Source organism: Grampus griseus, assembly GCF_964374135.1.
Source record: "Grampus griseus genome assembly, chromosome: 20".
In the NCBI taxonomy this organism is placed as follows: domain Eukaryota; kingdom Metazoa; phylum Chordata; class Mammalia; order Artiodactyla; family Delphinidae; genus Grampus; species Grampus griseus.
In genome coordinates, this window is record NC_139014.1 from 34815057 (window position 1) to 34887145 (window position 72089).

Genomic DNA, 72089 nt, shown 5'->3' on the forward strand with positions numbered 1-72089 from the left:
GTGCTGAATTCTCTTAGCTTTTTCTTCTCTGAAAAGCTTTTGATTTCTCCACTGAATCTGAATGAGATATTTGCTGGTAGAATAATCTTGGTTTAAGATTTTTCTCTTTCATCACTTTAAGTATATCCTTCTACTCTCTTCTGGCCTGCAGAGTTTCTGCTGAAAAATCAGCTGATAACCTTAAGGGATTCCTTTGTATGTTATTTTTTGTTTTTCCCTTGTTGCTTTTAATATTTTTTCTTTGAATTATTTTTTGTTAGTTTGATTAATATGTGTCTTGCTGTGTTTCTTCTGGGGTTTATCATGGATTAGACTCTCTGTGCTTCCTGGACTTGGGTGACTATTTCCTTTCCTATGTTAGGGAAATTTTCCACTACAATCTCTTCAAGTATTTTGTCAGACCCTTTCTGTTTCTCTTCTTCTTCTGGGACCCCTATAATTCAAATGTTGATGTGTTTAATGTTGTCCCTGAAGTCACTGAGACTGTCCTCATTTCTTTCATTCTTTTGTCTTTATTCTGCTCTGTGACAGTTATTTCCACCATTCTATCTTCCACCTCACTTATTCATTTTTCTGCCTCATTTATTCTGCTATTGATTCATTCTATTGTTTTTTTTTTTTCTCATTTCAATTATTGTGTTGTTCATGACACTGTTTTTACTTTAGTACTTTTAGGTCCTTGTTAAATATATCTTGTGTCTTCTTGATCCATGTCTCCATTCTATTTCTGAAATATTGGATCATCTTTGCTATCATTACTCTGAATTCTTTTTCAGGTAGATTGCCTACTTCCTCTTCATTTATTTGGTCATGTGGGTTTTTACCTTTCTCCTTCTTCTGCAACATGTTTCTCTCTCTTCTCATTTTGTCTATCTTACTCTGTTTATGGTATTCTTTCTGCAGGATGTAGGGTTGTAGTTCTTCTTGCTTCTGTTGTCTGTGCCCTGATGGGTGAGATTGGTCCAGGAGCTTGTTTAGGCTTCCTGATGGGAGGAACTGGTGCCTGCCCTCTGGTGGCTGTAAATAAGTCTTTTCCCTCTGATGAGCAGGGCCACATCAGGTTTGCTGTATCTGTGAGCTTACTATGACCTTAAGCAGCCTGTCTGCTAATGGGTGTGGCTGTGTTCCTGTCTTGCTTGTTGTTTGACCTAAGGTTTCCAGCACTGGAGCCTGCAGGCAGTTGGGTGGAGCTGGGTCTTGGTGTGAGATGATAGCTCCGGGAGAGTGCCCACTGATTAGTATTCCCTAAGCTTGGAAATTCTCAGCAGTCCCATGTCCTGGACTTGGCACTCCACCCCAGAGGCCCAGGCCCAACCCCTGTCCTGGGAACCAAGAGCCTGCAAGCCACACAGTGTGGCCAGAGAAAAAAGTAAGAAAAAAATTAAAAGAAATAAATGAGACCCAAGACTATTAGCAAAAACAAAAACAACCAAACAACAACAAAAACCAAAAAAAGAAAGACGAAAACAAACAGATAAACCAAACCCAAGACAAATGGTAAAAAACAAAAGCAAACACAAACAGACACACAAAAAAAGCAAAGAAAACAAAAAACAAGAGAACAAAAAACAAACAAAAGAACTCAAAAATGAAAATAATCAATAAAGACTAAACTAAGAAAAACAAAAAATGAAAAATAAAAGTAGAAAACAAATTTAAAAAATCAAAGAAAACAGAAAACAAACACATAAAAATGATCCAAAAAAGAACAAAGAACAAAAATAAGAAATAAACACAAAACAACCAAAAAGTAATGTAAAAACCAAATAATAAAAAAATAATAAAAGCAACAACAACTTATCTACATTAAACAAAGAATAATAGTAACAAGAATTTTTTACTGGGGCCTCCTTTGTCAGTGTCCTTGCTCCCATAGTGAGCCACAGTCAAGCCTTCCTCTCCAGGAGGCCCTCCTGTACCTCTAGGTAGGTATCTGGACCTGCTGTGGGTACTTTGGGGCAGCTCAGACTCTGACATGGCCCAACTGCTGCATGTACTTGTCTGCAATGTCCACTGCTGCTAAACCTAGACTGGTTCAGTTGTGGGAACACTCAATGTCTATTAAAATATTCCACAGATGCAGGATTTACCAAGCTGATCATGGGATTTAATCCATAGCCTGTGCAGCTGCACGGAGAGATGTCTATCATGTTCCTTAGTTACACTGCTCCTGGGGCTCAGCTTTGGTTTTGGCCCACCTCTACGTGTGCACCACCCTCAGTCATTTTTTCTCCACCCAGGCAAGAGGGAGTGAAATCAACATCTGATTGGGGCTCACTTACTCAGGCTGGGGAGGGTACAGCAGCCACAACTGATGTGTGCATGAAGTGCCTGTGGCAATGGAGACCGGCAGGCAGTTGCAACAGATTGGGGTGCACTCACTCTGGTGGGAAACCTGCCCAGCACCCACAGAGGCAGGGGCTAGTGTGTGGGACTTGTGGAAGCCCTGCCCCTTCTGCACCACTCACTCAACAATGGCACCTTATTTCCTAGGCAGACCACACTTCCTCTAGGGGCATTCCCGGCTGTGGAGTCACTCACTCCCATTCTCACTGTTGTATCCATGGAGCTAAAGCAGCTCTCTCTCTGGGTTCATTCTCCTAACCCCACACTTTAGCACTGAGCCCTCACCAGCACTGGTGGATTCCTGTCTCAGGCAGGGGTGTCCAAGGCTGATTTCTGAGGAGGCTTTGGGATGGGTGTTGCTCAGGACCCCGGAGCCTATGCAGGTGGAGGAGGCCTTGTCTTGAGGGGTGGGAGAGCCTGCTCAGATGGGTGCCCCTCCCAGTGCTGGTGGACGGAGAAGCCAGAGGTTGGGGAAGGAGTTTGCAATGGCAGCACTGCCCCTTATGTTCCACTAAACAATGACGCCTTGCTTCTATGGTGTTCCAGGCTTTTTCTGCAAACTTTCCATTTGTGGAGCTCCTTACTTCTCTCCCATTAGGCTGTCTTTTCACAGCCAACAGCTGTTCCCTCCCTGGGTCTACACTCCAAACCCCACTTTCCAGCACCCGGCCCCCCTCCACAACAGGAGACACACGATTCAGCTTGGGGTGCACAGGGCTGCGGTGCAGACCTGTGCACAGTTCTTACTTTGTCCTGCCTTCCACAGACTATCTGCTGTCTTCCCCTTTTAACCCCTGAAGGTCCCTTTCTGTCCCAGCTCATTTCCCCACCATGAGGGGTTTTTTTCTGTGTGGGAACCTCTCCTCACCTTCAGCTTCCCACCAGGGGTGCTGGTTTCTTTTTTGATCCCTCTTTTTTTTCTTTTTTTCCCCTTCTTTCATCCTAACCAGTTGAGGGGGGATTTTTCTTGTCCTTTTAGGTGTCCAAAGTCTTTTGCTAGAGTTCAGCAGGTGCCCTGTGAGAACTGTTCCATTTGTAGATGTGTTCTTCATGTAGCTGTGAGGAGAGAGGCATTCCATGTCCTCCTACTCTGCCGTCTTGACTCCTCCCTTGCACACAAATCCCTAGAACAATTCTTTAGCATTAAGCTTACCATTCCTTTGGATCTGGAGTTATTTGGGGTTAAGTACTCATTTCTCAATGAACTGATATACATCTACGTATCAAATTTATCCCTCTATTTTCCCTAGCCAAGCCCATCAAAATATGTTGTTTTTTTTTTTACACATATCCTTAAGCTACTTATTTCTTATATTCCAGAATTACTTCTCATTTGGGTTCCATTAAGCCTTTCCTCAGTCCTCAATCTAAACTTGACAGTTCGGTGCTTCTACACCCCTTGTCTTGATCTCTACTAACTAGTACATAATAGGTCCTCACCAAATGTTTGTTAGAATGAGTGAATAGGTATAAATGAATGAATTAGTACTTCAGATGATCCTTCCAGAATTATATAGGCCTTCTATGGATAGTGTTTATTTTTCCCACTTGACTAAATGCTTCCTGATCTTCAATCCCTGATTACTCAGAGCATTTGGTATCTGATGCAACCCAGGACCAGGTTTCAGGGAGGGTCTAAGCTTATCTCAGATTATATCTTTAGTGTGGTAGTTTGCTTTGGTCTGAATTTTTGTGTCTCCCCAAAATTTTATGCTGAAATCCTAACCCACAATGTGATGGTATTAGGTTGTAGGGCATTTGCAGGTGTAATTAGGTTATAAGGGCAGAGTCCTAATAAATGGGATTAGTTCCCTTATAAAAGCAGTCCCAGAGAGATCCCTTGTCCCTTCCACCATATAAGGTTACAGTGAAAAGTTAATCACCAAACTGTCAGCACCATGATCTTGGACTTCTCAGCCTCTAGAATTGTAAGAAATAAATGTTTCTTGTTTATAAGCCACACAGGTTATTGTATATTTGTTACTGACACCCAAATGGATTAAGACATAGCAGTTATTGCTGCTCAAGGAAAATAATCAAAATCAGGTTTTGTGTTTGCACCTCCAAACGAGGGAAGTTCAATCCCCAAAATTCTAAATTACACTTTTCCAAAACTGTTTTTGGATTCTTCACCCCTACTATTATGTAAAAATCATATAGAGCAGTGTAAATCTGAAAGCAGTTTAAATTTTAAAACGTTATCAAATACAAAATATAAACTCTGGCAGATTTGATGGTGAGGGTGCAAACATTACATTAGCTTCTTAACAATCTAAAAATATCACATGTATAGTTTCCTAGGGAGCCTTAGGAATACTGTTTGGAGGTCAGAATATATATCAGCTCTCTAATAAACTGTAAATGTTGAATAAGTAGACCCCAAACCCTATGTGTACTGAGTATATTTCAAGTACTATGTTTTATTAACTATTCATTGAAGAATCTGTTGAACAATTCAACATATATAATCAAAAAGCAGGAAGTTCCCTTTTAATTCTCTTGTAGAGTGTCATAAAGAAAATTGTTCTAAATAATAGAAGCAGACTGTAATTAATTTTCTTTTCTTTATTCTCCTATTGAAATCAAGCCCTGTCATTGCAATTTTAGCAATATGCAGCAACAAAGCTTGAGGGTATGTTACTTAGCAAGTGTCCAAGAGGGATGGAAACTGGATGAAGGGCAGTTATTTCCCCAAATTGTGGAAGGTAAGCCTTTCTTCTAGTAAATTTCAGTTTAATTTTTGTTGTTTATAGGCTGATCTAACTAGCAACTGTACTGTTACCTTTCTACAATGAACCGGAGACTATACTCTTGGTCAATCTGAGGTAACATTAGCTACTTGTTCTCCCCAAAGTTCTTGACATCTTGGCTTACCTGTCTCAGCCATTGTCAAACTGAACCCAGAATTCATTTGCAAAAGAAGTTTCAAAGGGGATTATGCATTTGTATGGAATACATTTAGCTGTTTTGTTTTTTAAGGACATATCTACCAACAACAACAAAAAAAAACATAAATAATTCTTAGAATTGCATAAATGAATTGTATTTCCATCCATCTATGAATATATTTTAGTAGGATTCTGGAACAAGACAGGTTATAAAACACTAATATACTACACGTGAAAAAATTAAAAATTAAAATTTAAAATATTTATGCTCAATAAAGAAAGCTGAAGCATAAGAAAGTCAGGCTGGAGATTTATGGTGAGAAACGTAAAACTGATATGTCAGATTTGGTGACAGATTACTTATCATTCCAATTATATAGACATTATTTTGGCAATTTATTCTCATGTGTAGCATGCACTGAGCATTTTTTTCTCCTTATTAATAGTTTTGAGGCAGTGCTATTTGCACAAATAAGGCATATTAAAATAACAGCTCTGAATACTACAAAGCAAACACATGTTCTGTTGGCCAGGGAATCCCGGCTGGGGCCAAGTTGACAGTTCAATTATCCAAACAGATTACAAATGATTTCACTGAAGACAAATAGCTGTGGATTTCCCTCTGTGAGTATTGCTCAATAAGATTGAAAAATGTCAAAGAGAAGCTGTCTTCACTTTAAATAACTGTATGTTTGTGAGATGTGATAAAGATTGTTTGTATGTGCATGCTGTGTGTGTGTGTGTGTGCATGTGTGTGTGTGTGGTGTTTAAATAATTAAGAGAACTCAAGGATTGGGGTGTTTTTTAAAAGACAAAGTTAGTAAGATCAGGTTACTGAAATTTCAACAACTAAAAAAAAAATTACCTGTCACTTCTATGAGATTACAATGAAATTTATTGTCATTATGAATATCCTGAAGTATTACAGTGTTCTGAATAACTTTTGGAATCACCACATAAAAATTGTGTTTAGTGTGTACTGTGAGTTGTGAGTACAGTGATTCTACTTTTTGTTGGTAAGCTAGAAATCACCAAATGAAATTTAGGTCAATCACTACCCATTGTACTTAATTAACAAAATACCTAATTTTACCAATTAGATAGCTATTTTTTCTAAAAATGAAAAGCTCAGCTCCAGAATAAATATGTGATTGAAGGCTTCACTTTGACTTTGTTTGTTTGTTCTCTTAATAAGAGTGAGACTCTATCTTAAAAAATCATTATATGGATCAAAACAGAAGAAAACTATTGTGTCTTCCATGTTTTATAAGTATGTGAATGTCCAAATTATATACATAAGATTTGTGGAGCTTCAGTAAAGAAAGAAGGCAACATATTATGGTAGAAAAAGCATACATTTTAGAACCAAGTTAACTTAGGTTTCAAACAACTAGTGCAGTCTTAGACAACTTATTTAACATCACTGAACTTAATTTCATTTGTCTCTGAAGTGGCACTGATAGTATTACTCAGTCCATAGGAATAAATAAAATGACACTCATAAATTACTGAGCACAATGTTGGAACATCATAAGTGCTTTGTTGATGTTAACTGTTGTTATAATAATGAACTGGGCAGAGAGACATAAGGTCACCTACTTAGGGTGTGAGTGACATGAGCACCATACCTTCTTTCATTAAATCATCCATTCCATTCATTGAACAGGCACTTATTGAACACAGATTGTGTCAGATACCAGCTGATATCTGGGTGTGAATAGGTAAAAAAAAAAAAGAGTCTAAAAGGATCACAACCTTGTGAGAGCAACATGAAAGCCAATAAATAATTTCAGTTGAGGTAGAGGCATGCACGAGATGCTAAGAACAGAGGCATGGAATCTAGATTGGCAGGTTCACTAAAGAATGGTGAAGGTAATGGTTCGGTGGAGACTTAGAAATGAATAAGGATTATTTAGACAAAAGTGCTGGGCAATAAGTGAAGAAATGTGTTGAAACATTTGCTAATCCATTTATATTTGGGAAGGAGATTATAAAAATATGCTTCCTAGGGATATACCTGTGGATACCTAGTCAAGTAAAAGAGTACAAGATTACTATAGACATTTAAAGATGCAGAATTTTAAAATATTAGTGATATATAGACAAACATTTTTTAAAATTCTATTGATATTTTTGGGTCTGTATCTGTAGATGGGGTTCTTTATATATGCTACTTGCTTAATCGAAAATATGTCCATTCAGGAAAGCGAAATACATTGCATTTTATGATAAAAAACATCAGAATTAAAACAACAGATTGAAATCATTTTATCTAAGTAAATGGAAGCCATTTATACCAAATTTGTATAGACAAAAAAATGTTTCTCAAAGGCTATGTTCTTTTAATCAAAACTAGTTATTTTTTCTTTTCCTTTATTGTTTCAATCATGCAGTAATGTGGAGATCGGCATTAATAGTAGTAACAAACAGTTGCATACACATCCATACATATAGCTGCATTAAGTCCCATAAAATAACAATTAGATATACAGTCCTTGACTGTAAAACATGAAAGAAATGCATTAATATATAGCATGACATTTAAAATTTTTTTTAATTTTATATAATTTTTAAAGGTTACTTTCCATTTACAATTAATACAAAACATTGGCTATATTCCCTGTGTTGTACAATACATCCTTAAGCCTATCTTACACCCAATAGTTTGTACCTCCCACTCTTTTGCCCCTATATGCCCCACCCTCTCCCCACTAGTAACGACTAGTTTGTTCACTATATCTGTGAGTCTCCATATATATATATATGAAAACAAGTATATATATATATATATTGAAAACAAATAAACCAAAACCTAAAATTGAATTTTAATAAAATTTTATGAAATGACTTTCTAATAAAAATGAATATAAAATGATGCTAGAATGGCATTTTTTCTTATAAGTGTTTTGGACTAGCACTCAATGCTATTTATTTATTTATTTATTTATTTACTTATGGCTGCATTGGGTCTTCGTCACTGCACACGGGCTTTTTTTAGTTGTAGTGAGCAGAGGCTACTCTTCATTGCAGTGCCTGGGCTTCTCATTGCGGTGGCTTCTCTTGTTGCGGAACATGTGCTGAATGTGCATGGGCTTCAGTAGTTGTGGTGCACGGGCTCAGTAGTTGTGGCATACAGGTTTATTTGCTCTGTGGCTTCCCAGACCAGGGATCAAACTGGTGTCCCCTGCATTGGCAGGCAGATTTTTAACTACTGCACCACGAAGGAAGTCCCTAGAATGGTATTTTGAACTCAAGAACACAAACAGTTATGTCTAGCTCTTTCCTGTGTAATTTTTTCTGCTTTCTACATACAAATTTTTTAATTTTTGTCTATCATTCTGTGAAATTTTTGTTACTCCTATAAACCAATATATTGCTATTACTATTAGTCCTGTGGTAGTATAATTAACAAAACTGCATCCAAATGAAGCAAAATACCAATAGCCATACCTATTACAACACTCTATTGTGACCTATTGCATAAAACCATTGAGACATCTATGGAGCTTGCTTATTGTGTCTTTGTAATTCACTAATTTAAATAATAATTCCATTTAGCACTATTTGTAGTGATATCAAAGTGATGTTAATACGTAGGGAAATCATGAAAAAACAAACTGATGATCCTCGTATATCATCTAGTGCTATCATTACATAGATGAGTTTTCTGTAGTTTCTCCTCGCCATTTATTAGTAATTTATGGGCTCATGTTATTAGCTCAAAAGCACATTGAAGACACATTTTATGCTCAATTTTAGTTATCTGAATGTAGTACTTTATAAAAACAATACTAAGTATCATTTTGAAGAATACATTTAAGCAAAAGTTTATATTTAATTCATTGACATCACTCCTATTTTCACTCAAAATGCTTAAATATGACTATTAAAGTATTTTTTATGGTAATAAAAGTCATATTAGAAGTATAATTTAATTTCAATGCTATGGAACTGTTTGTGTAAATTTCCAAATCATTAAATTTAGATACTAAATTTTATCCCTTCCTTATGTCCAATATATCTTCTTTTACCCACTATAATTTGATAAGATTAGGAAAACTGCTATAATTTTACAGGGACTCCCGTTTTTAATAAGAAAGTTCTGAATGGGAGTAGAGAAGTGCAGACAAAATAGAAGGTTAGAATTGGAAAAGTCCATAATAAGCCTATATGGAGATGGCTTTATCTTTAAAATAGGGTCATCCTTTTAAGCTTTGGGGAGGAGGATTCCAGAAGGAAACTTCCAGATGGAGGAAAGATGGAATCATGTATCTCTAACTTTGTTTCTGAATGTCACCACCCTTTGTTATTTTCTCCGGTACTTCCAACCCCTAGCACTGTATATGCTTCTTAAAATTCTAACATAAGTGTAGGCAAAAATTCTTCCCTTTGATGTCTCTTATCATAGAGACTGATGTTTTAATGGAGAATTTTTATAAAGACAAAGATAAAAAAAACTACAGCCATAAAACACAATCTAATTATTCATGATTCAGATGCTAAACACCACAGTATAGAATAAGAACTCATCACAGAATAAAATTTTCAGACTTCCTCAGTCCTCTGGCAACTTGCAGTTTATTTTCTAAGGAACATTGGTGTGAAATTCCCTTCTGTCTTTAATGGTAGCATGATGTCATGTAAAGTACACTTCATTTGGAGAATTCAGTTCTAATTCTGTCATATGTTTTAAGGTAACTTTAACAAAGCCTTAACTTCCCTGAATATAATTTTACTCTTGAAAATAACAAAAGAAATTACTTTCTTTTCTATAGGATTGTCATAACTTTCAAATGAGATACAGTATTAAAATAAAGCTCAATATACTTTTTTAACTTTTTATTTTATATTGGAGTATAGTTGATTAACAATGTTGTGTTAGTTTAAGGAGCAAAAACAATGGCCTACACTGAAAACACTTTTCCTTAATTTTTTCTCTCCAGTTTTTTTTTTCCACATGGAAAAATCTACATATTAATACTGTATTAGATAAATTTACCTATCAGGATAAAACTTTATTCCTCAGAACCCTCTAGCATTTGTCAATTCAGCTTCTGATCTTTATAGCATCTGTATGTCAATTCCAAATCTGTATAGTTCAATTCCTTTCCAGGACCATGCTGAATGAATTTTTAAGCCATAATTAAAATTAAAGCATTTATTGCCTCAGTTAATAACTTAGTTCTTCTCTGAAGCCTTTTTTGATGGTATACACAGGTGAAGACTGTTCCTCTCAGTCATCTATTTATGCACAGTATACTGTGATTTAGTGTCTAGGACATTATAAAAATTAATTAGATTGTTTTTTCATTAACTATAATTTAGATAATTACACTGTATTGGGAGACATTTTCAATCCTGTGATTATTTGAGTTGACACTCAAATGTTGCAGAAAAGCAGTGCTTTCCTTTTTCATAAATTTATTTTTTATTGAGGTAATGTTGGTTTATAACATTATATACGTTTCATGTGTACAACATTATATTTCTATTTCTGTATACACTACAACATGCTTATCACAAAACATTTAGTTTCCATCTGTCACCATACAGATGACCCCTTTACCCATTTCACCCTCTAAACCGCCCTTTCCCATCCAGTAACCAGTACTCTGTTCTCTGTATCTACATGTTTATTTCTGTTTGGTTTGGTCTGATCATTGTTTTTTTTGGAGGTGTGTGTGTGTGTGTTTTCTTTTCACATATGAATGAAATCATATGGTAACTGTCTTAACCTAAAGAAATATTTTTGGAATTCTCTTATAGCCCCAAAAGAAGCAATATGAAGTTTTATGTAGGTATCTATAAAATATTGGCTTAAATTCCCTGAGCTCTGCTTAACCTCTGTACCCCAGTGTTAGTGTACCTCCATTTAACCACCTATTTTTCTGTTGAAACAGAGCCTTACTTTCCCTGGACAATCCTTTAAATTCAACTGAGCAAAAATATACCTTTTTTTAAAAGCCTAACAGTTCCATATTAGCTAAAGCTAAATACCAGATCTGTATAAGGATCATAATCTTCCCTCCTCCTGCTTTGTCCCCAAATATTTGTGCTTATGCATGCACTTGTTCACCCTACGAGACCTACACTAATATTGCAGGACATAGGGTGAAGCTTTGTTGATAATGTGATGAATTATGATCAAGAAGGCAGAAAACTGAAATCCTTCCCTGCCTTTTATAGTGACTTTGTTTTTATATTGGTAGAATTACTAAAGAAAGTATATATAAGGAAAGGAAGTCATATGGGCAAAAATATAGGTTCATGGAAAACCTAAGTAGCCCTCACTAACATCTTATGTATAGCTTTTATAAAAAATGGCTTAAAACATTAACCTTGGCTTAATGAGCACATTCTATTCCTTTCCTGTCACCTGTTTTGTAAGATTTTTAGTTTTTTTCTTTCTTTTTCTTCATGGCAAGACACAATACAATGACACTCTGATACATGAAAGTCAGAACTCTTTGTTACTTATAGTTCTGAACAAGACAAAGCAGCTAGGCTGGGCCACAGAAGGGGATGCGGCAGGGAACAGGAAAACAGGAAACTGGGGCTGTTCCCACAGCTTTTGTATGCAACCTGGATGAGGTTAGCTAAGTTTCATGAACTCTTTCATGGATTGACTAATTTGAATAATTTTGCAGGCTCCAGGACACAAGGGCTGCCCCTCACGTTCTGGTACCTGGCACTATAGTGATTAGGATGGGTGCATAGAAGCCCTGGAGTGTGAGGACCCCATAAGGGAGGTAGGTGGGGTGTGAATATAATCAGCTGCCCAAGAAAAGGAACTGACCACACTCTGGCCTAGTCTCAAAACTAGGTTAAGACAGCATTTCAAAAACAAAAAAACATGTTTTTCATCCTCCATTCCCTCACCTACATGAAATCTTAATCCTCTGACTAACAACACTGAGAATGTAAATCAAGGTGGAAGGGGCTCCAGTCAACAAGGTTTTCTGTTGCTCTGGTCAACAGACTCACTCAGGATGACCAAGGATGAGATGAAAAACCAAGAGAGATTGTCCAAGAGAGCAGGGTTCCTTTGAACCCACAGCAATTTAGCCCCCTTGCCCACCAGATACAGTTAATATCTTAGATCTCAACTAATTTGTTAGCAGTTCATCCTCTGTTAGGGAGATAAGAAGCTAGGAGGGAGTTGTGGAAAAGTAAGCACAGATTTTCTTTTCTTTCAGCCTCTTAAAATAGCAACAGCAAAAACCCAGACTCTAAAGACATGACATGAAGATATCTGAGTCAAGAGTCCCAAGAAGAATGTTTTTTGACAGAGCTGTCTTTAGCAATTAGTAACTTGTATGGGATTGAGGCTGACACAGAAACAAATCCCAAGGATTATTCTGAAGTCTGTGAACATCTAGACTCTCTAATATGTCTTTTAAAAGGTCTTTCATGGCATAGCACTTGATAGCATTCATTTTCCTTTGTCCAGAACCTTCCTGCACACCATCTGCTCTAAAGCTGTGTGAACTTGCATTTTATTTGCCATCAGGTATGTACAGAAGTTGTAGAATATTATGGTGAATTACATGCTATTGTGGGGTTAAGCACAGAGAATCAGTTTGGCATGACTGTACATTGTGAGGTGGTACATGGTAAGATGTTATCAGTGAGGTGAGCTGAGGTCATAGCATAAAGCATACTTATAAGTATCATGCTAAAAAGTTTGGACTTTTTCCTGAGGGCAATGTGAAATCATTGAAAAGTTTTAAATATGGAAGAGATATGATCATATTTGAATTTTAGTAAGACAACTCTGACTATTGTATGGAAGACTGTTAGAGAGTGGTAAAATAGAACTTTAAAAGACCAATTACAATGTTTTTAAGATAATAGATGGAATGGAAAGAAGTAGCCAGACCCAACAGGCATTAAGAAGGTAGAAACAACAGGAGTGGATGATTCATTAGATGTGGAGAGTTAAAGACAATGGTGGGTCAACTAGGTTATTGTCTTGAGCAAATATTCAGAAGTAAAGAAAACCTGAGGTACCTTGGATGGAAAAGAAAGGAACATTTGCTCTTTCCTGGGTTTGAGATGCCTTTCTTCTTCTTCCTTTTGGATAAATTTCCCCCCACCTTTAATATTCTGATCATCATTTTTCTTAGGATACCTTCCTTAGATCCTCTGTGTGCCAGATCATTAGGGATAACCCCATAATAGCATTCAACAAAATATATTGTAATAATTGGCTTCTTCACATTTACTCCATATTATCTTGTGAGCTGTCTGAAAATAAGACTTGAGTCTCTCATCTCTGTATCTCTGATTCATCACCTAATACATGATACCAGGTGATCAATAAATATTAGTTAAAAGGTGAAAGGAAGGAAGAGAGGAAGGGTGATTAGTAAATGGGTAATTTTCTCTAGTAAACACCAACAAAATCTCATTGTCTGAACACAACATATATTTATTTATCACTCACTCTGTAGAACAAGGCAGGCTGTGGAGCTTTTCTGGGTGATCTCACTTCCTATTGATGAATGAAAGACAAGATTGCATTTATCTTGAGGTTCCACCATCTTCTGACTTTAGGAAAATTCAGTCAGCAGATGGAGGAAGAAAGCATAGGAAAAGCATACCAGATACCCCTAATTTGAGTGAGATCTATCACTCTATCACTTGTACTCATTATTTTATTACAAGAATTAGACATATACCCAATCTTAGAGCAAGGACATGTAGGGAATGTAAAGAAAAAGCAACAACAACAACACACGGATCATGTTGAGCACTAACAGTTTCTAATACAGGAGGAAATTAAAAAGAAAAGAAGAAAGAAGAGAGGGAAAGTAAGTGATTGCATACGACTAGAGTGCAGAAAATGAGTCCTAATAATTCCTAGTATTGAATATATCCCAACATTCAAAGAGGACACTTAGTTGCATACTGTGTGACTGATGACTTAAAAAGCACTGTGACAGGTGTGCTAAGAACATCCCTATTATACAGATCCAGAATCAGAAACATGCATTGTAAGCTGAGAATATGCAGTCAAGAAATAACTTTTTACATCACTATATGTGTAGTATGCCACAATGAGTGTATCCATGACTTCATATATATCTTCAAATGTATCTTCAAATATTTCATCTCTTAAACACGCTATTTCATGTATAATAACTTATGAGTTGTTATACTGCCTAAGTTTCCCTTCTCATTCGGAGAAAGTTTAAAGTAAAAATTTAGCATAGGGAATTTTTTTGGTGACACAGTATCAGGTGACTTATTATTCAGAAATATATTCAGAAATGTAACATTGAAGTATGCAGAGCAGAGATTAATTTACATCTGCTTAAAACTCATATCCTGATCTTCTTCTTGCAGTCACTTAATACAGTATGGTACCTAAAATTTATAGTATGAATCTATAATATGAACCTCAGTCTCAGGAGGTATCCTTACTATACAAAATATTCTACTAGTTATCCAGTTGCATTTATGTGTTTCAACAGGTTTGTTTTGTACATTTATTTTTAAACATAAAATTAGGTTTACTTGCTTGCTTTTATAGAAAAATGAGCATATTCATGACTTTGAAAGTATAATAATGTCCTTATTATTGAAACTCTGCCTCTAGAACTGCACTTTAGTAAATATGTCTTAATGTGTATTCATGAAACTGTAACAGGCAGTGACGCTGCATAATCTGAAACCACCCAAGATGTGAATGGGTGAGTATGTTAAAGAGAAAATGTAAATCTGTAAGCTGAATCAAGCATGTCAAGGTCTTTCTGCTAGATAATTGACATAGTATAACTCATAAAAAAACATTCTTCTCCTTTTCAATTAATTTTCCCAATCCTCAATGTCTTTGTCTTATTTGCTATAGTGATTGTTTTGACGATAAATTAGAAAATATATGTATATAAATGCCCACAAAAGCTATTGCATAGTCAATTATAATCATTAAAACCAATCCTTACTGCTAAACTCTTCTAAATTGTAACTCTACAAGAAGCAGTTGATAGGATCAAATAAAAAATTAAATCTACTACTAACATGTCTATTTATATTTCTTTCATATTGGTAGAGTAAGGTCAGGATCCTAGGAATTATCACAGAAATAACACATTCTTGTATTCCTAGAATAACTTTTACATTCTTGTGATTTAGTCAGATAAAATTTTGTGTAGGGTATTTGCATCTCATGTCTAAGTGAAATTTGTCAATAACATTATTTTCTTTTATTTTTCATATCTACTTTTTCTGTCCGATTACACTAGGTGAATCTGTAGTCAGAGACAAATGTTAACATCTTTCTCTCAGAAATTAACATAAATTTTAATAACAAATAATAGGTTTTTTTGTAAACATAATCTTATGGACAACAATTAGAGAATACATCTCTATATCTCCATGTATCTATCTATCTATCTATCTATCATCTATCTGAGAGATTCCATTCCATTCAAGCACACATTGAAGTTTTATCAGACTTAAAAAACTAACCCAATTAAATAAATAATATCTTGGAGAGATAATTAATGTGTCAAAACTGACTCAAGAAGAAAAAGGAAACCAGAATAGGCCTATAATCATTTTTTAAAAGTAGATATATTAATATTTATCACCACTTCCCTTTCCACACATATAAGAATCAGGCACAGACTATTTCACAGAAAATTTTTATGAAAACTTCAAGAATCTGATAATCCTCATCTCATGCAATTGTCTTGAATGACAGGAATAGAAGAAATAATACTTTATACAAGCTACTTTATACAGACACTTTTATATGACACTTTATACTATAAGACACTTTATTCACTTATTTTATAGCTAGTGTAATCTGACATAAAAAGTGGATATGAAAAATAAAATTATTGACAAATTTCACTTACATATGAGACGTATGAGATGCAAATAACCTACAAAAAATTTCATCAAACTAATTAAATCTAACTTTTTGTCTTTTGCTTTTAATTTTGAATTTCAGCTGTTAGATAAAGACTAGATCTGAGCTGCTATGTCCTTATGGTGAGGAGTTCATAGTATCCTTTTGTCCTTAATAAGGATACTTCATCCTTAATAATAATGCATTTAAGATTCTATTAGTATTGCCTAATGGCTTCCCTTGGTTAGTATTTTCCCATTGTACATTTTATTGTCAAACTTTTTGAGTCATTATAATTCTAAATATGTTAGAGCTGATTATTCTATATGCCATTTGAGACTATCTTTCAATGTGTAATATATACATATTCATTTACATAGTGATGACTGATATATTGTTTCTGCTATCATCTAACACTGTGATTTTTCATAATTATGAATTTTCTTGATTTCTCAGTTTTCCTTTTTTGAACCATCTCTGCTTGCCTTCATAATGAATGAAAAAAGAGATCTTCATTTTAATTATGATCCCCTTGTTCCATTTTCTATATTATTATCTGATATTTTGCATTTGTTCTATTTTAACATCATCAAGTTGGTTATATTTTGTATCTTTCATGTCCAATGCTTATTTTAAGTTTTAACATATTTGCCAATTTATTTATATAAGACTACTTGTGCAAAATAACTGCTTGGGCATTTCCTTCTAATCTTCTGTATTCAGAATATTTCTTACTTTAAAAAAAGTAATTTAGAAGTACTTTCAGAGATAATCTCTAACTATTAAACTCTCCTTTTTTCTGTCCTGCTTTTAGCATACCTAGTATTTTCTACAAAAAAAAAAACACAACATAAATAAACAACAACAAAAAACTTGTTTCATGGCAAGGATTCATTATTGCTGTTTTCTTTTTCTTTTTTTTTTTTTTAGTTATCTGAAGCTCATGACCTCATGTCTGAACTACTTCAATAATCTCAGAACTAACCCCCTCCATATCCCAGCCTCCATCCCTCCCAACATTGGTTTTTGTACTCTTTCTTTGATACTTCATAGTACACAAATAAAATAGCACACAAATTTTATTATGTAACACACACATTTTATTACATAAAGTTTTCTTTTAACATCTTTATTGGAGTATAATTGCTTTACAATGGTGTGTTAGTTTCTGCTTTATAACAAAGTGAATCAGTTATACATATACATATGTTCCATATCGCTTCCCTCTTGTGTCTACATCCCTTCCACCGTCTCTATCCCACCACTCTAGGTGGTCACAAAGCACCTAGCTGATCTCCTGGTACTATGCAGCTGCTTCCCACTAGCTATCTATTTTACGTTTGGTAGTGTATATATGTCCATGCCACTCTCTCACTTTGTCACAGCTTATCCTTCCCCCTCCCTCATATCCTCAAGTCCATTCTCTAGTAGGTCTGTGTCTTTATTCCTATCTTACCCCTAGGTTCTTCATGACCTTTTTCTTTTTTTCTTAGATTCCATATATATGTGTTAGCATACAGTATTTGTTTTTCTCTTTCTGACTTACTTCACTCTGTATGACAGACTCTAGGTCCAGCCACCTCACTACAAATAACTCAATTTCATTTCTTTTTATGGTTGAGTAATATTTCATTGTATATATGTGCCACATCTTCTTTACCCATTCATCTGTTGATGGACACTTAGGTTGCTTCCATGTCCTGGCTACTGTAAATAGAGCTGCAATGAACATTTTGGTACATGACTCTTTTTGAATTATGGTTTTCTTAGGGCATATGCCCAGTAGTGGGTTTGCTGGGTCGTATGGTAGTTCTATTTGTAGTTTTCTAAGGAACCTCCATACTGTTCTCCATAGTGGCTGTATCAATTTACATTCCCACCAGCAGTGCAAGAGGGTTCCCTTTTCTCCACACCCTCTCCAGCAGTTATAGTTTCTAGATTTTTTGATGATGGCCATTGTGACCAGTGTGAGATGATATCTCATTGAAGTTTTGATTTGCATTTCTCTAATCATTAATGATGTTGAGCATTCTTTCATCTGTTTGTTGCCAATCTGTATATCTTCTTTGGAGAAATGTTTATTTAAGTCTTCTTCATATTTATGGATTGGGTTGTTTGTTTTTTTGTTATTAAGCTTCATGAGCTGCTTGTAAATTTTGGAGATTAATCCCCTGTCAGTTGCTTCATTTGCAAATATTTTCTCCTATTCTGATGAAAGAAATTAAAGATGATACAGGGGGACCTTGAAGATGGCGGAAGAGTAAGACGTGGAGATCATCTTCCTCCCCACAGATACACCAGAAATACATCTACATGTGGAACAACTCCTACAGAACACCTACTGAAGGCTGGCAGAAGACCTCAGACCTCCCAAAAGGCAAGAAACTCCCCACGTACCTGGGTAGGGCAAAAGAAAAAAAGAAAAAACAGAGACAAAAGAATAGGGACGGCACCTGCACCAGTGGGAGGGAGCTATGAAGGAGGAAAAGTTTCCACACACTAGGAAGCCCCTTCGCGGGCGGAGACTGCGGGAGGTGGAGGGGGGAGCTTCGGGGCCACGGAGGAGAGGACAGCAAGAGGGGTGCGGAGGGCAAAGTGGGGAGATTCCCGCACAGAGAATCGGTGCCGACCGGCACTCACCAGCCCGAGAGGCTTGTCTGCTCATCCGCCGGGGTGGGCGGGGCTGTGAGCTGAGGCTCGGGTTTCGTTTTCGGATGGAGCGCAGGGAGAGGACTGGGGTTGGCGGCTTGAACATAGCCTGAAGGGCTTAGTGCACCACAGCTAGCCAGGAGGGAGTCCTGGGAAAGGTCTGCACATGCCAAAGAGGCAAGAGACTTTTTCTTCCCTCTTTGTTTCCTGGTGCACAAGGAGAGGGGTTTAAGAGTGCTGCTTAAAGGAACTCCAGAGACGGGCGCGAGCCGCGGCTAAAAGCGCGGACCCCAGAGACGGGTGCTAGCCGCGGCTAAAAGCGCGAACCCCAGAGACTGGCACGAGCCGCGGCTGAAAGCACGGACCCCAGAGACGGGCGGGAGATGCTGGTGCTGCTGCTGCCGCCACCAAGGGGCCTCTGTGCGAGCACAGGTCACTCTCCACACCCCTCTTCCGTGGAGCCTGTGCAGCCCGCCACTGCCGGGTTCCCGGGATCCAGGGACAACTTCCCCGGGAGAAAGCATGGCGGGCCTCGGGCTGGTGCAGCGTCACACCGGCCTCTGCCAGCCGCAGGCCCGCCCCGCACACAGTGCCCCTCCCTCCCCCCCGGCCTGAGTGTGCCAGAGACCCCGAATCAGCGGCTCCTTTAACCCCGTTCTGTCTGAGCAAAAAACAGACGCCCTCCAGCGACCTACACGCAGAGGCAGGGCCAAATCCAAAGCTGAGCCCCTGTGAGCTGTGAGAACAAAGAAGAGAAAGGGCAATCTCTCCCAGCAGCCTCAGAAGCAGCGGATTAAAGCTCCACGATCAACTTGATATAGCCTCATCTGTGGAATACCTGAATAGACAAGGAATGATCCCAAATTGAAGAGGTGGACTTTAGGAGCAAGATCTATGATTTTTTTCCCTTTTCCTCTTTTTGTGAATGTGTATGTGTATGCTCCTGTGTGAGATCTTGTCTGTATAGTCTTGCTTCCACCATTTGTCCTAGGGTTCTATCCGTCCATGGATTTTTTTAAAAAAAATTTCTTAATAATTAATATTAATAACTTTATTATACTTTACCTTCTTTCTCTCTTTCTTTCTTTCTTTCCTTCCTTCCTTCCTTCCCTCCTTTAGACAATGAATCACCCCAAATTGAGGAGGTGGTCGCTGAGAGCAAGATTTATGATTTTCCCCCCTTTACCTCTTTTTCTGAGGGTGTATGTGTATGCTTCTGTGTAAGATTTTGTCTGTATAGCTTTGCTTCCAACATTTTTCCTAAGGTTCTATCCATCCCTTTTTTTTTTCTAAATAAGTATTTTTTAATTCAATAACTTTATTATAATTTATTTTATTTTTACTGTATCTTCTTTCTTTCTGTCTTTTTTCCTTCCTTCCTTCCTCCCTCCCTCCCTCCCTCCTTTCTTTCCTTCTTTGCTTCTTTCCTTCTTTGCTTCTTTCTTTCTTCCTTCCTTCCTTCCTTCCCTCCTTTCCTTCTTTCTTTCCTCATACTTCTACTAATTCTCTCTACTTTTTCTCCCTTTTATCTGAGCCGTGTGGATGAAAGGCTCTTGGTGCTCCAGCCAGGAGTCAGGGCTCTGCCTCTGAGGTAGGAGAGCCAACTTCAGGACACTGGTCAACACGAGACCTCTGAGTTCCACATAATATCAAATGGCGAAAATCTCCCAGAGACCTCCGTCTTAACACCAGCACCCAACTTCACTCAACGACCAGCAAGCCACAGTGCTGGACAACCTATGCCAAACAACTAGCAAAACAGGAACACAAGCCCACCCAGTAGCAGAGAGGCTGCCTAAAATCATAATCAGGCCACAGACACCCCAAAACACACCACCAGACGTGAACCTGCCCACTAGAGAGACAAGATCCAGCCTCATCCACCACAACACAGGCACTAGTCCCCTCCACCAGGAAGCCTACACTACCCACTGAACCAACCTTAGCCACTGGGGACAGACATCAAAAACAGCGGGAACTACGAACCTGCAGTCTGCAAAAAGGAGAACCCAAACACAGAAAGATAAGCAAAATGAGAAGACAGAAAAACACACAGCAGATAAAGGAGCAAGATAAAAATGCACCAGACCTAACAAATGAAGAGGAAATAGGCAGTCTACCTGAAAAAGAATTCAGAATAATGATAGTAAGGATGATCCAAAATCTTGGAAATAGAATGGACAAAATGCAAGAAACAGTTAACAAGGACCTAGAAGAAATAAAGATGAAACAAGCAATGATGAACAACACAATAAATGAAATTAAAAGTACTCTAGATGGGATCAATAGCAGAATAACTGAGGCAGAAGAACGGATAAGTGACCTGGAAGATAAAAGAGTGGAAATAACTACTGCAGAGCAGAATAAAGAAAAAAGAATGAAAAGAACTGAGGACAGTCTCAGAGACCTCTGGGACAACATTAAACGCACCAACATTCGAATTATAGGGGTTCCAGAAGAAGAAGAGAAAAAGAAAGGGACTGAGAAAATATTTGAAGAGATTATAGTTGAAAACTTCCCTAATATGGGAAAGGAAATAGTTAACCAAGTCCAGGAAGCACAGAGAGTCCCATACAGGATAAATACAAGGAGAAATATGCCAAGACACATATTAATTAAACTGTCAAAAATTAAATACAAAGAAAACATATTAAAAGCATCAAGGGAAAAACAACAAATAACACACAAGGGAATCCCCATAAGGTTAACAGCTGATCTCTCAGCAGAAACCCTACAAGCCAGAAGGGAGTGGCAGAACATACTGAAAGTGATGAAGGAGAAAAACCTGCAACCAAGACTACTCTACCGAGCAAGGATCTCATTCAGATTTGACGGAGAAATTAAAACCTTTACAGACAAGCAAAAGCTGAGAGAGTTCAGCACCACCAAACCAGCATTACAACAAATGCTAAAGGAACATCTCTAGACAAGAAACACAAGAGAAGGAAAAGACCTATAATAACGAACCCAAAACAATTTAGAAAATGGGAATAGGAACATACATATTGATAATTACCTTAAATGTAGATGGACTAAATGCTCCCACCAAAAGACACAGATTGGCTGAATGGATACAAAAACAAGACCCTTATATATGCCGTCTACAAGAGACCCACTTCAGACCTAGAGACACATACAGACTGAAAGTAAGGGGATGGAAAAAGATATTTCATGCAAATGGAAACCAAAGGAAAGCTGGAGTAGCAATTCTCATATCAGACAAAATAGACTTTAAAATAAGGACTATTAAAAGAGACAAAGAAGGACACTACATAATGATCAAGGGATCGATCCAAGAAGAAGATATAACAATTATAAATATTTATGCACCCAACATAGGAGCACCTCAATACATAAGGCAAATACAAACAGCCATAAAAGGGGAAATCGACAGTAACACATTCATAGTAGGGAACTTTAACAACCCACTTTCACCCATGGACAGATCATCCAAAATGAAAATAAATAAGGAAACACAAGCTTTAAATGATACATTAAACAAGATGAAGTTAATTGATATTTATAGGACACTCCATCCAAAAACAACAGAATACACATTTTTCTCAAGTGCTCATGGAACATTCTCCAGGATAGATCATATCTTGGGTCACAAATCAAGCCTTGGTAAATTTAAGAAAATTGAAATTGTATCAAGTATCTTTTCTGACCACCATGCCATGAGACTAGATATCAATTACAGGAAAAGATCTGTAAAAAATACAAACACATGGAGGCTAAACAATACACTACTTAATAATGAAGTGATCACTGAAGAAATCAAAGAGGAAATAAAAACATACCTAGAAACAAATGACAATGGAGACACAACGACCCAAAACCTATGGGATGCAGCAAAAGCAGTTCTAAGGGGGAAGTTTATAGGAATACAAGCCCACCTTAAGAAGCAGGAAACATCTCGAATAAACAACCTAAACTTGCACCTCAAGCAATTAGAGAAAGAAGAACAAAAAAAACCCAAAGCTAGCAGAAGAAAAGAAATCATAAAGATCAGATCAGAAATAAATGAAAAAGAAATGAAGGAAACAATAGCAAAGATCAATACAACTAAAAGCTGGTTCTTTCAGAAGATAAACAAAATAGATAAACCACTAGCCTGACTCCTCAAGAAATAAAGGGAAAAAACTCAAATCAATAGAATTAGAAATGAAAAAGGAGAAGTAACAACTGACACTGCAGAAATAAAAAAGATCATGAGAGATTATTACAAGCAACTCTATGCCAATAAAATGGACAATCTGGAAGAAATGGACAAATTCTTAGAAATGCACAACCTGCCAAGACTGAATCAGGAAGAAATAGAAAATATGAACAGACCAATCACAAGCACTGAAATTGAAACTGTGATTAAAAATCTTCCAACAAACAAAAGCCCAGGACCAGATGGCTTCACAGGTGAATTCTATCAAACATTTAGAGAAGAGCTAACACCTATCCTTCTCAAACTCTTCCAAAATATAGCAAAGGGAGGAACACTCCCAAATTCCTTCTACAAGGCCACCATCACCTTGATACCAAAACCAGACAAGGATGTCACAAAGAAAGAAAACTACAGGCCAATATCACTGATGAACATAGATGCAAAAATCCTCAACAAAATACTAGAAAACAGAATCCAACAGCATATTAAAAGGATCATACACCATGATCAAGTGGGGTTTATTCCAGGAATGCAAGGATTCTTCAATATACACAAGTCAATAAATGTGATACACCATATTAAAAAATTGAAGGAAAAAACCCATATGATCATCTCAATAGAGGCAGAGAAAGTTTTTGACAAAATTCAACACCCATTTATGATAAAAACCCTGCAGAAAGTAGGCATAGAGGGAACTTTCCTCAACATAATAAAGGCCATATATGACAAGCCCACAACAAACATCATCTTCAATGATGAAAAACTGAAGGCATTTCCACTAAGATCAGGAAAAAGACAAGGTTGCCAACTCTCACCACTCTTATTCAACATAGTTTTGGAAGTTTTAGCCACAGCAATCAGAGAAGAAAAGGAAATAAAAGGAATCCAAATTGGAAAAGAAGAAGTAAAGCTGTCACTGTTTGCAGATGACATGATACTATATATAGAGAATCCTAAAGATGCTACCAGAAGACTACTAGAGCTAATCAATGAATTTGGTAAAGTAGCAGGATACAAAATTAATGCACAGAAATCTCTGGCATTCCTATATACTAATGATGAAAAATCTGAAAGTGAAATCAAGAAAACACTCCCATTTACCATTGCAGGAAAAAGAATAAAATATCTAAGAATAAACCTACCTAAGGAGACAAAAGACCTGTATGCAGAAAATTATAAGACACTGATGAAAGAAATTAAAGATGATACAAATAGATGGAGAGATATACCATGTTCTTGGACTGGAAGAATCAACATTGTGAAAATGACTCTACTACCCAAAGCAATCTATAGATTCAATGCAATCCCTATCAAACTACCACTGACATTTTTCACAGAACTAGAACAAAAAAATTCGCAATTTGTATGGAAACACAAAAGACCCCGAATAGCCAAAGCAATCTTGACAACGAAAAAAGGAGCTGGAGGAATCAGGCTCCCTGACTTCAGACTCTACTACAAAGTTACAGTAACAAGACAGTGTGGTACTGGCACAAAAACAGAAAGATAGATCAATGGAACAGGATAGAAAGCCCAGAGATAAACCCACGCACATATGGACACCTTATCTTTGATAAAGGTGACAAGAATGTACAGTGGAGAAAGGACAGCCTCTTCAATAAGTGGTGCTGGGAAAACTGGACAGGTACATGTAAAAGTATAAGATTAGATCACTCCCTAACCCCATACACAAAAATAAACTCAAAATGGATTAAAGACCTAAATGTAAGTCCAGAAACTATCAAACTCTTAGAGGAAAACATAGGCAGAACACTCTCTGACATAAATCACAGCAAGATCCTTTCTGACCCACCTCCTAGGGTAATGGAAATAAAAACAAAAATAAACAAATGGAACCTAATGAAACTTCAAAGCTTTTGCACAGCAAAGGAAACCATAAACAAGACCAAAAGGCAACCCTCAGAATGGGAGAAAATATTTGCAAATGAAGCAACTGACAAAGGATTAATCTCCAAAATTTACAAGCAGCTCATGCAGCTTAATAACAAAAAAACAAACAACCCAATCCAAAAATGGGCAGAAGACCTAAATAGACATTTCTCCAAAGAAGATATACAGACTGCCCACAAACACATGAAAGAATGCTCAACATCATTAATGATTAGAGAAATGCAAATCAAAACTACAATGAAATATCACCTCATGCCAGTCAGAATGGCCATCATCAAAAAATCTAGAAACAATAAATGCTGGAGAGGATGTGGAGAAAAGGGAACACTCTTGCACTGCTGATGGGAATGTGAATTGGTTCAGCCACTGTGGAGAACAGTATGGAGGTTCCTTAAAAAACTACAAATAGAACCACCATATGACCCAGCAATCCCACTACTGGGCATATACCCTGAGAAAACCAAAATTCAAAAAGAGTCATGCACCAAAATGTTCATTGCAGCTCTATTTACAATAGCCCAGAGATGGAAACAACCTATGTGCCCATCATCGGATGAATGAATAAAGAAGATGTGGCACATGTATACAATGGAATATTACTCAGCCTTACAAAGAAACGAAATTGAGCTATTTGTAATGAGGTGGATAGACCTAGAGTCTGTCATACAGAGTGAAGTAAGTCAGAAAGAAAAAGACAAATACCGTATGCTAACACATATATATAGAATTTAAAAAAAAAATGTCATGAAGAACCTAGGGGTAAGACGCAGACCTACTGGAGAACGGACTTGAGGATATGGCGAGGGGAAGGGTGAGCTGTGACAGGGCGAGAGAGAGTCATGGACATATACACACTAACAAACGTAGTAAGGTAGATAGTTAGTGGGAAGCAGACGTATGGTACAGGGATATTGGCTCAGTGCTTTGTGACAGCCTGGAGGGGTGGGATAGGGAGGGTGGGAGGGAGGGAGACACAAGAGGGAAGACGTATGGGAACTTATGTATGTGTATAACTGATTCACTTTGTTATAAAGCAGAAACTAACACACCATTGTAAAGCAATTATACCCCAATAAAGGTGTTAAAAAAAAAAAAGGATGATACAAGTAGATGGAGAGATATACCATGTTCTTGGATTGGAAGAATCAACATTGTGAAAATGACTCTACTACGCAAAGCAATCTACAGATTCAATGCAATCCCTATCAAACTACCACTGGCATTTTTCACAGAATTGGAACAGAAAATTTCACAATTTGTATGGAAACACAAAAGACCCCGAATAGCCAAAGCAACCTTGAGAATGAAAAATGGAGCTGGAGGAATCAGGCTCCCTGACTTCAGACTATACTACAAAGCTACAGTAATCAAGACAGTATGGTACTGGCACAAAAACAGAAAGATAGATCAATGGAACAGGATAGAAAGCCCAGAGATAAACCCATGCACATATGGTCACCTTATATTTGATAAAGGAGGTAAGAATATACAGTGGAGAAAAGACAGCCTCTTCAATAAGTGGTGCTGGGAAAACTGGATAGGTACATGTAAAAGTATGAGATTAGAATGCTCCCTAACACAATTTACAAAAATAAACTCAAAATGGATTAAAGACCTAAATGTAAGTCCAGAAACTATCAAACTCTTAGAGGAAAACATAGGCAGAACACTCTATGACATAAATCATAGCAAGATCTTTTTTGACCCACCTCCTAGAGAAATGGAAATAAAACCAAAAATAAACAAATGGGACCTAGTGAAACTTAAAAACTTTTGCACAGTAGAGGAAACCATAAACAAGACCAAAAAACATAAAGTTTTAATAGTCTCCAACTTTATTTAGTTCAAAACTCACCAAAGAATACACAGAAGACCAGCTGTAAGCTGGCAAAATTCTCATATGTACATTGATCACAACACTGACTAAAATTCATTTTCTTCCCCTACCTCCGACCATGGCTATTCCTTTTCTATGAATACAGTGTCCCTTATCCTTTATTCATGCTCCCAGTCCCCTAAACAAAAGTTATATCTGATGCCCTCCTTGCCCTACCTCCATAGCTAATCAATATTTAAATCTTATAAATTTTATCCCTTAGTCTCTTTACAAACATTCTCCATATTTTCATTCTAACAGCTATTTCCTATTTTAGTCCCTCATTGGCTTATACCTATGTAATTACAATATCCTCTTTCCTCAACCCATAACACCTTCTATGTTTTTCCTCTGATGTGTTGGATTACTTATTCTGAGAATGTGCCATGCACTCTCACACCTTAATTTATTTTCACAGGCTAGTCTTTCTACATAAATTTTCCATTTTCCACTTAAGGTGAGATTTTAACCTTTAATATTCAGCTCAATTATCACTACTCTCCAATACAACATTAAAACCTTCTTTCTTTTGTATTTTCATAGAAATTCTTATATGATTCTATATTCCTTTAAATATTTTTATATACCCCTGTAATCCCACAAGTAAATGTGAACCCTGTCACTGTAGTCTGTGTGATATTCATTTCTGTATCCACAATGTCTAACATAGTACTACATAAAATATCATGTCCTCAGTATATATTTTACATGGATTAATGAGTGAATGGATGGATAGATGTATGTATGCATGTATGTATGTATGGATGAAGTGCCACTAGTGCGTATGATTTTATCACATGAATATACTGCTTAAAACAGTTAACCCTCATTTTTTTGCATGATAATGTTCAGATTCCTTAATGTCACTCCAAAGACATTTCATAATAGGGCAGGTTAAACTCCTACACACTCCTAAATTGCCTAGTTGGGCCATGACCATTTTATTACAGCTTGCCCCAGTTACATGATTTTTCAAACCACACTGTGTGTTCTGTATTCAACAGACACATACACAGCCCTAGGTATTCCAAAGCACAACTATCTAGTGTTCTCTCCTTTGGTTGGTATACCATTGGGTTCTCTGAGCATCTGCTGTTCCATCTTCATATTCATTTTCAAATATAATATTACTTTTTGTTTCAAGCACCTTTGCATGTATTCCCTATATTGCACTTTCATTCTACAAAAGTACCCCATTTATTTCTAAACAAAACCATAACTTCACCATAGCTATCTCCTTCCTTGATGTCAGTACAATGTTTCTTTAGCCTTGGGTCTTATGAGTTCTGTTCTGCTCACTTCTCTTTTGGAGCTCACTTCTTTGTTATGCTTGATAAGTAGTTATTTTCACCTCTTGCTGTAAATACAAAGCCTACCATGGGCCAGACACAATAGACATTTGGGCTACATCAGTGAATAAAATAGACAAAGGTCCTTGCACTTGTCTAGTTTATATTCTAACAGGGATAGCCAGGTAATAAAAAATAAACAGTAAACACAATAAATAAATAAATTAGATGGGATCTTAGACAGTGATAAGTGATATAAAAATAAGAAAAAGTAAATCAGGGTAAGGAGGATAGGAATAACTGAAATTTCAGTGGTAGTCAGTCATAGCTCATTGAGAAGCTGACATTTGAGCAAAGATGAGAAGAAGGTGAAGGAGAGTCAAATTTGGAGGAAGAGAATAATAGGCAAAGGGAACAGATAGTGTAAGACTCTAACTTGGGAGAGTGCTTGTTTGAGGAACAGCAAGGTGTTCTGTTGTGGAAGATGAGTGAAAGGTATGTGGAAAGAAGTAAGAGAGGTGGCCAAAGCTGTAACTTACAGGTCATGTAAGATGTTGAAAATTATATCTATAATGTCATAACTATCTACAGAATCATCAATTTATATTTCCTCACCCTGCTTTGTTTTCTTCAGAGGATACATTTCTATCTGTGATTATTCATTTTATGTATTTGTTAAAGGTATATTATTTCTCTCTCATACTAAACTACAAGGTCTTTAGGACAAGGAAATTTACAATAGCTCTAGGGACATATTAGTGGCCCAGTTATATTTGTTGAAAGCACATAAATGTTGCATGGTATTTCCTTATATTTTCTAACTGCCATTTACCTCATTAGTATACTTCAGATCTGTTTTTCCAGCCCCTGATGTTGATGCTCAAAATATATTTGCTGCTTTGAATTACAATAATGGGAAATGAAAGCAGCATAGTAGTCTATTATAGACAAGCTTCAAATCTTTCAATCCAAGAGCTTTCATAGTGTTTATTTATTTATTTTTCTGCACTCTGTTTATGTGGATTAACTGCAGCTTCTAATTGGTAAGGAGAAGCCTCAGGCTATACTTACAAAACACACAAACAATAAACAAGATGTTCTTATTTTTATAAATATGTAAAATTAAAACTAGTGCTCTATTGTCCATATCTCCAGAAATTAGAATCCTATTCACTTAGAAATATCTTCTTAATGGAGGGGAAAAAACCCAAAACATAAGAAAGAAAAAAACAACACAACTATCCCCCTTTAAATTAGTATTTCTAGGTTTCTAAATTGATTTTTATATATGAATAAACAGTGAAATAAGGTCACATAAAATTTAAAATTGTGTAGAATCATCCACATATTTTTCTTATGCAGTAGTTTTATTTCTAATTCTAATTCTATAAATTTTAACTCACAAGTGTCTCTTGACCAATAGGTAAGGTAGAAATAGTGCCAGTCAGGACATTTGTGTTAATCCCAGAGCCTCAGTAAAGAGAACATTGGTAATGCTGCCACTGATTCAGGATTGCTAAGACAAAAAAACCAGAAATATAGATCAGTGAAATAGGATAGAAAGACCAGAAATAAACCCATGAGGAGAAAAACTATACAGTGGGGGAAAGAGAGTCTCTTTAAAAAATGGTCCTGGGTAAACTGGACAGATACATGTAAAAAATGAAATTAGAGCACACTTTAACACCATACAAAAAAATAAACTGAAAGTGGATTAAAGACCTAAATGTAATACCAGATACTGTAAGACTCTTAGAGGAAAACATAGGCACAACACTCTCTGACATAAATTGCAGCAATATATTTTTTGATCCATCTTCCAGATTAATGGAAATAAATAAATAAATAAATAGGACCTAATTAAACTCAAAAGCTTTTGCACAGCAAAGGAAACCATAGACACAACTAAAAGGCAACACACAGAATGGGAGAAAATATTTGCATATGGTGCGACTGACAAAGGATTAGTCTCCAAAATTTACAAACAGCTCATGTGGCTCAGTATCACAAAAACTAAAAACCCAATCAAACAATGGGCAGAAGACCTAAATAGATATTTCTCCAAAGAGGACATACAGATGGTTAAAAAGCACATGAAAAGATGCTCAACATCGCTAATTATTAGAGAAATGCAAATCAAAATTGTAATGAGATATCACCTCACACAGGTCAGAATGGTTATCATCAAAAAATCTACAAATATTAAATGCTGGAGAGGGTGTGGAGAAAAGGGAACCCTCCTACACTGTTGGTAGGAATTTAAATTGGGTCAGCCACTGTGGAGAACAGTATGGCGGTTCCTTAAGAAACTAAAAATAGAGCTAACATATGATCCAGCAATCTCACTCCTGGGCATATATGAAAAGAAAAATATGATTAAAAAGGATACATGCACACCAATGTTCATTGCAGTGCTGTTTACAATAGCCAAGACATGGAAGCAACATAAATATTCATTGACAGATGAATGGATAAAGAATTTATGGTACATATATACAATTGAATATTACTCAGCTGTTAAAAAAAATGAAATAATGTCATTTGCAGCAACATGGGTAGACCTGGAGATTATCATACTAAGTGAAGTAAATCAGACAGAGAAAGACAAATATCATATGATATCACTTATTTGTGGAATCTAAAAGAAAAATGATACAAATGAACTTATTTACAAAACAGAAACAGACTCACAGATTTAGGGAACAAACATGGTTACCAGGGAGAAGAGGGGGAGGGGGATAGACTGGGAGTTTGGGATTGACATGTACCTACTGCTATATTTAAGATAGATAACCAAAAAGGACCTACTGTATAGCACAGGGAACTCTGTTTAATATCCTGTCATAACCTAAATGGGAAAATAATTTGAAAAATAATAGATACATACATAAGTATATGAATCACTTTTCAGTACACCCAAAACTAACACAACATTGTTAATCAACTATATTCCAATATAAAATAAAAATTAAAAAAAATAATAAAGTTATTGGTGTTTTGTAGGCTCTTCTTGCAAACCCATGTATGCTTTTATTTCTGGTTCTTTCCCTTAATTGTTTAGATTGGTCTTATTTTCTGTATATTGCTTCTTTGGATTCCTCATTTTGTTCTTCAACAAATCAGATTCCTCCCCTCCCCCTGGCATTTATTCTCCTACTATATTGTCTTTGTTGGATGTAGTTCCCTTCTTTGGAAGGAAATAATTTACTATCTCTTAGGAACTCCTCAATTTGCATGGACAAAAACATATTTGGAATATTTTGTGCAAGAAGATTTTGCTCAGTAGAAAAAAAAATAAACAAAAAAAATATGGCCTTTCTTTTTAAATTCTTATTTAACTACAGGCATTGCTTAAAGCAAAACTTATTTTAAAAGCTTATGTTTTTGTCCCAGCTCATGGGCACGCACTAAGTACATATGATAGCATATATATACACTGACTAAATAAATAAATAATATAATGTGGCATATATATGCTGCAATGATATATTATAACACAATAATTCTCTCTATATATGATATATATAAAGCAAAAATTCTGCCTCAAACCTTTTATTATGAATGGATTACAGTTAGCTGATGTCAAAAATCCAGATAGTTGGAATTAAGATGTTTGAGTAGATTTTTTAAAATAGCTGATTCATATAAATGCAGCATAAATAATTTGAAAACCAGAAATTAGCTACCTCTTAAAAGGGAAATGAGAAAAAAATTCTGTTCATGACTCTAATTCTAATTTTTGAGTGATATTATAGGCTGAATTTTTAAATGTAATGCTCAAGTTTTTTCCTGATATTTACCATTAAAACAATTTAAGTAACTAAAATATTTTCACCACATATAAAATAAATTTAAGCTGGTTCCTTAATCTGGTAATAAAAGGAATAATAAATAAAAATATGTTATATAGAAAGTTGAATAATAAATGATAAAAGTTTACAGAAGAATATGACAATAAGCGGCTGAAATTTAGAAAAAGTTTAAATATATCTCAAGGAATTTGGAATATAGTAGGATAAGCATAGCATTACAAATGTTGAAACTGGCATAAACAAAATTTTAAATTTGGTCATAAGTATGATATACACTGTAATATGATGTTAGGCCCATTATGATCAACAGATATAAATTAAATCATGATAATGCTTCATAAAATAAAACTTTATCTCTTTAGCTCTCACCTGTGACAGATATTAAGTTGGAACTGCTCCTGTTCCAGTTGTCTCTATCCAGGGTTGATGAACTGTTCATGTGAGGCTCAAAGACAAGTTTCTTTTTTAAAAAAGAACCTTATTTGGGCAATTAATCTGTGACAATAAATGGTGTTAGGAAAACAGGACAGCTTCATGAAAAAGAATCAAACTGGACTACTTTCTCACCATATATAAAAATAAAATTAAAATGGATTAAAGCCTTAAGTGTAAGATCTGAAACCATAAAATTGCCAGAAGAAAATATAGATAACACTTCTTTTGACATCAGTCGTAGCAATATTTTTTTGGACATGTCTCCTCAGGCAAGGGAAACAAAAGCAAAACTAAACAAGTGTGACTACATCAAACTAAAAATCTTCTGTATGGCAAAGGAAACTATAGACAAAACAAAAAGGCTGCCTACTGAATGGAAGAAGATATTTACAAACAATATATCTGTTTAGGTGTTAATATCCAAAATATTCAAAAAACTCATAAAACTGAATATTGAAAAATAGTCAACCTGATTAAAAAATGAACAGAGGAACTGAACAGACATTTTCCAAAGAAGACATACAGATTGCCAACAGGCATATGAAAGGATGCTCAGCATCACAAATAAAGATTACAATGAGATATTACCTCACACTTTTCAGAATAGCTCTTATCAAAAAGACAAGAAATAAAAAGTCTTGGTGAGGGTGTGGGAAAAAGGGAACACACTTGCACTGTTGGTGGGAATGTAAATTTGTACAGCTACTATGGATAACAGTATGGAGCTTTCTCAGAAAATTAAAAATAGAACTACCATATGATCTAGAAATTCCACTCCTGGTTATTTATCCAGTAAACAGTAATTGGAAAAGATGTATGCACCCCAATGTTCAATGCAGCAGTATTTACAATAGCCAAGATACAGAAGCAATCTAAGTGCCCATCAATAGGTGAATGGATAAAGAAGACCTGGTATATATTGAATGGAATATTAGCCACAAAAAGAATGAAATATTGTCATTTGCAACATATATGAACCTAGAAGGTATTATGCTAAATGAAATAATTGAGACAGAGAAAGACAAATACTGTATGATTTCACTTATATGTGGAATCTAAAAAAACAAAACAAATAAGCAAACATAACCAAACAGAAACAATCATAGAAACAGAGAACAAACAGGTTCAGGAGAGAAATAGATGAGGGAGATTAAGAGATACAAACTTCCAGTTCCAAAATAAATTAGTCACAGGGATGAAATGTACAATGTGAGGAATATAGTCAATAATTATATAATATCTTTGTATGGTGACAGATAGTAACCAGACTTATTGTGGTGATCATTTTGCAATGTATAGAAATATTGAGCCACTATGTTGTGTAACAGGAAATGTTAGTCAAATTATACCTCAAAAACAAACAAACTAACTAATAGAAGAAGACATCTGATTTGTTGTCAGAGGCAGGGGAGAGGGGGAGGGGAGATTGGATGAAGGTGGTGAAAAGGTACAAACATACAGTCATAAGTAAATAATTACCAGGGATGTAATGTATAACACGATAAATATTATTAACACTGTTGTATATTATATATGAAAAATTTTCTCATCACAAGGAAAAATATATTTTTCTATTTCTTTAATTTTGTGTCTATATGAGATGATGAATGTTCACTAAACTTATTGAAGTAATTATTTCATGAGGTATGTAAGTCAAATCATTATGGTACACACCTTAAACTTATACAGTTCTGTATGTCAATTGTATCTCAATAAAACTAGATGGAAAAAATTAGGGCCAAAGAAGAGGTCCCCCAAATCCTACTTTGGTTCATAGTTTCATGTTTGCTTTTGTGATATCCAATTGATATTTCAATCTTCATAAGAACAGGATCTTGTTTATTATTGATCACTAATAGATGTATATGTCTGATCTAATATAGTATATATAATATATATGCATAACATAATAAATATTGCCACAGTTAGTTGAATTAGCAGAGACCTGCCTGATAAGAAGTCTCCACAATAAGAAAGCCTGAGAAAAGTATTATAGGTAAAATAAACAGAAACTTAAAGGCTCCAAAATAAGAACAATCTTGCAGATTTTGAGAAATGACAACATGACCATGGTGGCTAAAGCAGAATACAGTTGGAAGAATTGTTTGTAGGTGGGCTCAGAGAGGTTCAGGGCACAGATTCTACAGAGCATTGTAGGATATAGTAAGAGACTAGATTACATTCAAAGAGTAGTGAAACATTGCTACATGGTTTTAGGAAAAGCGGACTATGTGATATAATTTATATATTTAAAAGTAATCTGGGTTATTCTACTGGGTAGAAAATAGACTGTTGGAAGCAAATGTAAACAGTTAGGAGTCTCCTTGCCTTTGCCCAGTGAGAGATGTTGGCATTTTAGACAGGAGTAGAGATGGGTATATTTAAGAGAAACTGCACGCTGATGAGTAAGTTGGAGGGGTGAAGACAGAGTGAGAAAAATCTAATAAAATAACCCCAGTCATTTGGCTTGAGAAACTGGGTGATTATCTGTGTAATTCTAGCAATGGGCAAGACAAGGTTGATTGATACATGGTTTGGGCTTATATACTAATCATAAATATTATTTTGGGTCTGCTAAAGGGTGTCATGTAGAAAGTTGTAATTGAATATGAGATGAGACAAATGATTAAAAATTACCTTATATCTTTATAAAATATACTTTATATTATTGCCCTGATGTTAAATCCAGAGCACTTGAGTAACTTAGTGAAGGTCATGTTTTATTAATTGGTGAAATCACAATTCAAACCTTGGTCTGATTCTCAAGGTAAGGTTGATTTGTTTATGCTACTTCACATTGCTTGGCCTAAACTGTAATGAAGCAGCAAACATATATTCAGACTGCAGTAATTTAAGGCAGAATGTGCCAAAATTTCTATCTGAGAAGGAAGAACATTTTTTTAACTGGGGTAGTGCATGATGTCTTCCTAGGAGAAGTAGTTGGTGAGTTGAGGGGGTAGCGTTCCAATAGACAGACCGGAGGCAAAGATTTTCTCTCTGAACCAGATAAGAAAACCATATATGAGCAAGAGCAAAGGAGTGAAAAGAAGTGTTGATATACATTTGGGAATTTTAACCTTAGCATAGCTTGAAGAGAGGGTTTAGAGTTGGACAGGGTAAAAGATAATACTGCAATGTTGCTGCTAGACGCTAGATGTCCTGGTAAATAAATTAGGTTTTATTCTGGAAAGAAAAACTTCTGTAAGATTTTGAGTAGGACTAGATGGCTGACCATATAAATGTAATGTAAAGTGTATGTTCTTCTCATAGAAAACTATAAGTCTAAGCCAAAAGGAAACAAAATTCAGCTATTGCACATATGAGAAATCTGAAACTAAGATGACAGATTACTCACCCCAAACCATATAGAAGTTAATGATTAATCTGGAATTAGAGCTCAGATGTCTTGATATATCAATGTCCTATCTATCTTTTATGCTTTGTATGGACAATTTCTTATAATCCCTTATACTGTTATTGTTTACTTTCATAATTCCTCTATCTTCCCCACTTCAAACATAGTGCTGTGTACTGTAAGGACTCAAACTGTATTTATTCAGGACTCTGTGCTGATGGTATCTCTGACAACACAGTTTTACTGCTGTTGTTACTTTAATTTCTTTGCTTCCCCCCATAAAACTAAAACATCAACCAGGACAGCAAAACAAAAACCCAAAAACAACTACAAAAATACTAAGCATTCCCACAAACTGCAAAATATGAGTGACTGGAAACAAACCACTGAAGTCAAAAAGACCCCCATGATATCAATGCCTATGCAGCTGGAAATGAAGATAAGACTTGGGGACCTCTGATGACCTGTTATACAGAGAAACTTAAAATAGCCTATAAACACTCACTGGAAATTATAGCAGTCCAATCAAAGAAATAGTCTGGGACAAATGAGCTCTCAAAACTAACCAACTGAGGCTTCACTGCAGGATAAAACCACATAGTGAGGAGACCTCATAGGAGATAGAATCCAAATTGACAAGACAAAGATAATAGGGGCAAAACCATTTGGAAATTGGGGTGTGGGAAAGAAAATCATTAGGTATCACAAATTACAAAACTGTCTTTCAAGCACTTCAAAAGATAGTGGAAGAGGGAGGTTAGGAGCTGTGGAGCCACATCTAACTGCAAAGGAGGCTAGAATATGCAGTCTATTTTTTTGCCTGGGAAGAAAATGTAGACACAGGTATCAGTACCCACTGGCAACCCTACCACATGTAGAGCCATTACTCTCCTGGGACCTCTGTTCCATGTCCTGATATTGATAGAGGTGGAGTGAACAAAATTAGAATGATCCTTTCATATATATGTATGCACACTGCTGTATTTATATCAAAATATTCAATTCTATTGTAAGCAAATTCACATGTTATTAAATAACCTTCAGAAACACCTTGTTCACTGGCGACAACATACTCCCTTTTGTATTTCCGTATTACTATTCTGTCACTTGATACTTAGGCTGTTGTAAAACATTTGCTATTACAAATTATAAGACAAACATGCTTGTGTATAAATATCTGCCCACATTAATAATTATTTTTAAGGATAAGTTTTTGTTTGTTTGTTTTTGTTTTTGCAGTACGAGGGCCTCTCACTGCTGCGGCCTCTCCCGTTGTGGAGCACAGGTTCTTGACGTGCAGGTCCAGCGGCCATGACCCATGGGCGCAGCCGCTCCATGACACGTGGGACCCTCCCAGACCAGGGCACGAACCCGTGTCCCCTGCATCAGCAGGCAGACTCCCAACCACCGTGCCACCAGGGAAGCCCTAAGGATAAGTTTTCTTTTTGTTTTAGATTCTTGTTTGTTTTTTACATCTTTATTGGAGTATAATTGCTTTACAATGGTGTGTTAGTTTCTGCTTTATAACAAAGTGAATCAGGTATACATATACATATGTTCCCATATCTCTTCCCTCTTGCGTCTCCCTCAATCCCACCCTCCCTATCCCACCCCTCTAGGTGGCCACAAAGCACCGAGCTGATCTCCCTGTGCTATGCAGCTGTTTCCCACTAGCTACTTATTTTACATTTTTAGTGGGGAATTTCTTTTTAAAATTTATGAAGGACTTCTATGGTTCTTGCTATATACTGCCAACTTGCCCTGTGTAAATATTGTACCAATTTGCATTCCCACGTGGGTGTATCAGTGTCAGTTACCTTGGACAACTCTGGACAATGTCACTTTTAAAAAAGCTTTTATAGTTTGTAGGGAGAAAATATCTCAGTATTCATGAAATATATATATTTTTTATTTTTTCTTAAAGATTATAATAGTATCTGTGGCCATTAAACTGATATTAAGATAACCAAAAGTCAGAATTAAGAGCCCAGAATCAGATAAGTCCATTCAAATGTGGAAATCAGGTAAGTCCCTTTTCTTAAAAAAGGAAGTATGAAAACTATAGTTTTATGAATGGCTTCAGAAGGAAATATTGGTTAATATTTGCCACACAACCAATCCATCTTTTCCAAGGACTTGGTAAAGAGCAGCCTGTTTTGTATACCACTATGAACCCATACTTACTGTGCCCTTCAACTTCTCCTAAAAAGAATAAAGTTAATATATATCTCCATTTACTTGGAGCTCATAGATAACTGAACATTCAATAACTTCATGGAGAAAATTCTGAAGATAATCCCTCTGATCTATAACATCATGTATTATTAATAATTATCTAGTTCTATTAGAAAGGATATCCACTTCTTATCTTAAACACAGTACCAGAATATGTAATTTGAATACTATGTGAAATTTTGAATTATATCCATGCTGTGAAATTCAAGAATATTATTTACCAACAGTTTTTCATACAGCTAATAAAATGACATTTGTTATTATAGATAATTATGAGTTGATATAAATACATCAAAGATTCATTTGTTAATAGAAATATTGTCACAGAGGATTAAGGAAGATCAATTTTTAATCTTCTCCGTATTAGAATTCTGCATATGTTATGTAATAAGATTTAATGTATGACTGTTTACTTGTCTGTCTTGAAGAAACTTTATTTTCATAAATGTATCCCAATACCTAGCTCTTTATTTTCATAAATGTATCCCAATACCTAGCTCATCACTTGCTATGCAGTGGTTGCTTTATAGCAACTACAAAACACTGATTATTCAAGAATCTAAAACAACCACAAGGCATTTAAAAAATTATTATATCATAATCATTATTGTCATCATCACCATCATCACCATTAATATCACTATTATTCTGTGACTTGCCCAAAGTCTATCTGTTTCGTGTCTTAAATTTCAAAGTGATAGAAATCCAAAAGTATCAGCTTACCAAAAAGATTTATCATGCTTACAAGGGGGCATCTCCCTGATTCAAGGCATTCTGAGATGCAAATTAGGATGAGCTGCAAGAACAACTTGAGAACAGCACTCAATTACTTTCAGGACATTTTTTTCCTACCTTATTTCTGCTTTTTCATTCCTATGTGATTACCTTCTCTATTTTCCTCAAATTGACTTTCTCTTCCTCTTGAGTCCATGTATCTTCTTCAGTCCACTTGACTTTCATCAGTAGTCAAGACACCTTAGGGCCCCCATAGGATATTATCTTCTTGTTTTTTTTTTGTCTCAGTAAGCTCTGAGAAAAATTCTGATTTGCTCAGCTTGAATCAGGTATCTAATCCTGAACACATTTTCTCTGTTCAGATTCACAATTATGTTATGATGCAGGATACTATCACTGTAACAATTCACAAAAATGAAATTCAAAAATTGACCAGTGTGATGAATGATCAATTCAGACAAAATTTATTGTTGAAGGCCATATTCTAAGTCATCAAATTGCCAATTGATTCATTTCTCAAACTTCCCAAATATACTAATTGTTAAAAATGGTTTTCAACAGGTTTGATGAGTGTGTTGACAGCTTTCACAAGAATGTACACTTTTGGACACTGCAGAGGTAAAAACTTTTGAAATATTTATTTAAATATTATGCATATTTAAATACATATAATATACACATTTAAAACCTATATAAATATTTAAAAATATATACGTATATGTATGTACACATACACATATATACATACACATAAATATTTACTTTTTAATAACAATTTAAACTTAACCTAATTAAAGTTATTATTAAATACTAAAAATAACATATTATACCTAATTTGCTTTAATTTTGGAAAGTAAAAAATAACATCCAAAAACCTCTAAAAGAAATCTGAAGTAACTAAAAGACTCACATCATTTATGAAATGCTGAATTTTTGGTATCTAACAATGACAAATTGGAAATATTGACTTGTTAGTTGTTAGGAGAAAGATTCAGTATTAAAGAGTAAAAGTGTTCAAGAGTGGAAGCAAGACATGGATGCCCTGAAGGAATAAATATAATGGACTCTATGAATAGAAATAAATGAGGAAGTGACAGGAGGAACCACATCACATAATAAATTGTATGTAATAAACTGTGGCAACTAATTTCCAGATATAACTTTAAATTTAAATGCTACCTGAAATTGCCAAATGAATTCTGAAACTTAAAAGATTATAAATCCAAAATGAACAAAATTTTTGTTTTAAATTACATTAACCTGAAAAATTCCTATATAAATTAATGAAACTTTGGTTACAGAATCTGTAAGTCACATTTTGAAGTAAATATATACATACATTTAGAACTCTAATATTAGTACTTTGAATTGTAGCATTCATAAAATTGTAGTTCAGTAGAGGGATCAAAATTGTATACTCCTGTTAAGCTCTTAAAGTGTTCCCATTAAAGCACTTAAATCTTTCTGTAAATTTATTAAAATCATATCTACCAACTTTCATGAAATTTTAAAATCAGTCATTTAGCAAAGTATTCATCAGTAAGTTTGATATTTGACAGATTTACTTTGTGGCAAGATGAATTTCAGTAATTTGATTTGATGAATTTATTTTCAGCAAATTGGCTTGATTTCATGGCTGAATGGAGAACAATTAGAATATTCATGGATGTCTCCTATATTGAAGTCCTAGATCATGTCAGTGGTAGGTTACAAACAGATGACACCCCAGGCATCCCTATTCCTAGTTTAGCAGACATCACTTCTCTTTTTGTGGTAGAAAACCACTCAAGTGCCAGTGGCTAAAACTGTCATGCTCCCAGATGGGATTGCTAAAGAGTTGAAATAAACTGAGTATTTAAATCATGGCTTTGGAATATCTTTTTCCCCTTGAATCAATTCAGTTTTTAGCTCCATGCCCATTATGGTTTGAGCACCAACTCTGTCAGGAGGTTTGACATCACATAGATGTAAACAATGGCTCTTTTTTTAGTCCTGTTCTGCTTCTGTAGCTTGCTTCAAAAATTGGCAAAGTGTCTACTGTAGGTTTAGGATTAAGGCAGGTACTTAATACAACATCAAAAAATCACAGGCAGGGGCTTCCCTGGTGGCGCAGTGGTTGAGAGTCTTCCTGCCGATGCAGGGGACACGGGTTCGTGCCCCTGTCCGGGAAGATCCCACATGCCGCAGAGCGGCTTGTCCCGTGAGCCATGGCTGCTGAGCCTGCACGTCCGGAGCCTGTGCTCCGCAATGGGAGACACCACAACAGTGAGAGGCCCGTGCACCGCAAAAAAAAAAAAAAAATTCACAGGTGGTAATGGATATTTCAATGCCATAGACCAAAATCCATTTCCAGTCCCAAGAGATGACCTCAGGAAGTGGGAACACTTTGTGTATGTTGATGTGCATGTGTGTGTGTGTGTGTGTGTGTGTGTGTGTGCACATATTTGTGAGTCTGTGGCTGTGTATATGTATAACCACATGTGAGTGGTGGTATATGCCTTTATGTCATGGATATGATATTTGGGCATTCAAAATAAGAATAAGGAAACCTGAAATTTGGGAAAATACCATTTAAAAATCTACTGACTCAGCTTATCTAGAAATTATTAAACTAAATTAGTATTTTAAAGACCCTCTCATAGAACCAGAGTTGCAGTAGTAAAAAAAAAAAAAAAAAAAAAAAAAAAACAGAAATCCTGTCTTAACAAGCTTGTATTAGCATGTGAAAAGAGATACAAAAATGAGTAAGTAAAACAAGTAGTATGTCAGTACTGGTGTTAATAGCTTAGAAAAGAATAATACAGGCAACTGGCTAGGCTGTGCCTTGTTGGGGTGTGTGTGTGTGTGTGTTCGTGCGTGTGTGTAATTTTAAGTATATTATGAATAAAAACCTTACTCAGAAATTAAAACCTGAAAGATTTGAGGATCTGAACTATAGAGACATCTGGAAGAAAAGTACTCCAGGGAAAGGGAAGAGAAATACAAATGCCCTCAAATGGGATCCTGTCTGCTATATTCCAAGAGGAAGGTCACTACAACTGGAGGGAGTGAGAAAGGGTAAAAGTAATATGAGGTGAGGTCAGGAAAGTGACTGGAGGTCAGATTGTGTAAGAGCTTGCTGTCATCATAAGGAAATCATTGTAAGGAATCATGAGGAATTTCAGGCATTGCTGACAATTTCCTCTTCTTCATGCCTGACATTCAATCAGTTGCTAAATTCTATAGATCTACTCCAGAAATATCCTTCTAACTCTTTTGCTTTTTTCACTTTCCATGGTCACTGCCCTAGATCAGCTCTCACTGTCTGTATAATGATTATAACAGCCACCAAACTGAAAATTCTGATTTTCTCCATCCTCCACATTGCCACTAGAGAAGTCTTTCTCAATTCCTCTGAAAATGCAAATCTAATCATATAATCATATAAAGACTAAAACACATTTTCACTGCAACTTGATAAAGCCCAAATGCTAGCTCTGGCATTCAAACACAGGAGGATCTTTCTTAACTTAATTTTTCTACCTTATCTCTAGGTAATACCCTCTTCCTCAACCTGTAGCAATCCACCCATACCTCATTGAAATTGGATAACAATTTCTCGACAACAACAGGCCTCAGTGACCTTGCTCTCAATAGTATTCTGTACTTTACTGTATCACTTAATATGCTTTAAGGCTTTGGTCTATGTGTCCATGCATTGCTCCTATGTGTATTGCAAGGGTGCTCCCTGTATGTGGTCTTATGGTGCATATTCAAACTTTTAGGCCACTTCTGGGTATTTCTGGCAGGCAAGAGTGGTGAGATAACTTGGATGTTCCTAGCAGGAATACCAAGGTGCTTGATGATAAGGAATAATGACTGGGCTGTAGTGGTGACAGCAAATTACTGGGTATAGAACTTGTTTAAAAAATGTGAGCCTTAGACTTCCCTGGTGGTGCTGTGGTTGAGAGTCTGCCTGCCAATGCAAGGGACACAGGTTCGTGCCCCAGTCTGGGAAGATCCCACATGCCGTGGAGCAGCTAGGCCCATGAGACATGGATGTTGAACCTGAGCGTCCGGAACCTGTGCTCCGCAACGGGAGAGGCCACAACAGTGAGAGGCCCCACATACCGCAAAAACAAAACAAAACAAAACAAAAAAATGTGAGCCCTAGAGTAGGAATGTCTGATATTGAGAAAGTGACTTAAACTTCTATATATAAACTAGAGATGACAATCATGCCACACTCATTGGGTCATTGTAAAAATTATCACAGTTACTATCACATAACATGTTCTCAGTAAATGATAGCTATAATGAGTATTATAAATCAGGTCACCATTGCATTAGTGGGGAATGAATTCACCCTATTAAGATAGAGTCAGGTATAAGAAAAACAAATGAGGTCCAGTGAAAATAACAAGGAGTTAATGGAAAGATAAATAATATTTCTGCTACAAGGGGGACTCCTGGAATAGACATAGACACAACATTGTTAAAGGAGCAGCCATGAGTTTGTGGATTCTCTGGACAGTGGCAGGGCTCTTGGGTACCCCAATAAGAGGAGGCCATGGCACACTGACAAGGTAACCACATTCATCCATACAAGTGCTATTTGTGAAATATGCCAGACAGTATTCACTGCTTAGAACCAGAGTTAGAGAAGATAATTTGCAATATATTTGATGAGTTTGGAGCTATGAAATGACACTTGGCACTATTTTAATTCAATTCTACTCCCAAGTTGGTGCAGCCAAGATAATTACTTGCTATTATATGTATTCCTGGAGCCTATTGCAAGGAATGGCATATAATAGGACTCTATAAATTTTTACTGAATGAATTAATGCTGAATCTTCACTTCCTCTTGGCAATCAATATTTTAATTACATTGGTGACAGTAATGGTTAATTCATGAAGCACTAATGGGAAACAAGCACATTCCAAAGGAAGAAAATATAAAATGGAATGCAGCAAATAGCATTATGGATACCACTAGGTATATATTAGTTTCTCCTCTCCCATGCCTGTAAACTATAATCTCAATCCCATATGAAACAAAACCACAGGCTTCACACTTTCTGTTGTTTTCATTTCTATTCATTTTAAAACAGTTTTTGCAGTCTTTGAGGCTTAACATGTTGGTGCCAAATTTGGCTTTCTTTTTTTACCCTCAGCATTATTTTAATCAACCTGTATTTATTGACCATTTACTATATACAAGGTACACTTTTAGATGTTAAAGTAACAGTGATTAAGGAGGAAGTTTGTGCTCTCAAAATTCTCAAGTTTTGCTGAGGGGAGAGATGAGTAAACAGAAAAATGTCCTACTTTTGAGAGACATAGAGAGCTCTGAAAACACAGATTCCTGGGCTGAATCTTAAAAGAGGAACCAGGCCAAATCATCTCCATAATTGATTTTTTATAAATCTTTGGTGTCAATACACTGTTTCCTGGCAATTTGGTCAGATAGTATTTTTAAGGTAAGTTTTATTTATCTTCATGGATATATTACATCTCATGACACCCTTTCCTCCAAACTGCATGAAAATGATGTGAAGAATAACTATTCATCCAAGTTTAATGGGGCAGTCTATTCTACACCTATTATCCAGTTTAATTATTAATAACGTCCTCTTCCACTCTCAGAGTGTATTAAGAAACAAATTTTATGGTCATGCTATTAAAGACTGAAGAGACACTCCTTTTTTTTTTTTTTTTCATCTTTATTGGAGTATAATTGCTTTACAATGGTGTGTTAGTTTCTGCTTTAACAAGACACTCTTGATAATCCCTTCAGTTTGACTAACCTGAAGCAGGTTTCTTCCTCCCTCCAGGCCCAACTTCTCTCTTACTCCCTGTCCTTACAGAAACCAGATGGCCTAACTGCAGGAGTTCCTCCCCACCCATTTTCTTAACATTTTTAACTTTAGAAAACTTGTGATTGTAAATTCTTTCTCTGACCCTTTGAGATGTGAACCTTTTTCAAAATCTCTTGCCGGCTGTACAATGTGTGAATATTGTTCTCAAGGACACGGGAGACATCCCTTTGAAATATAGCCATCGAGGAAGATCCCAATTTCTATGGGTGGGTAGAAGTCTGAGTTTGGTGGTAACCTTCCTCCAAGTTGTAAAATTACCTCCTGTCATGAAGATACAAGTGTGTTCACTTTTCCTTTAGACAGAGTCAATTAGAAAACACACAAAAAATGGTCTAAGATCTCTCCACCCCCACCCCAGCTCTTAAAATCCTTCCAGTCCTTTGTTCCATTGTAGTTCAGTTATGGTCTCTCCCTTATTGTAATAGTCTTGAATAATGTCTTCCTTGCCTGATCAACTTGGCCAGTGAAATTATTGTTTCAACATAACTATGTCTACCAGATGTGCAGGCAAAACCAAAGAGAGGTCTCCAGCATCTTCTCTGAGCAATAGACTCATGTATCCAACTTCCCACTGACCATCTCCACTTGAATATCTGAGAGACTTCTCAAACTTAAGATGTCCAAACTTAACTCTCAAAGTTAACCAATCAGTCCCTCTACCATAACCACCACCAACACAAACACAGAAACCATTCCTTTGGGCAATTTCCTCATTTCAATATATGGGAATTTTACAGTCCTGATTGCTCAGGCAACAATCCTTGAAGTTATGTTACTGATGTCTTTTTTCTCTTGTATCTTGTCTATTTGAAAAACCCACAGTGTTTAAATTCAAAATATATTCAATATTCATTTCTTACCACTTAAACATTTACCACCCTAGTTTAAGCCACTCTTTTCTCTTATTTTGGATTTTATATATATATATATATATATATATATATATATAAAATCCATAAATTTATCCCTTGCTTCTAACATTTATCCCTTCCCCCTACCTTCCCCAAGAAAGATAATTTTTAACCAAAAATAGAGCTATCTTTTTAAATGTTCTTCTGTTTAAAACTTGTTTCCCTTCCAATATAAAATCAGAATCAAAGCCAGAAACCTTCTAAAGCCTTTGCAGTGAATTGAAATGATACACCTGTGGGGTAGACCAAATCAAGTGAAAACCTTTGCTAAGATCCCAGAAAGAGTTAAAGATGTGCCTAGTTTCCCCTAAGGCAGTTTGTAACCATTTTTTCTTTTAGGGGCCTAGAAGATGACTTTTTGTCATACGGTATTTTATAAGCTAGCATTTCAATTTTCAATAAGCTTTTTCACTCCTGTATCTGACAGTTCATTTTCTGCACAGTGATTGCTTTAATCTTCTAAACAGGCCACAGTATGGTTTTACACAAAAGATCATGCTATTTTGTGTGTGAGAGAGAAAATGTTTCAGCATAGTCCACCTTGTTCTCTCCACAAAGCAAATTTAATATTTATATTGTAAACAGACATATTTCTTATGTCTCCACTGAGACTTGTTTTATTAAAATGGAAAGTTTATGTCAAAGAATATCTCAGTTTTTTTTCTTCACCAGTATGACTTGCAAATTTATTATCAAATTTCTTTTTTGCTTATTTGGTTAAAATGAACAAATATGGTCCATATTTTTTTAACATCTTTTTTGGAGTATAATTGCTTTACAATGATGTGTTAGTTTCTGCTGTATAACAAATTGAATCAGCTATACATATACATATATCCCCTCCCTCCCTCCCACACTCCCTATCCCACCCCTCTAGGTGGACACAAAGCACTGAGCTGATCTCCCTGTGCTATGTGACTACTTCCCACCAGCTATCTATTTTACATTTGGTAGTGTATATATGTCCATGCCACTCTCTCACTTCGGCCCATGTTACCTTTCCCCCTCCCTGAGTCCTCAAGTCCGTTCTATATGTCTGCCTCTTTATTTTTGTCCTGCCCCTAGGTTCTTCAGAAGCATTTTTTCTTCAGATTCCATTTATATGTGTTAGCATACCATAATTTTTGTTCTCTTTCTGACTTAGTTCACTCTGTATGACAGACTCTAGGTCCATCCCCATCACGACAAATAACTCAATTTCATTTCTTTTTATGGCTGAGTAATATTCCATTGTTTATATATGCCACATCTTTATTGATTCATCTGTTGATGGACAATTAGGTTGCTTCCATGTCCTGGCTATTGTAAGTAGAGCTGCAATGAACATTGTGGTACATGACTCTTTTTGAATTATGGTTACTCAGGTTATATACCAAGTAGTGGGATTGCTGGGTTGCAAGGAAGTTCTACTTTTAGTTTTTTAAGGAACCTCCATATTGTTCTCCATAGGCTGTATCAATTTACATTCCAACTAACAAGGCAAGAGGGTTCCCTTTTCTCCACACCCTCTCCAGCATTTATTGTTTGCAGATTTTTTGATGATGGCCATTCTGAGTGGTGTGAGGTGATACCTCATAGTAGTTTTGATTTGCACTTCTCTAATGATTAGTGATGTTCAGCACCCTCTCATGTGTTTGTTGGCAATGTGTATATCTTCTTTGGAGAAATGTCTATTTAGGTCTTTGGCCCATTTTTCAATTGGGTTGTTTGATTTATGGATACAGAGTTGCACAAGCTGCTTGTAAATTTTGGAGATTAATCCTTTGTCAGTTGCTTCATTTACAAATATTTTCTCCTATTCTGAGGGTTGTCTTTTCATCTTCTTTATGTTTTCCTTTACTGTGCAAAAGCTTTTAAGTTTCATTAAGTCCCATTTGTTTATTTTTGCTTTTATTTCCGTTTCTCTGGGAGGGTGGGTCAAAAAGGTTCTTTCTGTGATTTATGTCATACAGTGTTCTGCCTGTGCTTTCCTTTATGAGTTTTATAGTGTCTGGCCTGACATTTAGGTCTTTAATCCATTTTGAGTTTATTTTTGTGAATGGTGTTAGTAAGGGTTCTAATTTCATTCTTTTACATGTAGCTGTCCAGTGTTCCCAGCACCACTTATTGAAGAGGCTGTCTTTTCTCAATTGTATACTCTTGCATCCTTTATTAAAGATAAGATGACCATATATGTGTGGGTATATTTCTGGGCTTTCTATCCTGTTCCATTGATCTATAATTCTGTTTTTGTGCCAGTATCACACTGTCTTGATTACTGTAGCTTTGTAGTAGAGTCTGAAGTCAGGGAGCCTGATTCCTCCAGCTCCGTTTTCCTTTCTCAAGATTGCTTTGGCTATTTGGAGTCTTTTGTGTTTCCATACAAATTGTGAAATTTTTTGTTCTACTTCTTTGGAAAATGCCAGTGGTAGTTTGATAGGGATTGCATTGATTCTGTAGATTGCTTTGGGTAGTAGAGTCATTTTCACAATGTTGATTCTTCCAATCCAAGAAGATGGTATATCTCTCCATCTATTTGTATCATCTTTAATTTCTTTCATCAATGTCTTATAATTTTCTGCATACAGGTCTTTTGTCTCCTTAGGTAGGTTTATTCCTAGATATTTTATTCTTTTGGTTGCAATGGTAAATGGGAGTGTTTCCTTAATTTCACTTTCAGAATTTCCTTCATTAGTGTATAGGAATGCAAGAGATCTCTGTGCATTAATTTTGTATCCTGCTACTTTACCAAATTCATTGATTCTCTCTAGTAGTTTTCTGGTAGCATCTTTAGGATTCTCTAAGTATAGTATCAGGTCATCTGCAAAGAGTGACAGCTTTACTTCTTCTTTTATGATTTTGATTCCTTTTATTTCTTTTTCTACTCCGATTGCTATGGCTAAAACTTCCAAAACTATGTTGAATAATATTGATGAGAGTGGGCAATCTTGTCATTTTCCTGATCTTAGTGGAAATGGTTTCTGTTTTTCACCATTGAGGATGATGTTGGCTGTGGGTTTGCCATATATGGCCTTTAATATGTTGAGGAAATTTCCCTCTATGCCTACTTTCTGTAGGATTTTGATCATAAATGGGTGTTGAATTTTTTCGAAAGCTTTCTGTGCATCTATTGAGATGATCATATGGTTTTTCTGCTTCAATTTGTTAATATGGTGTATCACATTTATTGACTTGTGTATATTGAAGAATCCTTGCATTCCTGGAATAAACCCCACTTGATCATGGTGTATGATCCTTTTAATATGCTGTTGGATGCTGTTTCCTAGTATTTTGTTGAGAATTTTTACATCTATGTTCATCAGTGACATTGGCCTGTAGTTTTCTTTCTTTGTGACATCCTGGTCTGGTTTTGGTATCAGGGTGATGGTGGCCTCATAGAATGAGTTTGGGAGTGTTCCTCCCTCTGCTATATTTTGGAAGAGTTTGAGAAGGATAGGTGTTAACTCTGTTCTAAATATTTGATAGAATTGGTCTATGAAGCCAGCTGGTCCTGGGCTTTGTTTTTTGGAAGATTTTTAATCACAGTTTCAATTTCAGTGGTTGTGATTGGTCTGTTTATATTTTTATTTCTTCCTGATTCAGTCTCAGAGAGTTCTGCTTTTCTAAGAATTTGCCCATTTCTTCCAGGTTGTCCATTTTATTGACATAGTAGCTTGTAGTAATCTCTCATGATCCTTTGTATTTCTGCAGTGTCAGTTGTCATTTCTCCTTTTTCATTTCTAATTCTATTGATTTGTGTCTTATCTCTTCTTTTCTTGATGAGTCTGGCTAATTGTTTATCAATTTTCTCTATCTTCTCTAAGAACCAGCTTTTAGCATTATTGATTTTTTCTATTGTTTCCTCCATTTCTTTTTTGTTTCTTTCTGCTCTGATCTTTATTATTTCTTTCCATGTGCTAACTATAGGGGTTTTCTTTTTATTCTTTCTCTAATTTCTTTATGTGTAAGGTTAGTTTGTTTACTTGAGATGTTTCTTGTTTCTTGAGGTAGGATTGTATTGCTATAAGCTTCCCTCTTAGAACTGCTTTTGCTGCATCCCATAGGTTTTGGGACATGGTGTTTTCATTGTCATTTGTTTCTAGGTACATTTTAATTTCCTCTTTGAATACTTCTGTGATCTCTTGGTTATTAAGTAGTGTATTGTTTAGCCTCCATGTGTTTGTATTTTTTACAGATTTTTTTCCTGTAATTGCTATCTAGACTCATAGCATTGTGGTCAGTAAAGATACTTGATATGATTTCCATTTTTTTAAATATACCAAGGCTTGATTTGTGACCCAAGATATGACCTATCCTGGAGAATGTTCCATGAACACTTGAGAAGAAAGTGTATTCTCTTGTTTTTGGGTGGAATGTCCTATAAATATCAATTAAGTCCATCTTCTTTAATGTATCATTTAAAGCTTGTGTTTCCTTATTTATTTTCATTTTGGATGATCTGTCCATTGGTGAAAGTGAGGTGGGAAAGCCCTCTAATAAGATTGTGTTACTTTTATGGCTCTTACCATTTGCCTTATGTATTGAGGTGTTCCTATGTTGGGTGTATAAATATTTACAGTTGTTATATCTTCTTCTTGGATTGATCCCTTGATCATTATGTAGTGCCCTTCTTTGTCTCTTGTAATAGTCTTTATTTTAAAGTCTAGTTTGTCTGATATGAGAATTGCTACTCCAGCTTTCTTTTGCTTTCCATTTGAATGGAATATCTTTTTCTCTCCCCTCACTTTCAGACTGGATGTGTCCATAGGTCTGAAGTGGGTCTCTTGTAGACTGCATATATTCGGGTCTTGTGTTTGCATCCATTCAGCCAGTCTATGTCTCTTGGTTGGAGCATTTAATCCATTTACATTTATGGTAATTATCAATATGTATATTCCTATTATCATTTTCTTAATTGTTTTGGGTTTATGAATGTAGGTCTTTTCCTTCTCTTGTGTCTCCTGCCTAGATAAGTTCCTTTAGTATTTGTTGTAAAGCTGGTTTGGTGGTGATGAATTCTCTTAGATATTGCTTGTCTGTAAAGCTTTTCATTTCCCCATCAAATCTGAATGAGATCCTCTCTGGGTAGAGTAATCTTGGCTGTAGGTTTTTTCTTTAAATTACTTTAAATATGTTCTGCCACTCCCTTCTGGCTTGCAGAGTTTTTGCTGAGAAATCAGCTGTTAACCTTTTGGGGATTCCCTTATATGTTATTTGTTGCTTTTTCTTGCTGCTTTTAACGTTTTTTTCTTTGTATTTTATTTTTGATAGCTTGATTTATATGTGTCTTGGTGTGTTTCTCCTTGGATTTATCCTGTATGAGACTCTCTGTTCTTCCTGGACTTGATTGATTATTTCCTTTCCCATGTTAGGGAACTTTTCAGCTTTAATCTTTTCAAATATTTTCTCAGACGCTTTCTTTTTCTCTTCTTCTTCCTGTACCCCTATACTTTGAATGTTAGTGCCTTTAATATTGTCCCAGACGTCTATGAGTCTGTCCTCAATTCTTTTCACTCTGTTTTCTTTATTCTTCTGTGTGGTAGTTATTTCTACTCTTTTATCTTCCAGGTCACTTATCAGTTCTTCTGCCTCATTTATTCTGCTATTGATTCCTTCTAGTGAATTTTTTATTTCATGCATTGTGCTGTTCATCGTTGTTTTTTTGCTCTTTAGTTGTTCTAGGTCCTTGTCAAGCAGTTCTTGTATTTTCTTCATTTTGTTTCCAAAATTTTGGATCATCTTTATTATCATTACTCTGAATACTTTTTCAGGTAGACTGCCTATTTCCCGTTCATTTGTTTGCTTGGGTGGGTTTTTACCTTGCTCCTTCATGTGTGTGTATTTCTCTGTCTTCTCATTTTCCTCAGCTTACTGCCTTTGGGGTCTCCTTTTTGCAGGCTGTAGGTTCATAGCTCCCATTGTTTTTGGCATCTGCCCCCAGTGGGTAAAGTTGGTTCAGTGTGCTGTGTACATTTCCTGGTGGAGGGGACTGGTGCCTGTGTTCTGGTGGATGAGGTTGGGTCTTGTCTTTCTGGTGTACAGGGCCGTGTCTGGATCTGCATTTTGTGGTGTCTGTGAACTTATTATGATTTTTAGGCAGCCTCTCTGCTAATTGGTGGGGTTGTGTTCCTGTCTTGCTAGTTGTTTGGTATGGGGTGTCCAGCACTGTAGCTTGCTGGTCGTTGAGTGGAGCTGGGTCTTAGCAATGAGATGGAGATATCTTGGAGAGCTTTTGCCATTTGATATCATGTGGATCTGGGGGGTCTCTTGTGGTTAAATGTGCTGAACTTGGCTCTCCCACCTAAGAGGCTCAGGTCTGACACCCAGCCAAAGCACCAAAACCCTGTCAGCCACACAACTCAGAAGAAAAGGGAGAAAAAAAAAAAAAGAAAAAGAAAACTAAATAAATAAATGTATTAAAATAAAAAAAAATAAAAGTATTAAAAATAAAGTAATAAAAGAAAGAAAGAATAGAGCAACCAAACCAATAAACAAAGCCATCAATGACGATAAGTGCTAAAAACTATACCCCCCATAAAAGAAATAGACAGTCAGAACCCTAGGACAAATGCTAAAAGCAAAGCTACATGGACAAAGTCACACAAAGAAGCATACACATGCACACTCCCAAGTAGAGAAAAAGAAAATATATATATATATATTTTTTTTTTTTAAAAAAGGAAGAGAGCAACAAAATCAATAAATCTACCAGTGATAATAAGCTCTAAATACTACATTAAGATAACATAAAACCAGAAACAAATTACATGCAGAAAGCATACCCCAAGTATACAGTTGCTCAAAGTCCACCACTTCAATTTTGGGATGATTCACTGTCTATTCAGGTATTGCACAGATGCAGGGTACATCAAGTTGGTTGTGAAGATTTAATCTACAGATCCTGAGGCTACTGGGGGAAATTTCCCTTTCTCTTCTTTGTTCACACAGCTCCTGGGGTTCAGTTTTGAATTTGGCCCCACCTCTGAATGTAGGTCTCTCTCTGGCATCTGTTACCCACCCACACAGTACAGGGTTAAAGTAGCAGCTGATTAAGGGGCTCTGGCTCACTCAGGCCAAGGGGAGTGAGGGTTACAAAATGCTAAGTGAACCTGTGGTGGCAGAGGCCAGCATGACATTGCAAGAGCCTGAGGCATGCCATGTGTTCTTCTGGGGAAGTTGTCCCTGGATCACAGGACCCTGCTAGTGGCAGGCTGCACAGACTTCCAGGATGGGAGGTGTGGATAGTGACCTGTTCTTGCACACAGGTTTCTTAGTGGCTGCAGCAGCAGCCTTAGCGTTTCATGCCAGTCTGTGGTGTCTGCACTGATAGCTGCAGCTCTCACACATCTCTGGAGCTTGTTTAGGCAGTGATCTGAATGCCCTCTCATTGCACACCCAGAAACAATGGTCTCTTGCCTCTTGGGCAGTTCCAGACCTTTTCCCGGACTCCCTCCTGGTTAGCTGTTGTGCACTAGCGCCCCTCAGGCTGTCTTCATGCAGTGAACCCCAGTCCTCTCCCTGGCATCTGACCTCCAAAGCCCGAACCTCAGTTCCCAGCCCCCACTCACCCCAGCGGGTGAGCAGACAAGCCTCTCAGGCTGGTGAGTGCTGGTCGACACTGATCCTCTGTGCAGGAATCTCTCCACTCTGCTCTCTGCACCCCTCTGGCTGTGCTTTCCTCCATGGCTCTGAAGGTTCCCCCTGCCCACCCTCTGTCTTCGCCAGTGAAGGGGCTTTGTAGTGTGTAGAAACTTGTCTTCCTACACAGATCCCTCCCAGAGGTGCAGGTCCCATCCCTATTCTTTTGTCTCTGTTTCCTCTTTTTTCTCTTGCCCTACCCAGGTACGTGTGGAGTTTCTTGCCGTTTGGGAAGTCTGAGGTCTTCTGTCAGTATTCAGGAGGTGTTCTGTAGGAGTTTTTGCACATGTAGATGTATTTTTGATGCATTTGTGGGGAGGAAGGTGATCTCCATGCCTTACTCATCCACCGTCTTGAAAGTCCTCCCAATATCTCAGTTTTAAGTCATTCTCCCAAACTCTCTTTTTCCACTCACTACAGCTGTTTCACTTATCTTTATAACAAAGACCTTGAATTTGGAAAGTGCTAGAGCTGGAGCTCTCTGACTAACCATTGTAAATAAGGGATGGCAAGAGCCCTCTAATGCAACTTGACCTTAGGCAAGAAAGGCCAAACAGCAATTACAGGAAAGACAGCAAGCAAATATTGTTCTTTTCTTTGTCTGGTAGATCACTGACTTTTCAAACATACTTTAACATTGGCCAAGAGGATGAGACCCTGGTGAGTTTTAAGTAGTTGGCTCAAAGGTTAAATGTATTTCTTAAACACCTATAGTTGAAATGAAATGATTTAGTAAGTTTAGCAAAAGCTTTTGGAGTAGATTACTAACAGATATTTGTTAACAAATGTAAGCGTGCCTGTTATAAACTATTTTTAATGAAAGAAAAGAGTTAAAATATTCTGAATGAAATTAATAGTGAAAAGCCAATATTTTCAAAGCAGGTTGTTGCAGTTTGCTCCTGAACTGTGTCTATCCCTTCTTTTCACAAATGTCACTATAAATATGGTAAAGTGGTGAGACACCAATTCAGGAGCCTCTTTGAAAGAGTAATGGACTTGCTTCCTAGGAGAAAATGACTACATAGCAGTATAGGGAGCAAAGAAACACAACCATGCTCATTATAAAACTATGCTGAAACAGTAATTATATGAGGGAGGGACAATTCTGAGAACAACATGCTGTCTGGCACTTAGATTTACCTCTCAAACGTGGACTTATGGTGCTGGTAGTGGAATGATGGGGGTTGCTTCTTGACAAAATTTTGAAGCACATAGTCCAAATGACTTGTACCACTAGGTTAAGGTATTCTCTCTCCTGGACATTGACCTCCTTATCTGCTTTCTGATGTGTGTCAATTCTCTTCAAGGCACAATATTTATTTTAGCATGCAGCCTGATTGTTAACCAGGCTTGGTAGAACAGATATGTAAGAAATACTGCATTAGTATTAATTCCCAAAATGCATCGTGCAGAACCCCACTATCTGAACACAGGCTGTCAATTCCTTATCCCCTTCTACCCAGCCATAAGTACCCTTACTTTACTCCAAACCACTTTTTCCATGAATTCTTGGGGTGGTTTCTCAAGTGCCCTGGACAATAACCTGTGCTCATTGCTTTTCTCATATGGCCTCACCCAGAAACACAAGTGCCCAAGGAAAGGATTTACAGTTCCAGAGCAATGCTGGATTCCATGCAGAAGTGGATGCATTACCCTTCTCTCTAAGTTTGCCCTATATTCTGTCACCTGGCCTCTGTCACGCTGCACCCCTAGTTATACAGAACACTTCGGGGTAACAGTTTTTGTAACTTCTGGTTCTATATTTCTTACCTCAGACTTTAAAGAAGGTTCTCAGGTAAGTTGGACCAAGCGGAAGCCATTACAGTGTCTTTATCCAGTAAAATTATTAATATAATAATGATGACAGCAATAGCAAACCACTTACTGAGTGTTTACTGAATTCCAGGTACTATTCTATGTACCTAACATGTATCAGGCTTTATTACAATAAATCTTCAAGCAATGCTGTGGGGTTAGTGGTTTATGTTAATTTAACTGATAAGGGTCTTGGGTCTTGGAGAAATTAAGTAAAGTCCATTGAGAGAGCTGTTACTTAAACCCAGCTCTGTCCAATTTCAAATCCATTACACTGTACTGTGATTTCCCTACCGACTCCTTCACCAGTTCTCCAAAGGATTGTATACATATTTCTCCTTCTCTCTTCTAAATAGAATCCATCATATATAAGCAAAAGTAAAATAAAACAAAAAAGCAAGATCAAAAAATATCCACAGATAGTCAAATTTACATTTCAGTTTGGGACTCAGGGCATTCTGCTACTTTTAGAAATAGCAGTATCTTCAATAAGTAGACCAAATAGTGTAGTTTGTGAGATTTTATTTCTTTGTTTATGGTGTTGTTAAGACACAACAGACTTAGCAAAGCTTTCAATTAATGAATTTATCCCTTTATTCAGTAGCTCATTACTAGGCACCTCAAATATGCTTCAAACTGTGCTAGGTGCTGGAAATTTAAGAGTGAAAAAATAAAGATGATTTAGTCTTTACTTTATGCAGTTAACAGTATAGTAGGGGCAACTAGTTTTAAGCAAAAAATCACAAATGTTTAATGAAAAAAATGTGTTGAGTGTTAAAAAGCTAAAGTGCTAAAAATACAGCATGACCTGAAAGCATTCAAGACATAGATATAATTTTGTCTGGGTTGGACTTTCAGAGGGTGGTTGTCCTTTATAGCTAGCCTTATGATCTATTGTTTTTTTCCCTAGGTTTTCATTTCAGTATAGATGACAAAGGATAATTATTATAATAATTGATATTATGTTCATGACAGCATATGCAAAGCACCTGGCATCATACTCTGTACAAAGCTTATGCTCAATAAATAATTGTCCCCTTCCTCTCTGGAATCCCTGCCATGTATGCACTTTCTGCCTCACCTTCATAAATCAGCATATTTAGCTCAATTTAAAATAGCGCAGTTTGATCATAGAAATAATGACTTTATTCCCTTTTGACTAACTCATTAGTTTTTTCTCCCTTTTGAATAATTCATTATTTTTCAAAATCCTTGACCATTTTGTTTTCTTTTTTTTCTTTTTCAGATGAATATTTGTTGTCATCACTACAGATACAGATTATTAAAACTTTATGAAATACAAACATTTATTTTTCAGTTAAAATAAGTGAAATTATATTAAATAGGAATAGATTTTGTTCAAGTGAGTCATATTTATGGACCTCAATTACTTTTTTTTGAAGTATACTTGACCTAAAACTCTATGTTACTTCCTGATTCATAACAGATTCAATATTTCCATACATTACAAAATGATCACCACAAAAAGTCCATTTAACCATATGTCACCACAGAAACATTTCATCCCTGTGACTCATTTATTTTGTAACAGGAAGTTTGTGCCTCTTAATTTCCATTACTTATTTCACTCATCCTCTGACCCCCATCCCCTCTGGCAACCAACTGTTTGTTCGCTATATGAGTCTGTTTGTATTTTGTTATGGTTTTTAGATTCCACGTATAAGTGAAACCACATGGTGTTTGTCTGATATTTCACATAGCATAATATCCTCTAGGTCCATCCACGTTATGGAAAATGGCAAGACTTTATTCTTTTTTATGGCTGAGTAATATTCTATTGTATGTATACATCACATCTTCTTTTTTCATTCATCTATCAATGAACATTAAGTTGCTTTTATATCTTGGCTATTGTGAATAATGTTGGAATGAACATAGGGGTGAATATATCTTTCTGAATTAATGATTTTATTTTCTTTGGAACAATATCCAGAAGTGGAATTGCTGAACTGTATTTTTAATTTTTTGAGGAACCTGCATACTGTTTTCTACAGTGACTGTACCAACTTACATTCCCACTAACAGTGCAGGAGGGTTCCCTTTCCTCCATTCTGACAAGTATGAGGTAATATCTCATTGCAGTTTTGACTCGTGATGTTGAGCATCTTTCCATGTGCCTGTTGGCCATCTGTATGTCTTCTTTGGAATAATGTCTATTCAGTTCCTCTGTCCATTTTTTAATCAGGTTGACTTTTTTTTTTTTTTTGATGTTCAGTTGCATGAGTTATTTGAAAATTTTGGATATTAACACCTAATCAGATATATTGTTTGCAAATATCTTCTTTCATCAAGTAGGGAGCCTTTTTGTTTTGTTGATAGTTTTATTTGCTGTGCAGAAGGTTTTTAGTCTGATGTAGTCCCATTTGTTTATTTTTGTTTTTGTTTCCTTTGTCTGAGTAGACACATCCAAAAACATATTGCTAAGGCTGATGTGAAAGAGAGTACTGTTTATGTTTTCTTCTAGGATTTTTATGGTTTCAGGTCTTAAACTTAAGTCTTTAATCCATTTTAATTTTATTTCTGTATATGGTGTGAGAAAGTAATCCAGTTTGATTCTTTTGCATGGAGCTGTTCAATTTTTCCAACATCTTTTTTTTTTTTTTTTTGCAGTACACGGACCTCTCACTGCTGTGGCCTCTTCCATTGTGGAGCACAAGCTCCAGACGTGCAGGCTCAGTGGCTATGGCTCATGGGCCCAGCTGCTCCATGGCATGTGGGATCTTCTGGGACAGGGGCACGAACCCATGTCTCCTGCATCGGCAGGCGGACTCTCAACCACTGCGCCACCAGGGAAGCCCTCCAACATCATTTTTGAAGAGGCTTTTTTTACCCCATTGTATATTCTTCCTCCTTTTTAATTGACTATATGAGTGTGGATTCATTTCTGGTTCTATATTCTGTTCTATGCATCTGCTTTTGTGCCAGTACCATACAGTTTTAATACTATAAATTTGTAGTATAGTTTGAAATCAGGGGTTTTGATATCTCCAGCTTTGTTCTTTCTCAAGACAGTTTTGGCTCTTTGGAATCTATTATGTTTCCACACAGATTTTAGAATTCTTTGTTCTAGTATGCCATTGGTATTTTAATAGGGAATGTATTTAATTTGTATATTGCCTTGGATAGTATGGTCATTTAAACAATATGAATTCTTCCAATCCATGAACATTTGTTTGTGTCATCTTCAATTTCTTTCATCAATTTCTTAGAGTTTTCTGAGTACAGGTCTTTAACCTCCTTAGTTAGATTTACTCTTAGGTATTTCATTTTTTTTTGATGCAATTGTAAATGGGATTGTTTTCTTAAATTATCTTTCTGATAGTTTGTTACTAGTGTTTAGAAATTCAACATATTTCTATATATTGATTTTGCATGCTGCAACCTTACTGAATTCATTTATTAGTTCTAACGAATTTTGGTGTTGTCTTTGGGGTTTTCTATATATATTATGTCATCTGCAAACAATGACAGTTCTATTTCTTCCTTTCCAATTTGGATTCCTTTTATTTCTTATACTACTCCATGCTTTTTAAAAAATATCTTTTTTTTTTTTTTGCTGCATACTGTTGTACCTGAGTGGATGAAAGACAGGCCATAGGCATGGAAAATTGTCTCTAATATTCACATATATTACCTTTTTTCCCCCCTTGTATTCCAGTTTATCTCTTGCTCTTATTTCTTTTGACTCTTGTGACATTTTGTATATTCCCAAATATTCAACTATGTTGATTCCACATGATAGTTTATGATATCTGTCTTGGATGTTCTCACAGAAATTGTTACTGAAAGTGGGGTCTGGCTGCTCACCACTCAAAAGCCAGTAAAGAGACAAGGTCGGTGGAAGAGAAAGTTTGCTTTATTTTGGAGGCTGGCAACCTGCAGGGGAGGGCAGGCTCCTATCCAAAGGCCAACTCCCCACCACCACCACCCAATAATTACTAGGCAAGGACTTTTATAGATGGAAGGAGGGGTCTACATGCAGAAACAGCACAGTCAGCTCTGACAGTCGTCTTGAAATTAGCCATGCAGTGGTCTGATCAGCTAATCTTGATTGTTTTAAGTACAGTTAGTCCTTATTTTCAGAGTCGGTTTGTTACCATTTCTTTGTGGCCAGTTTTCTGAATTGTGGCAGCTTATTTCATGACTACAGTGTGGTCATCCTGTAGTTAACTTCTACCTGGTGGGGGTTTTAGTATCTATAAGACAGCTCACAGGATATGGCTTAGAATATTATCTATAACCCACGAGGAGGAACTAAAGATCCTTTACGATGCTTAATGACTATATTATTATTTAGTATTCTAGGAGTGTTTTCCTTTGTTTCTACATTTTCTCACTTTTCTGACTAAACTTATTCTTTTGCTAAATTTTTTCCACAGAAAAAAGGCAGGCAGAGAACATGGGTAGGAAGGACCAAAGGGTCCTGCTCCATTTCATGATGATCAATTTACATAAATATTTCTGGAGTACAACTCTGCACTCTCCATGATATTCATATTTTATATTTTTTCAACTAGTTAAGAATAAAAGGGTTGTCTGGTTATCCATTTCAGTTGATAGCAATGTACCTCTGTCCAGATGAAACAGTTAATCTTAATAAGCAGTTAGCCCATTCCAAAAGGATGAACTAGTTTTCACCTGACTGCTGCATGCAAAGCTGTCAAACATCTAATGATTACCCCCTTTGAATGTGCATTATAATGGCTACCATATTCTTTAATAAGTATTAGTCTTTAGTATTAATATAAATTACAGAGGTTTTACTGGGTTATGTCACTCTACCCAAGTTTTTAGCCAAGACAGGAAAAAGTCTCTACAAAATGTTTTTGCATTCAATTGATCTCTGTTGATATAAAGAAGAAAATGAAGAAAAGAAGGTGACAAGTTACTGTTTTCAAATATTTGAAAGGCTGTCTTCTGAAAGAGAGGTTAAATGCATTATGTCTATTTTCATGGAAAAGATCTAGGATAAAAAGGAAGCAATCTTGATACCAATACACGAAGGGTACAGAAAGGCACATTGTGACACCATATAAAGATCGCCTTGGGCTTCCCTGGTGGCGCAGTGGTTGAGTCTGCCTGCCAATGCAGGGGCACGAGTTCGTGCCCCGGTCCGGGAAGATCCCACATGCCGCGGAGAGGCTGGGTCCGTGAGTCATGACTGCTGTGCCTGCGTGTCCGGACCCTGTGCTTCGCAACGGGAGAGGCCACAATGGTGAGAGGCCCATGTACCGCAAAAAAAAAAAAAAAAAAAAAAAAAATCGCCTTTATGATAGTTAGAACTGTTAAACTAAACTGAGTTGGTGTTTCACACAGTTCTGATCTAACTTCTGAGTTAACCAAATTGACAGCTGTAGAGGATTGTGTACATGGGGAGTTTTCTTTGATGGGTAGTTCAACTGGATTATCTCTACTGTCCCTAGTCCCTCTAAATTCCTGTGGCTAAAAGCAGTTTTTTTTTCCTCTAATTACAAAGTATGGGAGAGGGTAAAGAACATATATTAGGGTAATAAGTTTTTAACAATACATCAAACATACTTTCATCAATGAAAAAATTTTCCGGAGTTAATTCATGCAAAGAGTAATTAATAAGCACTGCTTCCTCAAAAATTTATGTGTTTTGCTTTATTTTTATTTTTACCTCAGTAAAACTTTTAACAGAAGTAACTTTGAATTCTAGAGTTATACATGATTTTATGCCATATGTGCAGTAAATACCAAAAGATAAAGAGGAGATGTGTTTTAACATCTCTATCAAACCTACATCAAAAATGAATGAATTGTGTCAGTGTTTCTACAAGTGTCCCAACTTACACTTCCTTTTTTCACATGTCACTTGCATTTACAGTTTTGAAACAATGCAATGATTTTTTTCTAATTCATTTAATCAACACAGTATTACAGATGAAAGAGATGCAAAAGATCATCTAATTCAAACTCTTCTATTCTGTGAGGAAATATGCTGACAGAAGTGAAGTGAAAATGAGAAGGTGGAATAAACATTGCATAAATCTTAATTAGAGGTGCTGATTATTAGACTGCATGACCCCCTTTGCTGAGATCTACAGGACCTTGTTAACCAACCTCATTCTACAGTCCTGTGTGGCTTAAATACCTACTTACTTAATTCAGTCAAGCATTAGATGAAGTTAGATTGAATCAATATTGATACTGGGAGTTCTGGAATCCTCAGTCCTAATTCATTGTCTCTTAGCAAACCTTTACTGAGTGCTTATTATGTGCCAGAATATATAAAACGTCCTGGAGGTATAAAGAACAAACATCCCCATACTCCAGGAAGTCCCATCTAGAGGAGAAGACAAACAGTACAGTGAGTCAAAAAGCATTAAATGCTATATTACAGTAAAGTGATATGAGCAGATAGAGTGACCTTGTAACTGATTCAGGTGCCAAATGAATAGGGGTTTTGTTTTATTTACTGTAACAGTTTGGAAAGGAAGAGAACATGGAACAGAGCTCAGGAGGAGCAGGAAGTTCTCCATTTCAGTTAAAGTATGGCACATGGAGTCTGAACTAGGAAAGGTAGACAGAGCAAAGTTATAAAGCACATTCTTCACTAGGTAAAGGAGCTTGAATATAATCCTGAAGAGATATAAATAGCCCAGTGGGGCTTCCCTGGTGGCGCAGTGGTTGAGAGTCCACCTGCCGATGCAGGGGACACGGGTTCGTGCCCCAGTCTGGGAAGATCCCGCATGCCACAGAGCGGCTGGGCCTGTAAACCATGGCCGCGGAGCCTGTGCTCCACAACGGGAGAGGCCACAACAGTGAGAGGCCCACATACGACAAACAACAACAAAAAAAAATAGCCCAGTGAACTGAAGCAACGAAACACCATAATCCAGGAAATGCCAACGGTCAAAATATAATAATCTCTGGGCAGACATATTAGCTCTGCAATGACTCAATCGTCTACCTCAGAACACCTTGCAAGGAATACTTTAGATTGAATAAATGCAAAGCAAACAGACAAACAAACACCTCAGTACTTTTAATCAGTTTTATATGCCTTTAATATGTGTCATTACCATGATGAAAGCTGAGCCAAAGACTCTCGGCCAGAAGTAAGTGGTTACCACGGGTGCACTGCATTAGTGGATGGCTTATGATGGAATCAAAGATGAGAGTGAATGGGGGAGGTGATAATGGCTAACTCAAAATTGAAGGACATTTGGACCAGTAAGAAATTCTAAAGAGAAATTTAAAAACTACAATGATCCAACAGGGACATGGCTGGAAATTGTGTACAGGGGCCACAGCAGTGTCACTCTTATTCATTTCACAGGGAAACTGCCTCCTAGGGAACTTCAGTCTCAATTTCTCTCTCTCTCTCTCTCTCTCTCTCTCTCTCTCTCCATCGCACGTGCACACACACACACACACACATATACACACCTGAGACACTAGAGATTTGTTTTGCTGTTACTGCACCCAATCATGTTGTAAAAATAAAACTAATCTCTTACGTTTTGCATGCCAAGTTTTACATTCTTATATAACCTAATCCTCCTCCAAACCCTATGATATAGATCTGATTATTGCATCCATTTTAAGGTTGGGAATATGAATCTCAGAGATGTCAAATAACTGGTAAAAAAGTAAAAGATAGACATAGAGTTATCATAGGACTGCAATTCACTCCAAAGTGTATATCCAAGAGAAATGAAACATATTCATACAAAGCTTGTAGCAAATGTTCATAACAATATTATTTATAAAAACCCCAAATTAGAAACAATCTAAACATCCATCAAATGATGAAATGGTAAAAAAATTCTGATATATCCATACAATGGAATATTATTCAGGAATATAAAGAAGTACTGATACATGCTATAATACAGTAAACCTTGAAACCATTACACTATGTGAAAGAAGCCTTTACAAAAAATACATATTTTATGATTCCTTTCATGTAAAATATCAAAACTATTTTTAAAAACCTATAGACTGAAAACAGATTAGTGATTGCATAGCATTGAAGCCTGGAAGTGAGGAAAGGGGAGGAAAATAGGTAATGACTACTACAACACTCTTTTCTGGAGTTTTGTAAATGATAAAATTGGATTGTAGTGATGGTTCATAATTTTGTAAATATACTAAAAAAATACTAAAAATACTTTAAATGTAGGTTCAATATATTAATTTTAGGGTATATAAAATCTATCTCAATAGAGTTTAAATTGTAGAGCCAGGATTTATACTCAGTCTGACTGTATACCTGAACTTGTAACTAATAAGCTAATCAATCTTCTTCTACTTATATATGGGAATTGTCACCACTGGTTAGCTTCTATGAACTGCAAAAGATAGTTTCCATAGATCCCCTTATCTCTTAAACTCACTTAAATAGTAAAGTCTATGTAATTCAAGCTGTCAAATTAACTTTCTTGTGCTTCCAAATGACAAACTGCATGGCTTCATTTTCTTCTTTTGTAGAGACAATATTTCTTTTCTAAAGAAAATGCCTTCACTTAAGTTTCTTGATTCTATCCTTTTTCATCTCTTCTCTGGCTTTGTGCCATTTTTGACTCTTCTAAAATTCTGTTTCCCGCTATTGCTTGTTCTCTGGCTACAAACATTCTAAGATAATCCCCATTCTTGGAAAGAAAAACACAACAAAACCAAGGAAAAATAAATGTTTCTGTGCCTTTCCTTCCAACCTCAACCTATCACCTTAAATCTCATTTTATGGCTGCCAAATTTCTTGTAAGATATTGCTTGATGGCTCCATTTCTCCAAATTCCACATAGGCAAAATCTCATGACATCCCAGAGTGGCTTTCTTCCTTACTGGTTATGTATTCTTTAAATTTGCCTTCTAATTACTTCCTAATGGCCAAATCCAGCAAACTTTCAAAACCCCAAATCTGAGGGCAAAATGGAATGTTAGCATAAGACAGAAAAAAGTTTCAGTACTTAAAATGCAAAGTTTGCTACTCTCTGAATCGAAATTTTCCTATTTTAGTTAGTACAGCAAAAGGTAGTGAAAATACTGTTTTTGTGTCAGAAATATTTATCAACATTAAAGAGTTCTGGACATATACATAATATAATATGTATATGAGTTAGCACTTCTGGACTTCAAGAAATGAAGAAACAAACTTCAACTAATCTGATCTTTAAGTAATATTGATTGTGCCTTCAATAGAAAAAATATAAGGTGAAGGTAAGAATACTGCCTTGAGGAAAAATAAACTATTTGTATATGTTTTTTTTTTATTTCAGCCTATAATATGGTACACACAAAAGGATATTTAAGATGCTAAATTGCAAAATAAATTAAATTTATGTTGTATTAATTTTTTTTAATTGAAGTATAGTTGATTTACAATGTTGTGTTAGTTTCAGGTGTACAGCAAATTGATTCAGTTATACATACATATATATCTAAGTTTTTCAGATTCTTTTCCCTTATAGGTTATTACAAAATATTGAGTACAGTTCTCTGTGCTATACAGTAGGTCTGTGTTGGTTATCTATTTTATACATAGTAGTCTGTGTATGTTATTCCCAAACTCCTAATTTATCCTCCTTCCCCTTTCCCCTTTGGTAACCATAATTATGTTTTCTATGTCTGTGGGTTTATTTCTGTTTTGTTCATTTGTATTTTTTTCCTTTAGATTCCACATATAGGCAATATCATATGCTATTTGACATTGTCTAGCTACTTCATTTAGTATGATAATCTCTAGGTCCATCCATGTTGCTGCAAATGACATTATTTCATTATTTTTTATGGCTGAGTTATTACTCCATTGTATAAATATACCGTATATTCTTTATCCATTCGTCTGTTGATGGACTTTTTTTTTTTTTTTTTAACATCTTTATTGGGGTATAATTGCTTTACAATGGTGTGTTAGTTTCTGCTTTATAACAAAGTGAATCAGTCATACATAAACATATGTTCCCATATGTCTTCCCTGTTGCGTCTCCCTCCCTCCCACCCTCCCCATCCCACCCCTCCAGGCTGTCACAAAGCACCGAGCCAATATCCCTGTGCCATGTGGCTGCTTCCCACTAGCTATCTACCTTACTGCGTTTGTTAGTGTGTATATGCCCATGACTCTCTCTCGCCCTGTCACAGCTCACCCTTCCCCCTCCCCATAACCTCAAGTCCGTTCTCTAGGAGGTCTGCATCTTTATTCCTGCTTTACCCCTAGGTTCTTCATGACATTTTTTTCTTAAATTCCATATATATGTGTTAGCATACGGTATTTGTCTTTTTCTTTCTGACTTACTTCACTCTGTATGACAGACTCTAGGTCTATCCATCTCATTACAAATAGCTCAATTTCATTTCTTTTTATGGCTGAGTAATATTGCATTGTATATATGTGCCACATCTTCTTTATCCATTCATCCGATGACGGGCACTTAGGTTGTTTCCATCTCCGGGCTATTGTAAATAGAGCTGCAATGAACATTTTGGTACATGACTCTTTTTGAATTTTGGTTTTCTCAGGGTATATGCCCAGTAGTGGGATTGCTGGGTCATATGGTAGTTCTATTTGTAGTTTTTTAAGGAACCTCCATACTGTTCTCCATAGTGGCTGAACCAATTCACATTCCCACCAGCAGTGCAAGAGTGTTCCCTTTTCTCCACACCCTCTCCAGCATTTATTGTTTCTAGATTTTTTGATGATGGCCATTCTGACTGGTGTGAGATGATATCTCATTGTAGTTTTGATTTGCATTTCTCTAATGATTAGTGATGTTGAGCATTCTTTCATGTGTTTGTTGGCAGTCTGTATATCTTCTTTGGAGAAATGTCTATTTAGGTCTTCTGCCCATTTTTGGATTGGGTTGTTTGTTTTCTTGTTATTGAGCTGCATGAGCTGCTTGTAAATTTTGGAGATTAATCCTTTGTCGGTTGCTTCATTTGCAAATATTTTCTCCCATTCTGAGGGTTGTCTTTTGGTCTTGTTTAGGGTTTCCTTTGCTGTGCAAAAGCTTTGAAGTTTCATTAGGTCCCATTTGTTTATTTTTGTTTTTATTTCCATTACTCTAGGAGGTGGGTCAGAAAGGATCTTGCTTTGATTTATGTCATAGAGTGTTCTGCCTATGTTTTCCTCTAAGAGTTTGATAGTTTCTGGCCTTACATTTAGGTCTTTAATCCATTTTGAGCTTATTTTTGTGTATGGTGTTAGGGAGTGATCTAATCTCATACTTTTACATGTACCTGTCCAGTTTTCCCAGCACCACTTATTGAAGAGGCTGTCCTTTCTCCATTGTACATTACTGCCACCTTTATCAAAGATAAGGTGTCCATATGTGCATGGGTTTATCTCTGGGCTTTCTATCCTGTTCCATTGATCTATCTTTCTGTTTTTGTGCCAGTACCATACTGTCTTGATGACTGTAGCTTTGTAGTATAGTCTGAAGTCAGGGAGCCTGATTCCTCCAGTTCCTTCTTTCGTTCTCAAGATTGCTTTGGCTATTCGGGGTCTTTTGTGTTTCCATACAAATTGTGAAAGTTTTTGTTCTAGTTCTGTGAAAAATGCCAGTGGTAGTTTGATAGGGATTGCATTGAATCTATAGATTGCTTTGGGTAGTAGAGTCATTTTCACAATGTTGATTCTTCCAATCCAAGAACATGGTATATCTCTCCATCTATTTATATCATCTTTAATTTCTTTCATCAGTGTCTTATAATTTTCTGCATACAGGTCTTTTGTCTCCTTAGGTAGGTTTATTCCTAGATATTTTATTCTTTTTGTTGCAATGGTAAATGGGAGTGTTTTCTTGATTTCACTTTCAGATTTTTCATCATTAGTATATAGGAATGCCAGAGATTTCTGTGCATTAATTTTGTATCCTGCCACTTTACCAAATTCATTGATTAGCTCTAGTAGTTTTCTGGTAGCATCTTTAGGGTTCTCTATGTATAGGATCATGTCATCTGCAAACAGTGACAGCTTTACTTCTTCTTTTCCAATTTGGATTCCTTTTATTTCCTTTTCTTCTCTGATTGCTGTGGCTAAAACTTCCAAAACAATGTTGAATAAGAGTGGTGAGAGTGGGCAACCTTGTCTTGTTCCTGATCTTAGTGGAAATGCTTTCAGTTTTTCACCATTGAGGATGATGTTTGCTGTGGGCTTGTCATATATGGCCTTTATTATGTTGAGGAAAGTTCCCTCTATGCCTACTTTCTGCAGGGTTTTTATCATAAATGGGTGTTGAATTTTGTCAAAAGCTTTCTCTGCATCTATTGAGATGATCATATGGTTTTTCTCCTTCAATTTGTTAATATGGTTTATCACATTGATAGATTTGCGTATATTGAAGAATCCTTGCATTCCTGGAATAAACCCCACTTGATCATGGTGTATGATCCTTTTAATGTGCTGTTGGATTCTGTTTGCTAGTATTTTGTTGAGGATTTTTGCATCTATGTTCATCAGTGATATTGGCCTGTAGTTTTCTTTCTTTGTGACATCCTTGTCTGGTTTTGGTATCAAGGTGATGGTGGCCTCGTAGAAGGAGTTAGGGAGTGGTCCTCCCTCTGCTATATTTTGGAAGAGTTTGAGAAGGATAGGTGTTAGCTCTTCTCTAAATGTTTGATAGAATTCGCCTGTGAAGCCATCTGGTCCTGGGCTTTTCTTTGTTGGAAGATTTTTAATCACAGTTTCAATTTCAGTGCTTGTGATTGGTCTGTTCATATTTTCTATTTCTTCCTGATTCAGTCTTGGCAGGTTGTGCATTTCTAAGAATTTGTCCATTTCTTCCAGATTGTCCATTTTATTGGCATAGAGTTGCTTGTAGTAATCTCTCATGATCTCTTTTATCTCTGCAGTGTCAGTTGTTACCTCTCCTTTTTCATTTCTAATTCTATTGATTTGAGTCTTCTCCCTTTTTTTCTTGATGAGTCTGGCTAGTGGTTTATCTATTTTGTTTATCTTCTCAAAGAACCAGCTTTTAGTTTTATTGATCTTTGCTATTGTTTCCTTCATTTCTTTTTCATTTATTTCTGATCTGATTTTTATGATTTCTTTCCTTCTGCTAGCTTTGGGGTTTTTTTGTTCTTCTTTCTCTAATTGCTTGAGGTGCAAGGTTAGGTTGTTTATTTGAGATGTTTCCTGCTTCTTAAGGTGGGCTTGTATTGCTATAAACTTCCCCCTTAGAACTGCTTTTGCTGCATCCCACAGGTTTTGGGTCGTTGTGTCTCCATTGTCATTTGTTTCTAGGTATTTTTTGATTTCCTCTTTGATTTCTTCAGTGATCTCTTCATTATTAAGTAGTGTATTGTTTAGCCTCCATGTGTTTGTATTTTTTACAGATCTTTTCCTGTAATTGATATCTAGTCTCATGGCGTTGTGGTCAGAAAAGATACTTGATACAATTTCAATTTTCTTAAATTTCCCAAGGCTTGATTTGTGACCTAAGATATGATCTATCCTGGAGAATGTTCCATGAGCACTTGAGAAAAATGTGTATTCTGTTGTTTTTGGATGGAGTGTCCTATAAATATCAATTAAGTCCATCTTGTTTAATGTATCATTTAAAGCTTGTGTTTCCTTATTTATTTTCATTTTGGATGATCTGTCCATGGGTGAAAGTGGGGTGTTTAAGTCCCCTACTATGAATGTGTTACTGTCGATTTCCCCTTTTATGGCTGTTAGTATTTGCCTTATGTATTGAGGTGCTCCTATGTTGGGTGCATAAATATTTACAATTGTTATATCTTCTTCTTGGATCGATCCCTTGATCATTATGTAGTGTCCTTCTTTGTCTCTTTTAATAGTCCTTATTTTAATGTCTATTTTGTCTGATATGAGAATTGCTACTCCAGCTTTCTTTTGGCTTCCATTTGCATGGAATATCTTTTTCCATCCCCTTACTTTCAGTCTGTATGTGTCTCTAGGTCTGAAGTGGGTCTCTTGTAGACAGCATATATAAGGGTCTTGTTTTTGTATCCATTCAGCTAATCTGTGTCTTTTGGTGGGAGCATTTAGTCCATTTACATTTAAGGTAATTATCGATATGTATGTTCCTATTCCCATTTTCTAAATTGTTTTGGGTTCGTTATTATAGGTCTTTTCCTTCTCTTGTGTTTCTTGCCTAGAGAAGATCCTTTAGCATTTGTTGTAAAGCTGGTTTGGTGGTGCTGAACTCTCTCAGCTTTTGCTTGTCTGTAAAGGTTTTGATTTCTCCATCAAATCTGAATGAGATCCTTGCTGGGTAGAGTAGTCTTGGCTGCATGTTTTTCTCCTTCATCACTTTCAGTATGTCCTGCCACTCCCTTCTGGCTTGTAGGGTTTCTGCTGAGAGATCAGCTGTTAACCTTATGGGGATTCCCTTATGTGTTATTTGTTGTTTTTCCCTTGCTGCTTTTAATATGCTTTCTTTGTATTTAATTTTTGACAGTTTGATTAATATGTGTCTTGGCGTATTTCTCCTTGTATTTATCTTGTATGGGACTCTCTGTGCTTCCTGGACTTGATTAACTATTTCCTTTCCCATATTAGGGAAGTTTTCAACTATAATCTCTTCAAATATTTTCTCAGTCCCTTTCTTTTTCTCTTCTTCTTCTGGAACCCCTATAATTCGAATGTTGGTGCGTTTAATGTTGTCCCAGAGGTCTCTGAGACTGTCCTCAGTTCTTTTCATTCTTTTTTCTTTATTCTGCTCTGCAGTAGTTATTTCCACTATTTTATCTTCCAGGTCACTTATCCGTTCTTCTGCCTCAGTTATTCTGCTATTGATCCCATCTAGAGTACTTTTAATTTCATTTATTGTGTTGTTCATCGTTGCTTGTTTCATCTTTAGTTCTTCTAGGTCCTTGTTAACTGATTCTTGCATTTTGTCCAATCTATTGTCCATTCTATCTCCAAGATTTCGGATCAACCTTATTATCATTATTCTGAATTCTCTTTCAGGTAGACTGCCTATTTCCTCTTCATTTGTTAGGTCTGGTGCATTTTTATCTTGCTCCTTTATCTGCTGTGTGTTTTTCTGTCTTCTCATTTTGCTTATCTTACTGTGTTTGGGGTCTCCTTTTTGCAGGCTGCAGGTTTGTGGTTCCTCCTGTTTTTGATGTCTGTCTCTAGTGGCTAAGGTTGGTTCAGTGGGTTGTGTAGGCTTCCTGGTGGAGGGGGCTAGTGCCTGTGTTGTGGTGGATGAGGCTGGATCTTGTCTCTCTAGTGGGCAGGTTCACGTCTGGTGGTGTGTTTTGGGGTGTCTGTGGCCTTATTATGATTTTAGGCAGCCTCTCTGCTAATGGGTGGGGTTGTGTTCCTGTTTTGCTAGTTGTTTGGCATAGGTTTTCCAGCACTGTGGCTTGCTGGTCGTTGAGTGAAGCTGGGTGCTGGTGTTAAGATGGAGGTGTCTGGGAGATTTTCGCCGTTTGATATTATGTGGAGCTGGGAGGTCTCTTGTTGATCAGTGTCCTGAAGTTGGCTGTCCTACCTCAGAGGCAGAGCCCTGCCTCCTGGCTGGAGCACCAAAAGTTTTTCATCCACAGGCTCAGGATAAAAGGGAGAAAAAGTAGAGGGAATTAGTAGAAGTATGAGGAAAGAAAGAAGGAAAGGAGGGTAGGAAGGAAGGAAGAAAGAAAGAAAGAAGCAAAGAAGGAAAGAAGGCAAGAAGGAAAGAAAGGAGGGAGGGAGGGAGGGAGGAAGGAAGGAAGGAGGGAAAGAAGGAAAAAAGACAGAAAGAAAGAAGATACAGTAAAAATAAAATACAGTATAATAAAGTTATTGAATTAAAAACTTCTTATTTAGAAAAAAAAAAAAAAAAAGGGACGGAAAGAACCTAGGACAAATGTTGGAAGCAAAGCTATACAGACAAAATCTTACACAGAAGCATACACATACACCCTCACTAAAAGAGGTAAATGGGGAAAAATCATAAATCTTGCTGTCAGAGACCACCTCCTCAATTTGGGATGATTCGTTGTCTAAAGGAGGGAAGGAAGGAAGGAAAGAAAGAAAGAAAGAACGAAGGTAAGGTATAATAACGTTATTAAAATTAATTATTAAGAAAAAAAATTAAAAAAAAAAAACATGGACGGATAGAACCCTAGGACAAATGGTGGAAGCAAGACTATACAGACAAGATCTCACACAGAAGCATACACATACACATTCACAAAAAGAGGAAAGGGGAAAAAATCATAGATCTTGCTCCTAAAGTCCACTTCCTTAATTGGGGATGATTGGTTGTCTATTCAGGTATTCCACAGATGCAGGGTACATCAAGTTGATTGTGGAGCTTTAATCCGCTGCTTCTGAGGCTGCTGGGAGGGATTTCCCTTTCTCTTCTTTGTTCTCACAGCTCCCAGGGCTAAGCTTTGGATTTGGCCCTGCCACTGCGTGTAGATCGCTGGAGGGCGTCTGTTTTTTGCTCAGACAGGATGGGGTTAAAAGAGCCGCTGATTGGGGGCTCTGGCGCACTCAGGCCGGCGGGGACGGAGGGGCACAGAGTGCGGGGCGGGCCTGCGGTGGCAAAGGCCGGCGTGACTTTGCACCAGCCTGAGGCGCGCTGTGCGCTCTCCCAGGGAAGTTGTCCCTGGATCCCGGGAACCCGGCAGTGGCGGGCTGCACAGGCTCCGCGGAAGAGGGGTGTGGAGAGTGACCTGTGCTCGCACACAGGCCACTTGGTGGCGGCAGCAGCAGCCTTAACGTCTCCCGCCCGCCTCTGGGGTCCGCGCTTTTAGCCGCGGCTTGCGCCCGTCTCTGGAGTCCGCGCCCTCAGCCGCGGCTCGCGCCCGTCTCTGGATTCCACGCTTTCAGCCGCGGCTCGCGCCCGTCTCTGGATTCCGCGCTTTCAGCCGCGGCTCGCGCCCGTCTCTGGATTCCACGCTTTCAGCCGCGGCTCGCGCCCGTCTCTGGATTCCGCGCTTTCAGCCGTGGCTCGCGCCCGTCTCTGGATTCCGCGCTTTCAGCCGCGGCTCGCGCCCGTCTCTGGGGTCCGCGCTTTCAGCCGCGGCTCGCGCCCGTCTCTGGGGTTCGCGCTTTTAGCCGCGGCTCGCGCCCGTCTCTGGAGTTCCTTTAAGCAGCGTTCTTAAACCCCTCTCCTCACGCCCCAGGAAACAAGGAGGGAAGGAAAAGTCTCCTGCCTCTTCTGCTGGTGCAGGCTTTTCCCCGGACTCCCTCCCGGCTAGCTGTGGTGCACTAACCCCTTCAGGCTATGTTCAAGCCGCCAACCCCAGTCCTCTCCCTGCGCTCCGGCCTCAGCTCTCAGCCCCGCCCGCCCCGGCGGGTGAGCAGACAAGCCTCTCGGGCTGGTGAGTGCCGGTCGGCACCGATCCTCTGTGCGGGAATCTCCCCGCTTTGCCCTCCGCACCCGTTGCTGT